The sequence below is a fragment of the Osmerus eperlanus genome, chromosome 26 (genome assembly GCF_963692335.1).
Source record: "Osmerus eperlanus chromosome 26, fOsmEpe2.1, whole genome shotgun sequence".
Classification (NCBI taxonomy): domain Eukaryota; kingdom Metazoa; phylum Chordata; class Actinopteri; order Osmeriformes; family Osmeridae; genus Osmerus; species Osmerus eperlanus.
In genome coordinates this window covers 4,338,577-4,410,665 of record NC_085043.1, presented here as the reverse complement: position 1 = coordinate 4,410,665, position 72,089 = coordinate 4,338,577, and the positions used below count along the sequence as shown (strand labels likewise).

The 72,089-nt window shown below is 42.2% G+C and overlaps 2 protein-coding genes across 2 annotated transcripts; one reads left to right on the top strand and one right to left on the bottom strand.

Annotated features, from left to right (window-relative positions):
- The first annotated feature begins 24,222 nt into the window (after positions 1–24,222).
- LOC134012800 (serine-rich adhesin for platelets-like) lies at positions 24,223–43,381 on the top strand. The gene is made up of 37 exons (XM_062452397.1): positions 24,223–24,301; positions 24,712–24,824; positions 24,991–25,097; positions 25,631–25,801; positions 26,873–27,078; positions 27,209–27,309; positions 27,464–27,582; positions 27,665–27,820; positions 28,047–28,261; positions 28,651–28,736; positions 28,896–29,023; positions 29,214–29,339; positions 29,672–29,859; positions 30,163–30,254; positions 30,541–30,671; positions 30,862–30,986; positions 33,596–33,716; positions 33,995–34,207; positions 34,583–34,753; positions 34,903–35,049; positions 36,118–36,167; positions 36,278–36,410; positions 37,225–37,307; positions 38,104–38,230; positions 38,447–38,637; positions 38,861–38,951; positions 39,332–39,452; positions 39,571–39,752; positions 40,019–40,174; positions 40,334–40,467; positions 40,761–40,894; positions 41,114–41,208; positions 41,499–41,727; positions 41,825–42,109; positions 42,394–42,483; positions 42,662–42,697; positions 42,894–43,381. The coding sequence occupies exons 1-37, from the start codon at positions 24,252–24,254 to the stop codon at positions 42,983–42,985; spliced, it is 4,995 nt and encodes a 1,664-aa protein (XP_062308381.1). The 5' UTR covers positions 24,223–24,251; the 3' UTR covers positions 42,986–43,381.
- Positions 43,382–43,583: 202 nt separating this feature from the next.
- On the bottom strand, positions 43,584–52,898 carry armh1 (armadillo like helical domain containing 1). Its single transcript, XM_062452400.1, has 11 exons — positions 52,365–52,898; positions 52,209–52,277; positions 51,962–52,128; positions 51,355–51,551; positions 51,172–51,256; positions 50,844–50,960; positions 50,664–50,736; positions 49,990–50,119; positions 49,833–49,910; positions 44,385–44,466; positions 43,584–44,261 (listed from the first exon to the last, which is right to left on the bottom strand). Exons 1-11 carry the CDS (start codon positions 52,568–52,570, stop codon positions 44,233–44,235), a joined length of 1,233 nt encoding a protein of 410 aa, XP_062308384.1. The 5' UTR covers positions 52,571–52,898; the 3' UTR covers positions 43,584–44,232.
- Positions 52,899–72,089: the final 19,191 nt, after the last annotated feature.

Here is a 72,089-nt window from a genome sequence, read left to right as displayed (position 1 = left end):
TCAAGTGGGTGGACTTTGCTAACACATCTCCGTTTCTACCTTTCCAGGCTTCCAACATCAGCGGTCCATCGACACCACAGGCCCTCAATGCCATTGGAGAGCTCATCATCCAAAATGTCAGCAGTGCCCAGCTGCAGGATGCCACGTTTGTGGCCACGTTGTTTCAGAAGAGGCTCCGTCCATTCCTGGCATCTTCCTCCGTGAACCTCCTGGCCTGTCTCAGCTCCAAAAACTTCAGTTGCCAGACCTACCAAATTGTGTAAGTGAAAACTTGTCCTCTTCTCTAATTCAGTAAAAAAAAAAAAAGGGAATGAGCTGCGGATGTGCTCAGGATGTAGCAAAGAAGGCCACATAACAGCAAGTGTGCTCTACCTTCCAGCATTCAAGCTCTGAGCAGCCAAACCTCATCCATGGACGGAGAAGGACAAAAAGCGGTCTACTCTCACTTCATCAACCCATTCCTTTCGCGAAATGACTCTTCAGGTGAATATGGCTCTGAGTTGTGGAAATGAACACTGGCATAACTGCGGGCCCGTCCATTTAAGTATTCGTCCAATGCAACAGTGATGGTTCGGTAACTGTACGGCACTGATTTTGTTGCAGATCCCGGCTGTGTTTCAAACACCAGTGGAAGTACGGACTGGCTCAATAAGAACTTTGGCCACTTCTCTGTTTTTGCAACTCTGGAGGACCTACAAACTCTCAATGCAAACTTCTCCAGTGTAAGCCAATTGACTGATTGTCTGATACATTGCTTTCATTCCAATTCATCGCTGTGCTTCTAGGTCACACGTGCATCACCCTTCCTTTTCATTTTTGTTTGGATTCAGATGGAAGCACTGTCTGTGCTTAGCCCAACCCAAGTGGCAGAGTTGACATTGACCTCCGGGGCACTGAATGATACAAAAGAGATCGCCCGTGTCCTTGAGCGACTTGAACAAGGGGACGCTTTCAACAACGTCGATGAGTTCCTGACTCAACTGACCTCAGACGGACAGGTATGCCGATCCGCTTTGGTACCGAAAGCTAAATCCACGCGTTTAATCCGTGCACCTGGGAAACTACAACGCCCTCCCCTTGTAGATTTACTAAGAAGCACAAAGGAAAAGCTGATTGGCTGCTGGCAGAAAACCTTGGCCAAATGCCATAATGGAGAGGAGTGACGATTTCACGACCTCTCATGTTATGTTTACACAGATACCTGACATCCAGCCATCCGTGAGAGATATTGTGATGAATTGGACCTTCGTCATCATCAGCCCTCACTTCCCGCTGTTTGAAAGAGCAGACTGGTTGGAGTGGTTCGATGTGAAGCTGACTCCTATCCTCCCCAGTGTCACTGCAGAGATGCTGACCAATGCAACTTCAAGCGTCAACTGCACCAACTACCGAGTGATGTGAGTATATACGTACTGTACCTCCAGCATCGCTTCTCAGAGTAGGCATCGGTGGAGCACACACCGCTGGCACACGTATATACTGCGTATGTGGGGATGGAGGCCATGAGTGTTCCCTTTGCCTCTGTTGCAGTGTGCGAGGGATGGGCAAGGCCTTCCCCAGACTTACACCGGATAGCAAACAGGCCATCGTAGGTGTTCTGCTGAATTACCTGAAGAGATCTGCCCCCATCATCAAGGACAAAGGTAGGAGGCACGGAGCAAGCGCAACGGACAGTTGACACGTCACGCCCTTGTTACTTGATAAAAATAACAGTGTACTTCACGTTTCGGTCTTTCAATTGCTCACTTGTGTCCCACAGCTTGTAGAGAGGACATCCACAGTGACGCTGAATGGCTTGAAATCAACCTGGGTCCCTTCTCGGAGTACACAACCTACTCTACTCTGAAATACTTCAACATCTCAGGGGTAATACATTGGATACCAAGGCAAACGATGACCATTTGGAGACCGATATCCATAACGTTGACTCTTTATTGGGTGGACCGGACGTGTACCGTACTCGCATCATGTTTGCGTTCTATTCCTCAGGTGACCGCTCTCGACGCTCTCTCAACAAACCAGAAAGCTGAGTTGCTACTGGACCCGGACTCGGGCGCACTGGACAATGAAACCATCGTGAAGCAGGTTTTCATCAGCTTGACAGAGAAAGAGCAGCTCGATGTGTTCTTCGAGACTTTTGTTGAAGTCACCAAAGAGGTGAGTGCACGATACTCGGGTCAGGATTTCCTGGCTACGCTAGCTGAAAAAGTACCACAGCTTCTCAACTTCTGTTGGGCTGGGCGAGTTTTAAACCCTTTCAGTTGAGGGCGCAAATAGAAAAAAAAGAAATTGCAGATGTGATCCCTTGTGTTCAGGGAAGACCCGCTTTCAATTGGTCCATTTGGGACAGCTAATGAATTTCAATTGACAGAGTTGAAAAGTCTGCTCCCCAGAACTCTGTGTCTGCCACTGTTACAAAGGTAGTGGCTTGTCTTCCTAACCCGTGAACCATGTCTTTTGTAGAGAAACATCACCATCATCACAAATACAGCTGTCAGGGACACCATGCTGAACCTGACCTTGACGACTCTCGCTCCCGAATTTGCCACCTTTGAGCCGAGCGACTACCAGCTGTGGTTCCAAGTCAATCTGGTTGTTCTGCTGGCCAGTTTCCAACCTGCCAGCTTGGTTGTCATCCCAAGTAACATCAGCTGTGGATCCTACAATGCCATGTAAGAGATTTCTGTGCATGCTACAGACTCTATGGCCGTGGCTTCAGAGAATCCCATCCAAAGACTGCTATCATGTCTCCCTTTCATTTTCTTGCAGAATCCAAGGTCTTGAGCAAAGTTTGGCGTCTCTTCCGTCAAATCTCGCAAAGGGTGTAAAGTCAAGCCGGGATGCACTTATGGAGACATTCAGCGGTGTGTGAAAGTTGCTCCTTCCTTACCTACTGCATACATGCCAAGCCATTTTTCTCAGCTAGGATCACGTGCTGCATTAACTGTTGCATTATCTAATTGTCTTCTTTTCTCGCCCCAAAGGTTGTCCAGATGCTGTGGTGGTAAGTTCACTCTGAACAAGCTTTTGCCTGAATGACACGCTTGCTAAAACGAAAGGGGAATTGCATTGAGTGGATTGTTACGTTGTAAGTAAAAAGCCTGTGAACCTTTTTGTCTATGATAATTATGAACTTTTCTCCCCTCCAGTGCAAAGAAACCCCTGTGAATGGTAAGTTGGCGCTCTGAGAAACATTTGCGAAGCCCTTTTTTTTTTTATTGGTCAAATTTCATTGACGCTAAAGAACCACTGTTTCTTTTCCTTTTTGCAGAGGCCCAAATCTGTGCTGAGGTGGACAGGTAGGTGCAGGTGTTTGATTTCCAAAGCTAAGACTTTGAAAGACAACAGCCACTCTAAGCTGGCATTTATCAAACCATTAACTAAGTACGGTTTCTTGCAGCTCACTCTTACAACAGTACTTGTCCTCTGGCAATTCTTCTGGAACTTTGTGCAATTTCACCATCTCCGAATATGCCTGCGCCAAGGTACGTTTCGGAAGCCGGATAGGCCAAGATGTTGGGTGTCGGTGGACGGTTTGATTCAAATGTCTGTGTCAACGGTGAGGGTATTTGGGTTCAAGCCCTAGATTTCTCATGTGGCTCCTCTTTCTGCATCCATTTCTTCAAGGCAAGCGCCCATCTGTCAGTGGACAGCTTGGTCACGCTGCTGAAATGCCAACTGGCCAGCCAAAGGACATTCGACACAGAGACCTGGAAGCTGTTCTTCCAGAGAGTTGCTCCAGTTCTGGATCAGGCTCTTCTGAACTACTCCTCCATGGTATGCGCATGTAACCCCACAGTGGCACTGAAATGTTGCCTCAAGTGGGTGGACTTTGCTAACACATCTCCGTTTCTACCTTTCCAGGCTTCCAACATCAGCGGTCCATCGACACCACAGGCCCTCAATGCCATTGGAGAGCTCATCATCCAAAATGTCAGCAGTGCCCAGCTGCAGGATGCCACGTTTGTGGCCACGTTGTTTCAGAAGAGGCTCCGTCCATTCCTGGCATCTTCCTCCGTGAACCTCCTGGCTTGTCTCAGCTCCAAAAACTTCAGTTGCCAGACCTACCAAATTGTGTAAGTGAAAACTTGTCCTCTTCTCTAATTCAGTAAAAAAAAAAAAAAAGGGAATGAGCTGCGGATGTGCTCAGGATGTAGCAAAGAAGGCCACATAACAGCAAGTGTGCTCTACCTTCCAGCATTCAAGCTCTGAGCAGCCAAACCTCATCCATGGACGGAGAAGGACAAAAAGCGGTCTACTCTCACTTCATCAACCCATTCCTTTCGCGAAATGACTCTTCAGGTGAATATGGCTCTGAGTTGTGGAAATGAACACTGGCATAACTGCGGGCCCGTCCATTTAAGTATTCGTCCAATGCAACAGTGATGGTTCGGTAACTGTACGGCACTGATTTTGTTGCAGATCCCGGCTGTGTTTCAAACACCAGTGGAAGTACGGACTGGCTCAATAAGAACTTTGGCCACTTCTCTGTTTTTGCAACTCTGGAGGACCTACAAACTCTCAATGCAAACTTCTCCAGCGTAAGCCAATTGACTGATTGTCTGATACATTGCTTTCATTCCAATTCATCGCTGTGCTTCTAGGTCACACGTGCATCACCCTTCCTTTTCATTTTTGTTTGGATTCAGATGGAAGCACTGTCTGTGCTTAGCCCAACCCAAGTGGCAGAGTTGACATTGACCTCCGGGGCACTGAATGATACAAAAGAGATCGCCCGTGTCCTTGAGCGACTTGAACAAGGGGACGCTTTCAACAACGTCGATGAGTTCCTGACTCAACTGACCTCAGACGGACAGGTATGCCGATCCGCTTTGGTACCGAAAGCTAAATCCACGCGTTTAATCCGTGCACCTGGGAAACTACAACGCCCTCCCCTTGTAGATTTACTAAGAAGCACAAAGGAAAAGCTGATTGGCTGCTGGCAGAAAACCTTGGCCAAATGCCATAATGGAGAGGAGTGACGATTTCACGACCTCTCATGTTATGTTTACACAGATACCTGACATCCAGCCATCCGTGAGAGATATTGTGATGAATTGGACCTTCGTCATCATCAGCCCTCACTTCCCGCTGTTTGAAAGAGCAGACTGGTTGGAGTGGTTCGATGTGAAGCTGACTCCTATCCTGCCCAGTGTCACTGCAGAGATGCTGACCAATGCAACTTCAAGCGTCAACTGCACCAACTACCGAGTGATGTGAGTATATACGTACTGTACCTCCAGCATCGCTTCTCAGAGTAGGCATCGGTGGAGCACACACCGCTGGCACACGTATATACTGCGTATGTGGGGATGGAGGCCATGAGTGTTCCCTTTGCCTCTGTTGCAGTGTGCGAGGGATGGGCAAGGCCTTCCCCAGACTTACACCGGATAGCAAACAGGCCATCGTAGGTGTTCTGCTGAATTACCTGAAGAGATCTGCCCCCATCATCAAGGACAAAGGTAGGAGGCACGGAGCAAGCGCAACGGACAGTTGACACGTCACGCCCTTGTTACTTGATAAAAATAACAGTGTACTTCACGTTTCGGTCTTTCAGTTGCTCACTTGTGTCCCACAGCTTGTAGAGAGGACATCCACAGTGACGCTGAATGGCTTGAAATCAACCTGGGTCCCTTCTCGGAGTACACAACCTACTCTACTCTGAAATACTTCAACATCTCAGGGGTAATACATTGGATACCAAGGCAAACGATGACCATTTGGAGACCGATATCCATAACGTTGACTCTTTATTGGGTGGACCGGACGTGTACCGTACTCGCATCATGTTTGCGTTCTATTCCTCAGGTGACCGCTCTTGACGCTCTCTCAACAAACCAGAAAGCTGAGTTGCTACTGGACCCGGACTCGGGCGCACTGGACAATGAAACCATCGTGAAGCAGGTTTTCATCAGCTTGACAGAGAAAGAGCAGCTCGATGTGTTCTTCGAGACTTTTGTTGAAGTCACCAAAGAGGTGAGTGCACGATACTCGGGTCAGGATTTCCTGGCTACGCTAGCTGAAAAAGTACCAAAGCTTCTCAACTTCTGTTGGGCTGGGCGAGTTTTAAACCCTTTCAGTTGAGGGCGCAAATAGAAAAAAAAGAAATTGCAGATGTGATCCCTTGTGTTCAGGGAAGACCCGCTTTCAATTGGTCCATTTGGGACAGCTAATGAATTTCAATTGACAGAGTTGAAAAGTCTGCTCCCCAGAACTCTGTGTCTGCCACTGTTACAAAGGTAGTGGCTTGTCTTCCTAACCCGTGAACCATGTCTTTTGTAGAGAAACATCACCATCATCACAAATACAGCTGTCAGGGACACCATGCTGAACCTGACCTTGACGACTCTCGCTCCCGAATTTGCCACCTTTGAGCCGAGCGACTACCAGCTGTGGTTCCAAGTCAATCTGGTTGTTCTGCTGGCCAGTTTCCAACCTGCCAGCTTGGTTGTCATCCCAAGTAACATCAGCTGTGGATCCTACAATGCCATGTAAGAGATTTCTGTGCATGCTACAGACTCTATGGCCGTGGCTTCAGAGAATCCCATCCAAAGACTGCTATCATGTCTCCCTTTCATTTTCTTGCAGAATCCAAGGTCTTGAGCAAAGTTTGGCGTCTCTTCCGTCAAATCTCGCAAAGGGTGTAAAGTCAAGCCGGGATGCACTTATGGAGACATTCAGCGGTGTGTGAAAGTTGCTCCTTCCTTACCTACTGCATACATGCCAAGCCATTTTTCTCAGCTAGGATCACGTGCTGCATTAACTGTTGCATTATCTAATTGTCTTCTTTTCTCGCCCCAAAGGTTGTCCAGATGCTGTGGTGGTAAGTTCACTCTGAACAAGCTTTTGCCTGAATGACACGCTTGCTAAAACGAAAGGGGAATTGCATTGAGTGGATTGTTACGTTGTAAGTAAAAAGCCTGTGAACCTTTTTGTCTATGATAATTATGAACTTTTCTCCCCTCCAGTGCAAAGAAACCCCTGTGAATGGTAAGTTGGCGCTCTGAGAAACATTTGCGAAGCCCTTTTTTTTTTATTGGTCAAATTTCATTGACGCTAAAGAACCACTGTTTCTTTTCCTTTTTGCAGAGGCCCAAATCTGTGCTGAGGTGGACAGGTAGGTGCAGGTGTTTGATTTCCAAAGCTAAGACTTTGAAAGACAACAGCCACTCTAAGCTGGCATTTATCAAACCATTAACTAAGTACGGTTTCTTGCAGCTCACTCTTACAACAGTACTTGTCCTCTGGCAATTCTTCTGGAACTTTGTGCAATTTCACCATCTCCGAATATGCCTGCGCCAAGGTACGTTTCGGAAGCCGGATAGGCCAAGATGTTGGGTGTCGGTGGACGGTTTGATTCAAATGTCTGTGTCAACGGTGAGGGTATTTGGGTTCAAGCCCTAGATTTTTCATGTGGCTCCTCTTTCTGCATCCATTTCTTCAAGGCAAGCGCCCATCTGTCAGTGGACAGCTTGGTCACGCTGCTGAAATGCCAACTGGCCAGCCAAAGGACATTCGACACAGAGACCTGGAAGCTGTTCTTCCAGAGAGTTGCTCCAGTTCTGGATCAGGCTCTTCTGAACTACTCCTCCATGGTATGCGCATGTAACCCCACAGTGGCACTGAAATGTTGCCTCAAGTGGGTGGACTTTGCTAACACATCTCCGTTTCTACCTTTCCAGGCTTCCAACATCAGCGGTCCATCGACACCACAGGCCCTCAATGCCATTGGAGAGCTCATCATCCAAAATGTCAGCAGTGCCCAGCTGCAGGATGCCACGTTTGTGGCCACGTTGTTTCAGAAGACGCTCCGTCCATTCCTGGCATCTTCCTCCGTGAACCTCCTGGCTTGTCTCAGCTCCAAAAACTTCAGTTGCCAGACCTACCAAATTGTGTAAGTGAAAACTTGTCCTCTTCTCTAATTCAGTAAAAAAAAAAAAAAGGGAATGAGCTGCGGATGTGCTCAGGATGTAGCAAAGAAGGCCACATAACAGCAAGTGTGCTCTACCTTCCAGCATTCAAGCTCTGAGCAGCCAAACCTCATCCATGGACGGAGAAGGACAAAAAGCGGTCTACTCTCACTTCATCAACCCATTCCTTTCGCGAAATGACTCTTCAGGTGAATATGGCTCTGAGTTGTGGAAATGAACACTGGCATAACTGCGGGCCCGTCCATTTAAGTATTCGTCCAATGCAACAGTGATGGTTCGGTAACTGTACGGCACTGATTTTGTTGCAGATCCCGGCTGTGTTTCAAACACCAGTGGAAGTACGGACTGGCTCAATAAGAACTTTGGCCACTTCTCTGTTTTTGCAACTCTGGAGGACCTACAAACTCTCAATGCAAACTTCTCCAGCGTAAGCCAATTGACTGATTGTCTGATACATTGCTTTCATTCCAATTCATCGCTGTGCTTCTAGGTCACACGTGCATCACCCTTCCTTTTCATTTTTTTTTGGATTCAGATGGAAGCACTGTCTGTGCTTAGCCCAACCCAAGTGGCAGAGTTGACATTGACCTCCGGGGCACTGAATGATACAAAAGAGATCGCCCGTGTCCTTGAGCGACTTGAACAAGGGGACGCTTTCAACAACGTCGATGAGTTCCTGACTCAACTGACCTCAGACGGACAGGTATGCCGATCCGCTTTGGTACCGAAAGCTAAATCCACGCGTTTAATCCGTGCACCTGGGAAACTACAACGCCCTCCCCTTGTAGATTTACTAAGAAGCACAAAGGAAAAGCTGATTGGCTGCTGGCAGAAAACCTTGGCCAAATGCCATAATGGAGAGGAGTGACGATTTCACGACCTCTCATGTTATGTTTACACAGATACCTGACATCCAGCCATCCGTGAGAGATATTGTGATGAATTGGACCTTCGTCATCATCAGCCCTCACTTCCCGCTGTTTGAAAGAGCAGACTGGTTGGAGTGGTTCGATGTGAAGCTGACTCCTATCCTCCCCAGTGTCACTGCAGAGATGCTGACCAATGCAACTTCAAGCGTCAACTGCACCAACTACCGAGTGATGTGAGTATATACGTACTGTACCTCCAGCATCGCTTCTCAGAGTAGGCATCGGTGGAGCACACACCGCTGGCACACGTATATACTGCGTATGTGGGGATGGAGGCCATGAGTGTTCCCTTTGCCTCTGTTGCAGTGTGCGAGGGATGGGCAAGGCCTTCCCCAGACTTACACCGGATAGTAAACAGGCCATCGTAGGTGTTCTGCTGAATTACCTGAAGAGATCTGCCCCCATCATCAAGGACAAAGGTAGGAGGCACGGAGCAAGCGCAACGGACAGTTGACACGTCACGCCCTTGTTACTTGATAAAAATAACAGTGTACTTCACGTTTCGGTCTTTCAATTGCTCACTTGTGTCCCACAGCTTGTAGAGAGGACATCCACAGTGACGCTGAATGGCTTGAAATCAACCTGGGTCCCTTCTCGGAGTACACAACCTACTCTACTCTGAAATACTTCAACATCTCAGGGGTAATACATTGGATACCAAGGCAAACGATGACCATTTGGAGACCGATATCCATAACGTTGACTCTTTATTGGGGGGACCGGACGTGTACCGTACTCGCATCATGTTTGCGTTCTATTCCTCAGGTGACCGCTCTCGACGCTCTCTCAACAAACCAGAAAGCTGAGTTGCTACTGGACCCGGACTCGGGCGCACTGGACAATGAAACCATCGTGAAGCAGGTTTTCATCAGCTTGACAGAGAAAGAGCAGCTCGATGTGTTCTTCGAGACTTTTGTTGAAGTCACCAAAGAGGTGAGTGCACGATACTCGGGTCAGGATTTCCTGGCTACGCTAGCTGAAAAAGTACCACAGCTTCTCAACTTCTGTTGGGCTGGGCGAGTTTTAAACCCTTTCAGTTGAGGGCGCAAATAGAAAAAAAAGAAATTGCAGATGTGATCCCTTGTGTTCAGGGAAGACCCGCTTTCAATTGGTCCATTTGGGACAGCTAATGAATTTCAATTGACAGAGTTGAAAAGTCTGCTCCCCAGAACTCTGTGTCTGCCACTGTTACAAAGGTAGTGGCTTGTCTTCCTAACCCGTGAACCATGTCTTTTGTAGAGAAACATCACCATCATCACAAATACAGCTGTCAGGGACACCATGCTGAACCTGACCTTGACGACTCTCGCTCCAGAATTTGCCACCTTTGAGCCGAGCGACTACCAGCTGTGGTTCCAAGTCAATCTGGTTGTTCTGCTGGCCAGTTTCCAACCTGCCAGCTTGGTTGTCATCCCAAGTAACATCAGCTGTGGATCCTACAATGCCATGTAAGAGATTTCTGTGCATGCTACAGACTCTATGGCCGTGGCTTCAGAGAATCCCATCCAAAGACTGCTATCATGTCTCCCTTTCATTTTCTTGCAGAATCCAAGGTCTTGAGCAAAGTTTGGCGTCTCTTCCGTCAAATCTCGCAAAGGGTGTAAAGTCAAGCCGGGATGCACTTATGGAGACATTCAGCGGTGTGTGAAAGTTGCTCCTTCCTTACCTACTGCATACATGCCAAGCCATTTTTCTCAGCTAGGATCACGTGCTGCATTAACTGTTGCATTATCTAATTGTCTTCTTTTCTCGCCCCAAAGGTTGTCCAGATGCTGTGGTGGTAAGTTCACTCTGAACAAGCTTTTGCCTGAATGACACGCTTGCTAAAACGAAAGGGGAATTGCATTGAGTGGATTGTTACGTTGTAAGTAAAAAGCCTGTGAACCTTTTTGTCTATGATAATTATGAACTTTTCTCCCTTCCAGTGCAAAGAAACCCCTGTGAATGGTAAGTTGGCGCTCTGAGAAACATTTGCGAAGCCCTTTTTTTTTTATTGGTCAAATTTCATTGACGCTAAAGAACCACTGTTTCTTTTCCTTTTTGCAGAGGCCCAAATCTGTGCTGAGGTGGACAGGTAGGTGCAGGTGTTTGATTTCCAAAGCTAAGACTTTGAAAGACAACAGCCACTCTAAGCTGGCATTTATCAAACCATTAACTAAGTACGGTTTCTTGCAGCTCACTCTTACAACAGTACTTGTCCTCTGGCAATTCTTCTGGAACTTTGTGCAATTTCACCATCTCCGAATATGCCTGCGCCAAGGTACGTTTCGGAAGCCGGATAGGCCAAGATGTTGGGTGTCGGTGGACGGTTTGATTCAAATGTCTGTGTCAACGGTGAGGGTATTTGGGTTCAAGCCCTAGATTTCTCATGTGGCTCCTCTTTCTGCATCCATTTCTTCAAGGCAAGCGCCCATCTGTCAGTGGACAGCTTGGTCACGCTGCTGAAATGCCAACTGGCCAGCCAAAGGACATTCGACACAGAGACCTGGAAGCTGTTCTTCCAGAGAGTTGCTCCAGTTCTGGATCAGGCTCTTCTGAACTACTCCTCCATGGTATGCGCATGTAACCCCACAGTGGCACTGAAATGTTGCCTCAAGTGGGTGGACTTTGCTAACACATCTCCGTTTCTACCTTTCCAGGCTTCCAACATCAGCGGTCCATCGACACCACAGGCCCTCAATGCCATTGGAGAGCTCATCATCCAAAATGTCAGCAGTGCCCAGCTGCAAGATGCCACGTTTGTGGCCACGTTGTTTCAGAAGAGGCTCCGTCCATTCCTGGCATCTTCCTCCGTGAACCTCCTGGCTTGTCTCAGCTCCAAAAACTTCAGTTGCCAGACCTACCAAATTGTGTAAGTGAAAACTTGTCCTCTTCTCTAATTCAGTAAAAAAAAAAAAAGGGAATGAGCTGCGGATGTGCTCAGGATGTAGCAAAGAAGGCCACATAACAGCAAGTGTGCTCTACCTTCCAGCATTCCAGCTCTGAGCAGCCAAACCTCATCCATGGACGGAGAAGGACAAAAAGCGGTCTACTCTCACTTCATCAACCCATTCCTTTCGCGAAATGACTCTTCAGGTGAATATGGCTCTGAGTTGTGGAAATGAACACTGGCATAACTGCGGGCCCGTCCATTTAAGTATTCGTCCAATGCAACAGTGATGGTTCGGTAACTGTACGGCACTGATTTTGTTGCAGATCCCGGCTGTGTTTCAAACACCAGTGGAAGTACGGACTGGCTCAATAAGAACTTTGGCCACTTCTCTGTTTTTGCAACTCTGGAGGACCTACAAACTCTCAATGCAAACTTCTCCAGCGTAAGCCAATTGACTGATTGTCTGATACATTGCTTTCATTCCAATTCATCGCTGTGCTTCTAGGTCACACGTGCATCACCCTTCCTTTTCATTTTTGTTTGGATTCAGATGGAAGCACTGTCTGTGCTTAGCCCAACCCAAGTGGCAGAGTTGACATTGACCTCCGGGGCACTGAATGATACAAAAGAGATCGCCCGTGTCCTTGAGCGACTTGAACAAGGGGACGCTTTCAACAACGTCGATGAGTTCCTGACTCAACTGACCTCAGACGGACAGGTATGCCGATCCGCTTTGGTACCGAAAGCTAAATCCACGCGTTTAATCCGTGCACCTGGGAAACTACAACGCCCTCCCCTTGTAGATTTACTAAGAAGCACAAAGGAAAAGCTGATTGGCTGCTGGCAGAAAACCTTGGCCAAATGCCATAATGGAGAGGAGTGACGATTTCACGACCTCTCATGTTATGTTTACACAGATACCTGACATCCAGCCATCCGTGAGAGATATTGTGATGAATTGGACCTTCGTCATCATCAGCCCTCACTTCCCGCTGTTTGAAAGAGCAGACTGGTTGGAGTGGTTCGATGTGAAGCTGACTCCTATCCTCCCCAGTGTCACTGCAGAGATGCTGACCAATGCAACTTCAAGCGTCAACTGCACCAACTACCGAGTGATGTGAGTATATACGTACTGTACCTCCAGCATCGCTTCTCAGAGTAGGCATCGGTGGAGCACACACCGCTGGCACACGTATATACTGCGTATGTGGGGATGGAGGCCATGAGTGTTCCCTTTGCCTCTGTTGCAGTGTGCGAGGGATGGGCAAGGCCTTCCCCAGACTTACACCGGATAGCAAACAGGCCATCGTAGGTGTTCTGCTGAATTACCTGAAGAGATCTGCCCCCATCATCAAGGACAAAGGTAGGAGGCACGGAGCAAGCGCAACGGACAGTTGACACGTCACGCCCTTGTTACTTGATAAAAATAACAGTGTACTTCACGTTTCGGTCTTTCAATTGCTCACTTGTGTCCCACAGCTTGTAGAGAGGACATCCACAGTGACGCTGAATGGCTTGAAATCAACCTGGGTCCCTTCTCGGAGTACACAACCTACTCTACTCTGAAATACTTCAACATCTCAGGGGTAATACATTGGATACAAAGGCAAACGATGACCATTTGGAGACCGATATCCATAACGTTGACTCTTTATTGGGTGGACCGGACGTGTACCGTACTCGCATCATGTTTGCGTTCTATTCCTCAGGTGACCGCTCTCGACGCTCTCTCAACAAACCAGAAAGCTGAGTTGCTACTGGACCCGGACTCGGGCGCACTGGACAATGAAACCATCGTGAAGCAGGTTTTCATCAGCTTGACAGAGAAAGAGCAGCTCGATGTGTTCTTCGAGACTTTTGTTGAAGTCACCAAAGAGGTGAGTGCACGATACTCGGGTCAGGATTTCCTGGCTACGCTAGCTGAAAAAGTACCAAAGCTTCTCAACTTCTGTTGGGCTGGGCGAGTTTTAAACCCTTTCAGTTGAGGGCGCAAATAGAAAAAAAAGAAATTGCAGATGTGATCCCTTGTGTTCAGGGAAGACCCGCTTTCAATTGGTCCATTTGGGACAGCTAATGAATTTCAATTGACAGAGTTGAAAAGTCTGCTCCCCAGAACTCTGTGTCTGCCACTGTTACAAAGGTAGTGGCTTGTCTTCCTAACCCGTGAACCATGTCTTTTGTAGAGAAACATCACCATCATCACAAATACAGCTGTCAGGGACACCATGCTGAACCTGACCTTGACGACTCTCGCTCCCGAATTTGCCACCTTTGAGCCGAGCGACTACCAGCTGTGGTTCCAAGTCAATCTGGTTGTTCTGCTGGCCAGTTTCCAACCTGCCAGCTTGGTTGTCATCCCAAGTAACATCAGCTGTGGATCCTACAATGCCATGTAAGAGATTTCTGTGCATGCTACAGACTCTATGGCCGTGGCTTCAGAGAATCCCATCCAAAGACTGCTATCATGTCTCCCTTTCATTTTCTTGCAGAATCCAAGGTCTTGAGCAAAGTTTGGCGTCTCTTCCGTCAAATCTCGCAAAGGGTGTAAAGTCAAGCCGGGATGCACTTATGGAGACATTCAGCGGTGTGTGAAAGTTGCTCCTTCCTTACCTACTGCATACATGCCAAGCCATTTTTCTCAGCTAGGATCACGTGCTGCATTAACTGTTGCATTATCTAATTGTCTTCTTTTCTCGCCCCAAAGGTTGTCCAGATGCTGTGGTGGTAAGTTCACTCTGAACAAGCTTTTGCCTGAATGACACGCTTGCTAAAACGAAAGGGGAATTGCATTGAGTGGATTGTTACGTTGTAAGTAAAAAGCCTGTGAACCTTTTTGTCTATGATAATTATGAACTTTTCTCCCCTCCAGTGCAAAGAAACCCCTGTGAATGGTAAGTTGGCGCTCTGAGAAACATTTGCGAAGCCCTTTTTTTTTTTATTGGTCAAATTTCATTGACGCTAAAGAACCACTGTTTCTTTTCCTTTTTGCAGAGGCCCAAATCTGTGCTGAGGTGGACAGGTAGGTGCAGGTGTTTGATTTCCAAAGCTAAGACTTTGAAAGACAACAGCCACTCTAAGCTGGCATTTATCAAACCATTAACTAAGTACGGTTTCTTGCAGCTCACTCTTACAACAGTACTTGTCCTCTGGCAATTCTTCTGGAACTTTGTGCAATTTCACCATCTCCGAATATGCCTGCGCCAAGGTACGTTTCGGAAGCCGGATAGGCCAAGATGTTGGGTGTCGGTGGACGGTTTGATTCAAATGTCTGTGTCAACGGTGAGGGTATTTGGGTTCAAGCCCTAGATTTCTCATGTGGCTCCTCTTTCTGCATCCATTTCTTCAAGGCAAGCGCCCATCTGTCAGTGGACAGCTTGGTCACGCTGCTGAAATGCCAACTGGCCAGCCAAAGGACATTCGACACAGAGACCTGGAAGCTGTTCTTCCAGAGAGTTGCTCCAGTTCTGGATCAGGCTCTTCTGAACTACTCCTCCATGGTATGCGCATGTAACCCCACAGTGGCACTGAAATGTTGCCTCAAGTGGGTGGACTTTGCTAACACATCTCCGTTTCTACCTTTCCAGGCTTCCAACATCAGCGGTCCATCGACACCACAGGCCCTCAATGCCATTGGAGAGCTCATCATCCAAAATGTCAGCAGTGCCCAGCTGCAGGATGCCACGTTTGTGGCCACGTTGTTTCAGAAGAGGCTCCGTCCATTCCTGGCATCTTCCTCCGTGAACCTCCTGGCTTGTCTCAGCTCCAAAAACTTCAGTTGCCAGACCTACCAAATTGTGTAAGTGAAAACTTGTCCTCTTCTCTAATTCAGTAAAAAAAAAAAAAAGGGAATGAGCTGCGGATGTGCTCAGGATGTAGCAAAGAAGGCCACATAACAGCAAGTGTGCTCTACCTTCCAGCATTCAAGCTCTGAGCAGCCAAACCTCATCCATGGACGGAGAAGGACAAAAAGCGGTCTACTCTCACTTCATCAACCCATTCCTTTCGCGAAATGACTCTTCAGGTGAATATGGCTCTGAGTTGTGGAAATGAACACTGGCATAACTGCGGGCCCGTCCATTTAAGTATTCGTCCAATGCAACAGTGATGGTTCGGTAACTGTACGGCACTGATTTTGTTGCAGATCCCGGCTGTGTTTCAAACACCAGTGGAAGTACGGACTGGCTCAATAAGAACTTTGGCCACTTCTCTGTTTTTGCAACTCTGGAGGACCTACAAACTCTCAATGCAAACTTCTCCAGCGTAAGCCAATTGACTGATTGTCTGATACATTGCTTTCATTCCAATTCATCGCTGTGCTTCTAGGTCACACGTGCATCACCCTTCCTTTTCATTTTTGTTTGGATTCAGATGGAAGCACTGTCTGTGCTTAGCCCAACCCAAGTGGCAGAGTTGACATTGACCTCCGGGGCACTGAATGATACAAAAGAGATCGCCCGTGTCCTTGAGCGACTTGAACAAGGGGACGCTTTCAACAACGTCGATGAGTTCCTGACTCAACTGACCTCAGACGGACAGGTATGCCGATCCGCTTTGGTACCGAAAGCTAAATCCACGCGTTTAATCCGTGCACCTGGGAAACTACAACGCCCTCCCCTTGTAGATTTACTAAGAAGCACAAAGGAAAAGCTGATTGGCTGCTGGCAGAAAACCTTGGCCAAATGCCATAATGGAGAGGAGTGACGATTTCACGACCTCTCATGTTATGTTTACACAGATACCTGACATCCAGCCATCCGTGAGAGATATTGTGATGAATTGGACCTTCGTCATCATCAGCCCTCACTTCCCGCTGTTTGAAAGAGCAGACTGGTTGGAGTGGTTCGATGTGAAGCTGACTCCTATCCTGCCCAGTGTCACTGCAGAGATGCTGACCAATGCAACTTCAAGCGTCAACTGCACCAACTACCGAGTGATGTGAGTATATACGTACTGTACCTCCAGCATCGCTTCTCAGAGTAGGCATCGGTGGAGCACACACCGCTGGCACACGTATATACTGCGTATGTGGGGATGGAGGCCATGAGTGTTCCCTTTGCCTCTGTTGCAGTGTGCGAGGGATGGGCAAGGCCTTCCCCAGACTTACACCGGATAGCAAACAGGCCATCGTAGGTGTTCTGCTGAATTACCTGAAGAGATCTGCCCCCATCATCAAGGACAAAGGTAGGAGGCACGGAGCAAGCGCAACGGACAGTTGACACGTCACGCCCTTGTTACTTGATAAAAATAACAGTGTACTTCACGTTTCGGTCTTTCAGTTGCTCACTTGTGTCCCACAGCTTGTAGAGAGGACATCCACAGTGACGCTGAATGGCTTGAAATCAACCTGGGTCCCTTCTCGGAGTACACAACCTACTCTACTCTGAAATACTTCAACATCTCAGGGGTAATACATTGGATACCAAGGCAAACGATGACCATTTGGAGACCGATATCCATAACGTTGACTCTTTATTGGGTGGACCGGACGTGTACCGTACTCGCATCATGTTTGCGTTCTATTCCTCAGGTGACCGCTCTTGACGCTCTCTCAACAAACCAGAAAGCTGAGTTGCTACTGGACCCGGACTCGGGCGCACTGGACAATGAAACCATCGTGAAGCAGGTTTTCATCAGCTTGACAGAGAAAGAGCAGCTCGATGTGTTCTTCGAGACTTTTGTTGAAGTCACCAAAGAGGTGAGTGCACGATACTCGGGTCAGGATTTCCTGGCTACGCTAGCTGAAAAAGTACCACAGCTTCTCAACTTCTGTTGGGCTGGGCGAGTTTTAAACCCTTTCAGTTGAGGGCGCAAATAGAAAAAAAAGAAATTGCAGATGTGATCCCTTGTGTTCAGGGAAGACCCGCTTTCAATTGGTCCATTTGGGACAGCTAATGAATTTCAATTGACAGAGTTGAAAAGTCTGCTCCCCAGAACTCTGTGTCTGCCACTGTTACAAAGGTAGTGGCTTGTCTTCCTAACCCGTGAACCATGTCTTTTGTAGAGAAACATCACCATCATCACAAATACAGCTGTCAGGGACACCATGCTGAACCTGACCTTGACGACTCTCGCTCCCGAATTTGCCACCTTTGAGCCGAGCGACTACCAGCTGTGGTTCCAAGTCAATCTGGTTGTTCTGCTGGCCAGTTTCCAACCTGCCAGCTTGGTTGTCATCCCAAGTAACATCAGCTGTGGATCCTACAATGCCATGTAAGAGATTTCTGTGCATGCTACAGACTCTATGGCCGTGGCTTCAGAGAATCCCATCCAAAGACTGCTATCATGTCTCCCTTTCATTTTCTTGCAGAATCCAAGGTCTTGAGCAAAGTTTGGCGTCTCTTCCGTCAAATCTCGCAAAGGGTGTAAAGTCAAGCCGGGATGCACTTATGGAGACATTCAGCGGTGTGTGAAAGTTGCTCCTTCCTTACCTACTGCATACATGCCAAGCCATTTTTCTCAGCTAGGATCACGTGCTGCATTAACTGTTGCATTATCTAATTGTCTTCTTTTCTCGCCCCAAAGGTTGTCCAGATGCTGTGGTGGTAAGTTCACTCTGAACAAGCTTTTGCCTGAATGACACGCTTGCTAAAACGAAAGGGGAATTGCATTGAGTGGATTGTTACGTTGTAAGTAAAAAGCCTGTGAACCTTTTTGTCTATGATAATTATGAACTTTTCTCCCCTCCAGTGCAAAGAAACCCCTGTGAATGGTAAGTTGGCGCTCTGAGAAACATTTGCGAAGCCCTTTTTTTTTTTATTGGTCAAATTTCATTGACGCTAAAGAACCACTGTTTCTTTTCCTTTTTGCAGAGGCCCAAATCTGTGCTGAGGTGGACAGGTAGGTGCAGGTGTTTGATTTCCAAAGCTAAGACTTTGAAAGACAACAGCCACTCTAAGCTGGCATTTATCAAACCATTAACTAAGTACGGTTTCTTGCAGCTCACTCTTACAACAGTACTTGTCCTCTGGCAATTCTTCTGGAACTTTGTGCAATTTCACCATCTCCGAATATGCCTGCGCCAAGGTACGTTTCGGAAGCCGGATAGGCCAAGATGTTGGGTGTCGGTGGACGGTTTGATTCAAATGTCTGTGTCAACGGTGAGGGTATTTGGGTTCAAGCCCTAGATTTCTCATGTGGCTCCTCTTTCTGCATCCATTTCTTCAAGGCAAGCGCCCATCTGTCAGTGGACAGCTTGGTCACGCTGCTGAAATGCCAACTGGCCAGCCAAAGGACATTCGACACAGAGACCTGGAAGCTGTTCTTCCAGAGAGTTGCTCCAGTTCTGGATCAGGCTCTTCTGAACTACTCCTCCATGGTATGCGCATGTAACCCCACAGTGGCACTGAAATGTTGCCTCAAGTGGGTGGACTTTGCTAACACATCTCCGTTTCTACCTTTCCAGGCTTCCAACATCAGCGGTCCATCGACACCACAGGCCCTCAATGCCATTGGAGAGCTCATCATCCAAAATGTCAGCAGTGCCCAGCTGCAGGATGCCACGTTTGTGGCCACGTTGTTTCAGAAGAGGCTCCGTCCATTCCTGGCATCTTCCTCCGTGAACCTCCTGGCTTGTCTCAGCTCCAAAAACTTCAGTTGCCAGACCTACCAAATTGTGTAAGTGAAAACTTGTCCTCTTCTCTAATTCAGTAAAAAAAAAAAAAGGGAATGAGCTGCGGATGTGCTCAGGATGTAGCAAAGAAGGCCACATAACAGCAAGTGTGCTCTACCTTCCAGCATTCAAGCTCTGAGCAGCCAAACCTCATCCATGGACGGAGAAGGACAAAAAGCGGTCTACTCTCACTTCATCAACCCATTCCTTTCGCGAAATGACTCTTCAGGTGAATATGGCTCTGAGTTGTGGAAATGAACACTGGCATAACTGCGGGCCCGTCCATTTAAGTATTCGTCCAATGCAACAGTGATGGTTCGGTAACTGTACGGCACTGATTTTGTTGCAGATCCCGGCTGTGTTTCAAACACCAGTGGAAGTACGGACTGGCTCAATAAGAACTTTGGCCACTTCTCTGTTTTTGCAACTCTGGAGGACCTACAAACTCTCAATGCAAACTTCTCCAGCGTAAGCCAATTGACTGATTGTCTGATACATTGCTTTCATTCCAATTCATCGCTGTGCTTCTAGGTCACACGTGCATCACCCTTCCTTTTCATTTTTGTTTGGATTCAGATGGAAGCACTGTCTGTGCTTAGCCCAACCCAAGTGGCAGAGTTGACATTGACCTCCGGGGCACTGAATGATACAAAAGAGATCGCCCGTGTCCTTGAGCGACTTGAACAAGGGGACGCTTTCAACAACGTCGATGAGTTCCTGACTCAACTGACCTCAGACGGACAGGTATGCCGATCCGCTTTGGTACCGAAAGCTAAATCCACGCGTTTAATCCGTGCACCTGGGAAACTACAACGCCCTCCCCTTGTAGATTTACTAAGAAGCACAAAGGAAAAGCTGATTGGCTGCTGGCAGAAAACCTTGGCCAAATGCCATAATGGAGAGGAGTGACGATTTCACGACCTCTCATGTTATGTTTACACAGATACCTGACATCCAGCCATCCGTGAGAGATATTGTGATGAATTGGACCTTCGTCATCATCAGCCCTCACTTCCCGCTGTTTGAAAGAGCAGACTGGTTGGAGTGGTTCGATGTGAAGCTGACTCCTATCCTCCCCAGTGTCACTGCAGAGATGCTGACCAATGCAACTTCAAGCGTCAACTGCACCAACTACCGAGTGATGTGAGTATATACGTACTGTACCTCCAGCATCGCTTCTCAGAGTAGGCATCGGTGGAGCACACACCGCTGTCACACGTATATACTGCGTATGTGGGGATGGAGGCCATGAGTGTTCCCTTTGCCTCTGTTGCAGTGTGCGAGGGATGGGCAAGGCCTTCCCCAGACTTACACCGGATAGCAAACAGGCCATCGTAGGTGTTCTGCTGAATTACCTGAAGAGATCTGCCCCCATCATCAAGGACAAAGGTAGGAGGCACGGAGCAAGCGCAACGGACAGTTGACACGTCACGCCCTTGTTACTTGATAAAAATAACAGTGTACTTCACGTTTCGGTCTTTCAATTGCTCACTTGTGTCCCACAGCTTGTAGAGAGGACATCCACAGTGACGCTGAATGGCTTGAAATCAACCTGGGTCCCTTCTCGGAGTACACAACCTACTCTACTCTGAAATACTTCAACATCTCAGGGGTAATACATTGGATACCAAGGCAAACGATGACCATTTGGAGACCGATATCCATAACGTTGACTCTTTATTGGGTGGACCGGACGTGTACCGTACTCGCATCATGTTTGCGTTCTATTCCTCAGGTGACCGCTCTCGACGCTCTCTCAACAAACCAGAAAGCTGAGTTGCTACTGGACCCGGACTCGGGCGCACTGGACAATGAAACCATCGTGAAGCAGGTTTTCATCAGCTTGACAGAGAAAGAGCAGCTCGATGTGTTCTTCGAGACTTTTGTTGAAGTCACCAAAGAGGTGAGTGCACGATACTCGGGTCAGGATTTCCTGGCTACGCTAGCTGAAAAAGTACCACAGCTTCTCAACTTCTGTTGGGCTGGGCGAGTTTTAAACCCTTTCAGTTGAGGGCGCAAATAGAAAAAAAAGAAATTGCAGATGTGATCCCTTGTGTTCAGGGAAGACCCGCTTTCAATTGGTCCATTTGGGACAGCTAATGAATTTCAATTGACAGAGTTGAAAAGTCTGCTCCCCAGAACTCTGTGTCTGCCACTGTTACAAAGGTAGTGGCTTGTCTTCCTAACCCGTGAACCATGTCTTTTGTAGAGAAACATCACCATCATCACAAATACAGCTGTCAGGGACACCATGCTGAACCTGACCTTGACGACTCTCGCTCCCGAATTTGCCACCTTTGAGCCGAGCGACTACCAGCTGTGGTTCCAAGTCAATCTGGTTGTTCTGCTGGCCAGTTTCCAACCTGCCAGCTTGGTTGTCATCCCAAGTAACATCAGCTGTGGATCCTACAATGCCATGTAAGAGATTTCTGTGCATGCTACAGACTCTATGGCCGTGGCTTCAGAGAATCCCATCCAAAGACTGCTATCATGTCTCCCTTTCATTTTGTTGCAGAATCCAAGGTCTTGAGCAAAGTTTGGCGTCTCTTCCGTCAAATCTCGCAAAGGGTGTAAAGTCAAGCCGGGATGCACTTATGGAGACATTCAGCGGTGTGTGAAAGTTGCTCCTTCCTTACCTACTGCATACATGCCAAGCCATTTTTCTCAGCTAGGATCACGTGCTGCATTAACTGTTGCATTATCTAATTGTCTTCTTTTCTCGCCCCAAAGGTTGTCCAGATGCTGTGGTGGTAAGTTCACTCTGAACAAGCTTTTGCCTGAATGACACGCTTGCTAAAACGAAAGGGGAATTGCATTGAGTGGATTGTTACGTTGTAAGTAAAAAGCCTGTGAACCTTTTTGTCTATGATAATTATGAACTTTTCTCCCCTCCAGTGCAAAGAAACCCCTGTGAATGGTAAGTTGGCGCTCTGAGAAACATTTGCGAAGCCCTTTTTTTTTTTATTGGTCAAATTTCATTGACGCTAAAGAACCACTGTTTCTTTTCCTTTTTGCAGAGGCCCAAATCTGTGCTGAGGTGGACAGGTAGGTGCAGGTGTTTGATTTCCAAAGCTAAGACTTTGAAAGACAACAGCCACTCTAAGCTGGCATTTATCAAACCATTAACTAAGTACGGTTTCTTGCAGCTCACTCTTACAACAGTACTTGTCCTCTGGCAATTCTTCTGGAACTTTGTGCAATTTCACCATCTCCGAATATGCCTGCGCCAAGGTACGTTTCGGAAGCCGGATAGGCCAAGATGTTGGGTGTCGGTGGACGGTTTGATTCAAATGTCTGTGTCAACGGTGAGGGTATTTGGGTTCAAGCCCTAGATTTCTCATGTGGCTCCTCTTTCTGCATCCATTTCTTCAAGGCAAGCGCCCATCTGTCAGTGGACAGCTTGGTCACGCTGCTGAAATGCCAACTGGCCAGCCAAAGGACATTCGACACAGAGACCTGGAAGCTGTTCTTCCAGAGAGTTGCTCCAGTTCTGGATCAGGCTCTTCTGAACTACTCCTCCATGGTATGCGCATGTAACCCCACAGTGGCACTGAAATGTTGCCTCAAGTGGGTGGACTTTGCTAACACATCTCCGTTTCTACCTTTCCAGGCTTCCAACATCAGCGGTCCATCGACACCACAGGCCCTCAATGCCATTGGAGAGCTCATCATCCAAAATGTCAGCAGTGCCCAGCTGCAGGATGCCACGTTTGTGGCCACGTTGTTTCAGAAGAGGCTCCGTCCATTCCTGGCATCTTCCTCCGTGAACCTCCTGGCTTGTCTCAGCTCCAAAAACTTCAGTTGCCAGACCTACCAAATTGTGTAAGTGAAAACTTGTCCTCTTCTCTAATTCAGTAAAAAAAAAAAAAGGGAATGAGCTGCGGATGTGCTCAGGATGTAGCAAAGAAGGCCACATAACAGCAAGTGTGCTCTACCTTCCAGCATTCAAGCTCTGAGCAGCCAAACCTCATCCATGGACGGAGAAGGACAAAAAGCGGTCTACTCTCACTTCATCAACCCATTCCTTTCGCGAAATGACTCTTCAGGTGAATATGGCTCTGAGTTGTGGAAATGAACACTGGCATAACTGCGGGCCCGTCCATTTAAGTATTCGTCCAATGCAACAGTGATGGTTCGGTAACTGTACGGCACTGATTTTGTTGCAGATCCCGGCTGTGTTTCAAACACCAGTGGAAGTACGGACTGGCTCAATAAGAACTTTGGCCACTTCTCTGTTTTTGCAACTCTGGAGGACCTACAAACTCTCAATGCAAACTTCTCCAGCGTAAGCCAATTGACTGATTGTCTGATACATTGCTTTCATTCCAATTCATCGCTGTGCTTCTAGGTCACACGTGCATCACCCTTCCTTTTCATTTTTGTTTGGATTCAGATGGAAGCACTGTCTGTGCTTAGCCCAACCCAAGTGGCAGAGTTGACATTGACCTCCGGGGCACTGAATGATACAAAAGAGATCGCCCGTGTCCTTGAGCGACTTGAACAAGGGGACGCTTTCAACAACGTCGATGAGTTCCTGACTCAACTGACCTCAGACGGACAGGTATGCCGATCCGCTTTGGTACCGAAAGCTAAATCCACGCGTTTAATCCGTGCACCTGGGAAACTACAACGCCCTCCCCTTGTAGATTTACTAAGAAGCACAAAGGAAAAGCTGATTGGCTGCTGGCAGAAAACCTTGGCCAAATGCCATAATGGAGAGGAGTGACGATTTCACGACCTCTCATGTTATGTTTACACAGATACCTGACATCCAGCCATCCGTGAGAGATATTGTGATGAATTGGACCTTCGTCATCATCAGCCCTCACTTCCCGCTGTTTGAAAGAGCAGACTGGTTGGAGTGGTTCGATGTGAAGCTGACTCCTATCCTCCCCAGTGTCACTGCAGAGATGCTGACCAATGCAACTTCAAGCGTCAACTGCACCAACTACCGAGTGATGTGAGTATATACATTCAGCATCCCTTCACATTGTTTTCTGAATTAAGTACCTGAAAATGCAATTAATTGTGCATTCTATGAGACCTTACAAATATTTAATTGTAAGACCATGGTCCTACTTTTTGACTGCAGAGATTTATTTCCATAACAACGTGCAATCGTGAAAAATGTACATATTACTTACTCCACACAAATGATTGTATGTATATTTTTGCACTAGAATAGATAACAAAGTGTATTTGTTGCTGAAAGCAGTCATTTTCATTCTGTTATTTCCAAATGTAAAAACATTTGTAAAAACAAATTTGTGTAAATCATCTTTAAAGTTTTATATACATATTTGTACATATTTAATACTTAATCCTTAATAATAGGTCATTGATTACTCTGAATTTGTTTGATGTTTTCAGAGTTAAAGGATTAAGCAAGACCCTCTACAAAATGACGCCTTCCAAAAAGCATGAGCTCGCTCTGGGACTTGTGGCATACCTTAGAACATATGCTGGACAGAATAATGTTCCAGGTGCATGATCACAGTACTGTGTACTGTGTAATTTATTACGTGTTTACAACGCAATTGCTACATTTCCATGTATTTATGTTCCAACTTCCATTAGTTTCAGTAATCATTACATTTTAAGTGACATTCAGTAACTAAATAAACATTTTCTGATTTAAAAATCTTCCAGCTTGCAGAATAGACATCCAAGATGATGCTGACTGGCTTGTCATCAACTTGGGTCCATTCTCTCAGTACACAACCTATTCTGATCTACAAGCTTTAAACATCACAGGGGTAATATATACATGTTTTCTTTTCTACAACACCGTCAATGTATGAATGAGTGAATGAGAGACTAAATGTAAAAAGCTTTGGGTGCTGCTACAGTATATGAAAGAGCTATTAAATGCAGTCCATTTACCATTTACGACAATGTTATTTATTTATTTCTTACAATTGGTGGACATGATGTTAATGGTTTGACATTGCATATAGTATTAGCTGCGCTATCTTGATAGCACTCTTATTGCCACAGCTGTCAAAAAGCATCAATGTTTCTCTTGTCACCTCAGGTACATTTTGCATAGTCACATTTATTTCAAGGTGCAAGCTAGGACAAGCATAATATACATTTCCTTCATATCTTGGGCTTAAGCAATTCACATGACAAATATGCAGTTTGTCTAAAACACACAGGCTTGTTTATTTTTCAAAAATATTGCGCTAGATTGGGATATTTTAATCATTGCAGTTTGGACTGAATTTTATTTTCAGAGTATATTTTTGTTGAATATTAATAAAACTGATGTTTTCTATCCTTCTTTTAGACATCAGTTCTAGACTTCCTCTCGCCAAACCAGAAAGCTGAGTTGATTGTGGAGCCCACCAATCTGGGAAATGAAACACTTGTGAGAGTGGTTTTCCAACAACTCATTGCGACATCAAGTTTGGCTCAGCTTGATTCCTTCTATGAAGGGTTTGTGCAGGGTGCTGCTAAGGTTTGTTTTAGTTATTTTAATCACTATATTTCTCACAATGGTCAATAATATGGTGGCAAAGCTGTTAATAGTGGTGTGCAGGGTTTGAAATGACCTATGACTTTAACATTTATTTTAAAATTGCTACCTTATTGGTATCTTTGCCACTTTTTAATGTTCTAAAATCTTGGAATTTGTAATTAAAACATTTGTAAAAATATCTTAAGATTAGCCTACTTCATATTCACTCCTGAAAATTGCATCAAGCCAGAGCAATTCAATTGGCTACATCTATTCAGCCATTTTCCACATCTGCACCAGCAGTAGCTGGTAGTTCAGTAGTCCTTAAACACATGACAAATGAGTCTGGTGACTATAGCTACAGTAACTGCTAGGCCTGCTGTTACTTCACTAGCATCTAATTTGGATTTAATACTGCCCAACTAACTAACAAGTAACGTTGGCAAAGTTACTTTTCTAACCATAACTTTGTGTGTCTAGTATGTTAAATTCAATGTCTGATAGTGGATCAGCTAATATTGTACTATAAGCAATTATAGAGAGATAAAATTATCTGAGCACTTTATGTACTCACATAATTTGAGCACAAAGGATTTTCATTCACGGTACAATTCCGTGTAGTCGATTTCAGTAAGAAAGCTATTAGGTAATTTTCGGTTTGCCACCTTCAGCTCCACCTGTGATACTGAATAGGAAATGCTGCCATGACCACAGCCTCAGGCCAGGGAATAAATAAACATTGCTGCAAATTAATAAGCGTCCATAAACACATATACTTTTCACAATGATTATTGATACATTTAATGAGCGTTGAAATACATTTTGTGGGACCCTTTAAACAAAAACAAAAAAAACTAATATGGGGTGTCCCTAAAGATTTAAGGAGGGTCTCGGACCCCATCAACCCCACCTCAGTTGAACCCTGGTTATGTGCTACCATTGGTAATGACAAGGCAACATGTTGGCAACCCTTGCACCACAGTTAAACATATTTTATCAAGAGAGTGCTCAATAATGCACATATCTAGTTTTACAAGGCACCTCCTAATGCATTATTGTAATATTTTACAGCAAAACCTGACAACAATGGACCCAAAAGTGAGAGACATTATCTTCAACATGACGCTGACAGCACTCGCCCCTAAATTAAACACTCTGAATACAGAGGAATTCAAGCTGTGGTTCCAGGTTTATCTCGTTTTGCTTCTGCCTAGCATCAATTCAGAGACATTTGCTTCAATTCCCAAAAATATCAGCTGTGGCTCCTACCATGAAATGTGAGTTACAATTCTGCATCTATGAAATTTTGAATGTTGTTTCTGCATTCAATATAGCCTAACATTTCTCCATGAGAGAACATAAACGTATTATCTGTGTGAATGATTTTGTACTTTGTTCATCGAACAGTGTAAAGGGATGTGACAACGTGTTTACTCGCCTCTCAGTGAAGCAGCCTGAACTGGTCTTCATCTTCAGTAAGGAGTATCTAAGAGAGCAATCAAGCAAAGGTAACTTAATTTAGCCCCAAAATTGACATTCTTATGATAGTAAGAAGTCTACCTAAGAAGTAATAGTTCATTTTATGGTCGGTGTCTTTTCCTTTTCATGTGTTAGAAATATAATGTAATTAAATATAAATGTTCTATATTTGATTTCCTTAAGGCCTCTCCTGCATTGAGTCTGTGATAGATGATAGAGACTGGCTTCAAAAGAACTTTGGACAGTTTAGAACTTATGCCTCATATGCCGACTTTGTGAGCCTGAAGAATGACTTTAATGGAGTAAGTCCTGAAAACAACTAATATTTTGAACCTTTAATTGGAATGCAAAGTATATTTCAAACACTTTGTTTTCAATTGACAGGTGGAAGCAGCCAACCTCCTCACTTACATCCAGTTGGCCCAGCTTGCCACTGTTTCTGTACAACTGAAAAGTGTTGAAAATGTCCACAAGATAATGGCAGCCATCAGTCCACTTGAATTTGGCCCCTTCTTTGACATACTCTCACCAACGATTCAGGTGCAAAACAACAACTTGTGTACAATAGGTCTGCCTGTCAGCAAATTATATTTCCCATAAAATTATTTCTGTTGGTGGGATAGCTAATTGTTGAAAAATATGTTAGAAAAGAAGCAATCAATCACATTAACCATACAATGCCTTTTGCCTTTGCTTTTTATGTTGAGCGCCATTGACTAAATCCTGCTCTTTTTAACTTTATTGATACCACTGTCATGTCCATCAGGAGCACAAAGTCAACTACACGGGAGAGGTCAAATCAGCCTTCGTACAAGCGGTGTTGGAGCGAGGGAACCTGTCATCCTCCACCATTAATGACACAGAGTTCCTGGTTTGGCTCAGAGTTCGGCTGAACCCCCTCCTGTCGAAACTCTCAGCCAGCCAAGTGATGCCATTCTTTAACATACTAAAGGCTAGAAGCTGCAACAACAGTCATGAGGCGTAAGTAAAGATGAATACCTCTGAGGAATTGTAATATTATCCATAAATAAAGAATACAAATGTGATACTTGTATGGTTTATATTAGTCGGTAGGAAAAAAAGGAAAATACCAGCTTTGGAAAAAATTAAGAGACCACTGCACCTTTTTCTTTCCTTTAAAAAAATGTTGAGAAGTACAACTTTGAGTAATTTTACCCTTCTTTTCCTCACTCAAAATGGTCCTTCTCAACTTTTGAGAAGGACAGGTATTTGCCTGTTTTACAGGTTTCAACAATATCTAAATAAACAATGCTATATTTTCAGTATATCTGTCACATACATTTGATTTAGATTTTTTTAACTTTAATAAACTCTTTAGGAAGAATTCATTGTAATTTCTTATTATTTAGAATTGAAGTATTGGACACACTGCGCTCAACACTGAATGATACGATACAGAGGGAAATCTATGAGAGTATGCTTCTCCTCCTGCAAGGTTTGCATTCTAATCTTTCTATCTAACAACCATAGGTAGGCGTGGGTAAAAAAATATGTAGGATACAGAACTTAAATTAGTTTTTTGCTCAAAGATATAATAATCTGTTATCACACCGGTTTCGGAAAACTGAAACTGACATTTGCAAATTAATCATAGAACCAACACAGCTCAGATGCTACGTCAATGGAAGCTTCTACTCATTTCTGAGGGGATCCTTCCTCAGCTTTGGATTCCCTGATCTGTCCACATTTTTGTCTCTTATGCCAAGCAATCGTCAATCTGAGGTAATATTTGAGGAAGCACATAATATAATGTTTATTTTGTGTTATGGTCTTTTTTCAATTGAATCTTTGCTTTGCTAAGATATTTGTTTTGAATGATCAATGAATGATGCGTATCTGCAACAGTGTTTATTTTTCTCCCTTCTTTGACTGACCAGTTTGTATATCCATTGGTTGATCCCTTGTATTTCAGCTCCTGAACTCTATCACTTTAACTGAGCTGAATCGGTTGCTCAGTCAGCCCAAAGTAACTGGCAACGACTCGAGTATCTGCATCATACTTAACAACTACAAAGGCACCCTTAGTTTTCTTGATATGGTAAATCTTTCAACTTCATCTAGAATGTACTGCATTCAAATGTTACTAATGTTTACTGGAATCAAGGCTGTTATTTTATTTAGAGCCTTGTGTAATAATTCATGACTTTTCCAAAGGACAAGAGATCACTTTTTAAAATGTAGTCATGGGATTTTAGATTGACTTATACAGTATATTGTATTGTTATTTTGCACCTGTTTGTACTGTAGTGTATAAATTAGTCAACTCACCTCAGTATAAAAGCAGTCATGGCAAAGTTGCAAAAACTTGTGCTATAAAGCTTACTGGGTGTACAGTATGCAATGTCTTTTATATTTGTGATTCATTTTCAGGAGGATATCCCCATGGATACAAAGAAGGCAATATTTCCTTGTGTGTGGAGAAAAGTCCTACGCACCAACACTTGGTCAGAGGTCAATGCCTGGTTTGACCGACTTACGAGCTACATGATGTTCCTCACCAAGAGCCTCATCAGCTCATCGGAAGTGCAGAATGCCACATGCCTTTCATTCCAAAAACTGTAAGAGCCTCGTCATGTCATTGACTGAGTGAGAATACCACAATCAGCAGAAGGCTCCCTTAATTTTCCTTGAGAACCACTTTCTTGTAAATCTGCATTTAAAAATATGCTAAGAAGATAAGATGTATGCAGTGTGCCTATACAATTTGTCTATATGGCATATAAAGCTCTTCTCTTTATCTCATGTTAGCATGGCCCAGTACCGGTTGGAATTTAGTACTGTCAAAATAGAAACATGTAATTAATTGTTTTAGTGATAGAATTGATCTTCGAAGTTCATTTGTTACCTTTGTTTTTCCCCAGAGTCTCAGTCCTGGGCAGCAATTATACCTTCAACAATTCAGATTTTGAAAAGAGTGATGTGTATCTCACAATTAAAACTTACTTGAACAATGGTAAGAGAAAATATGTATTTATAATCATCTAATCCAGCCCCCAAAACGTGGCACACAACACAATTTCACATGGATGCACATTTACCATTTTATAGTCAGAAACCTTTAGGGTTCGATTTCTTTTCCAGACCACTAACAAGAAGCTTTATTGCAGAGTTTTTCTCTTCCCCTGAAAACAAGTCAATTCTACTAGCCTTGGTTTTATAAGACGTATTGTATTTTGTATGTATACAAAAATGTGTCAAGGCATTTGTTAACATTTGCTCTTTTATTTGTTCTCCATAAGGTTCCTCACCTAAGTGCTACAATGCTTCCAATTCTGAGCTCAACTCTACTGACTGGTTTGTGAATTACATCGGCACATTTGTGACTTACATCTCGCTGAGTGACCTCAACTCCTTTGTGCCTTCCAGTAAAGTATGTCACTTAAAACATTCTATCTAATATTTCAAGATGCAAGTTTTTAAGAGAGGCATCTTTTGGCTGCATACTGTTGTTGTCATCATTACAACCCTTTTCTCTTGCAATTAAGTTAGAGTGTGTGTGCATGTCTGTCCGTCCTTGTTTGTGTTGCGATACTCACTTGTCTATACGTGTGTGTTTGAAGATCTCTGTGTTCTTGGAGAACAAGGCCAATATTGAGCTCTTCAACAATACGGTCATAGCAAGGAATGTGACTGCCTACTACATAACCCAGCTCTACATACAAAACCCCACTTTCAATCCTCTACAGTAAGTATGCCTCGGAGCTTTAATGATATTGGTAGTAGCTGTACTACCTCTACATCACTGGAGGCTCCTCAGGGGAGGACGATCCTCCTCAGTGAAATATATATCTTTTTAAAGTAGTTAAACATAAAAAACTGTATGATTTTAGATAAAACTAGACTACATTAATGTCACAACTTCTTTTTTCAATACACTGTTTTGCAATGAAGGTTTAAAGCAGGGGTGTTCAACCCTGTCTTGAATGTTTTAGATGTGTCCCTGCTCCAACACACCTGATTCAAATGAATAGGTTGTTATCAAGCTCAGTGGGAGCCAGATAACGACGATTCATTTGAAGATGGGGGCGTATTTAGGGTCACCTGATAGCCTGTGCCTTGTCTCCTCTCCTCTTTCCTGTCCTTCTTTACTTTCCTCTCCTCCTCCACTCATCTTATTCTTACCTCTTCTGCTCCACTCTGCTCTCCTGCCACACTCGCCTCCACTACTGCCTGTCAAACGTCAAATAACGTTACATTTGAGAATCAGTAGTGTTACATTCATTTCTTAAAATTCTTCCCTAACCTCTCTGAAATTAGATGATCGGGCACACTTCTGGAGAATGTGAAGTGGAAACATATTACAAAGCACACACATAGCATGAATTAATACTACATCATAGCAAAGATGACATATAATTTTTTTTTGGTAAATAAATACAATTTTACAATTTTACAATGAAGGGTAGGTGAATACGTATATGTGCATTAAGAGTATATACATTTCAAAACTCACTGAGCTACTGGAAAATCAGTGAATTGTTTTATAAATTAATGTGTTTACTAGTGCTGTCAGTTAAACGCGTTATTAACGGCATTAACGCAAACCCATTTTAACAGCGTAAATTTTTTGTATCGCGAGATTAACCTTCTTTTTGGCCTAGCAAACTTTGTAGTTTTTTTCACATGCTGTTACAACCATAGACATAATAAAGAGTAGACGCCGCATCGACCGCTACTGCCTACTGGCGCTAACGAGCCGCGGGGCCGCCATCTTGGAACGGGCAACCATTCCAGTCAGTGTAATCAGTTTGGCTGGGGCACATGCAAAGGTCATACATGTAGCTATGATACAGGACATGGTTATTCTTTTCACAAAATACAACCAAAAGTATGGTAATGTTAAATCTTACTTGTGAAAAGTAATCCCCGAGCCCTGTTTTGCGATTGTCCGCCGATTTGAGCAGGAATATGCTGCACAGTGCTGGCATCTTGTTTATTCTGATGCTACGCAACTAGGAATTTGCCCTGTCCAAGATGGCGGCCGCATTTCTCGCGCCTATGTCTATGGTTGCAACAACTACTGACATTAGAAAAACTACAAAACCACACCAGATCTAGCTAGACAGGAAACAAAACAACAGGCACGCCGCACACACTTGGGCTTGCGAGCCGGCTAAAGAGTAGTAGGCTAACGTTACGTTTTGAGTGGATGGCGAGCGCAAGACGCCGAAATGGATGCCAATAAGATTCTGAATGGAAAGTTTACTTTTAAAAAGTTGCCAAATGGTTCCATTGACAAGACCAAAGTGATCTGTGTGTTTTGTCGTTGTGAACTGAGCTATCATCGCAGCACGTCCAGTCAGAAATACCACTTGATGGCCAAGCACACAGCTGATGCGAATTCTCCGCCCCCTCGTCAAAGCAAGGAGATTGCAATGTTGTTTTCAATTTAAAAAAAACATTTGCACCAAGCAATCCAATCCACTTTTCCATGTTGATAAGAGCATTAAAATTAGAAAAAATTATGGGACAAAAAAAATCAAGGGACATTTACAATAGATAAAAATGTGCGATTAATTGCGATTAATCGAGAGTTAACAATGACATTAATGCGATTAATCGCGATTAAATATTTTAATCGTTTGACAGCACTAGTGTTTACTGTTGTCAACACTGCTAACACATTGCAAATGTACAAGCGTTGGTGAATTAGGCCTACAATTATGACAACTGGCTCAACCATTGTGCATGTAATTAATTCTGTTATGAACTAAATGTTTAGATGTTTGTGTTGGTAGACAATTTAACAGAGAACCAATAAAGTAAATTTGTATTAACATAACATAAGCAATTTATAACGTAGGAAACAGCAGACAAATGAAGGCTACATAATCATTTGCATGAATGTTGAACAGCTATTTGACTACAATAGATGTGGTGGTTGAACAAGAAGGCTACTTCAGAGATCACAGAGAATTTCAATTGTGATCTGAGAAATATAGGTACCAAAAGCACTGAGAAGAAATGTCATCACCAGCTGCATCACGGGCACTGAACTATATATCTATTATTCCAGAAATCTGTCTGTGTCACCGACAACATCGCGGGCACTGTGCCCTATCTATAATTCCAGGAATTCCAGGAGTGCCACCAATTTTATCACCAAAGTTTACCAAATAATCTGTATTTGTGTTTCACTGGCATCTTAATCACTGACTGCCTCAAGGCACTGTGCACTAGTTTCATAGAATTCTGATAGAACGGCGGCAATGATTTTGTAGAAGAGGGCAAAATTAATATATAACATACATAACACTACCATAATGAGTTAATTTTGTTTCGTTTTTTTTCCAGACTTCCTGGCTTCTTCCTGTGTGATGTTCCAAGCTCTGCCTACATCTCACTAAGCGAGAAAGCCAGTTCAACAATCCTGGATCTCCTCCTCCAGTTTTGCAATGGAACTCAAGATCCTCAGGTACAAGTGTGTCCAAATTATGACCTCTGAATGACCGTTGTTATTCCTTTTTTGGGGGGGAAGATATCAAGTAGGAATCGGAAAATACAATTTTTATTTATTTCTTCATCTTAAAATGTAATTTGATAGTGATATAATGGGTCAAACAAAATATATAACACATTATTACAGTTCATTTCTATGTTAATATTAATTACATTTGAATATACATGTAATATGCTGTACCAGTATATTAGTTATCCTTTAACCAACATATTTGCCTGTCTTTGTTAACACAGATCTCTGCTGCATTGGCAACAAACTTCCAAACCATCACTCAGAGCACCATAGTCACTTTGGGGAGCTCCATCACAGGGCTGACCACCACCCAGATCTCTTCTGTCTCTTCCTCCGTTCTTGTGTCCTCTCTGTCTTCACTTAGCTCCCTGAGTGGCTGGAACATGGGCCAGGCCAGCACATTGATTCAGACCATTATAAGTGGAGGCTACCAGGTGAGGGCTCTGTAGCCTGGCTAGATATTGCATTGTACTATCGTTACCACTACTTATTTACTAGGCACTGACACTTTAATTCACTTACTATTTGTTTTTCCATTTGAGTAATTCAACAAATATTCTTCAGAGACACATTAAGCAGTTGAATTTCTTTGAAAACTATTTCTACAATAGTTGCCATTAATAGTTACAACCAATACAATACTCATAAGTATTAGCACACTGCCACCTTTGTCATATTGGTACATTTTGTATATGAATTACGGTTGTCTAGTTGTGACATTATTTAAGAGTAATATATTCACTTGGATGCCCCAATGATATAAAATTGTAGTTAAGTGCCTTTTCTTTTCCTTTATTTTTTTACAACAGATTAACAATGCATTCTCACTGATTTCATTGGGCACGCTGATTGAAGGCGTTCCCTCTGCAACTATTTCAACTATATCTACTAGTGAACTCCTGATTGCTTCCAAGAGCACAACTTTTGTCACCAACATTCTGGCAGCTCCATCAATTGTGCAGCAGACATATGTTGAAAAGGTAACATTTTTACTTAAGGATAAACATGAGAGCCTTGTACACGTAATTGTCAATAAACACCTCATAAATCATTTTGCTCTGGCTCTAACTGATAACAAGTATGCAATAGATGACACTTTTATTTATCTTTCTCTGTTGTTTTTGGATAGATCATCTCCATCAACCAAAGTGTGGATGTTTTAATGATGAACATCCCTGATGAACTGGCAACAGAAATACCCAGGACACTTCTGACATTCTCTCAGGAAACTATTGATGTGCAGGTTGTCAACCAAAAAACTTGGAAACAAGAGCAGGTGAGATGCTGTGTTGTTTACTGATGCAGGGATAGTTCTAACATCCTAGACAAGGAGTGTGCGTCTTTCCTAATGCATGAACTTAAGTAGCTGTTTTGCCCTGCGTTATACCACAGTGTCCCAACAGTTCCGTTATCTTTGTAATAGTGGTGGGCCGTTATCGGCGTTAACGCGCGTTAACGCGCTGCGACTCTTATCGGCGATAAAAAAAAATATCGCCGTTAATCTATTCTCAAAGTTGGGTTGGGAGCTGGGTCTATACTACGCAAACTATGATGACTTTCACCTTGATATTTTAGCGCGGATGTATACCTAGCCGAATTGCACTGTAGGGGGCGAGAACGAGTCTTCGAACCTGTGTGTATGCCTTGTGTATGAAATTATCACATCAAACGTGACGTGCTAACATGGATGCAGCTATGAAGCCGCCTGGTTTGCTTCAGGGAAAATGTATTTTTAAGAAGCTTCCCAATGGAAACCTCGACAAGACTAAGGTTGTTTGCACCTTGTGCTATGCGGAATTCGTTTACTGTAGGAGTTCTTCCAGTCTCAAATACCACCTAAACGCAAAGCATCCCTTAGCTAATGCGGAAGATGCCGGGCCAAGCACTGATGTAGCGCAGGGGAAGAGTCGTCGTCAAACTACGATGTTTGAGTGCAACCGAGGCAAGCCCGTCAGCACAGCTGTAGCTACATCTTATTGAACATAATTTATTTTCATCACCAATTATCATAGTAGAACAGCTTTCTCAAGCAGTTTGTGATGCATTTTGGAAACAGGAGATGAGCTCCTGGTCTAATGCGCCACCTGGCTTGAGAAACCCGTTCTCAAAGACTTACTTTTAGTCATTATTTGGGTAGCACACATATTCTGAATGCCTTCGGCGGAATTCAAATTAGCCATTTTAATCAAGATTATTCTAGATTAACGCCAAGATTACAGTGAGATTAATCCAGATTAAAAAAATTAATCTATGACCACCACTACTTTGTAATCAATTTGTTACCAGAATAACATTGGTTCAGATATATAATTGTAAAAACGCTATTTATAACACTTTTTCCTAGGCTGTCATCTTTTACGGATCAGTGGCCAGCGCAAACATAGATCCAGAGGAGTAAGTTATCAATTTGTTTACTTATTTAAAAATAAATATTGATATAAACTAGTAACAAATATGAACGTTAGTTACTAGTTATCAACCCTTCATCTTTTTTCCCCAACCAGGCTCTCACCCTCCTTGCTACAAGGGTTCACATGCACGTCGGTGCAGAATTTGAAAATCACCAAAATTCAGCAGCTAGTGAAGGCCTGCAGATCCAGGTTTAGGAGGAAAAAGGTGGTTCTAAAGGAAACACAGGTTAGTAGCACAGCAAACAATCTTAAATGTCTGAAAGGTGTGGTGTATAGTTCATCCATCCCAGTGGATTTGAAACGGATTTGCAATTACAAATAAATTACATGGTGTATATGGTTATAAGATTGTTCCAATTTCCTCCTCCTAAAGATAAGTGCCTGAATGTGAATTTCGGCCCAAAGTTTCATGCCCCAATGTAAACGCTTATAGCTCAGGACCTGAAGTAAGGCAATGCTTCTAATACTGTTTGAAAGGAAACCTTCTCTAGTTTGGAAAGATGTTTGATAAAAGTAGAATAGTGTAGCACAAAAGAAGGAACAGCCCCCCAGAAAAGTTTCCCCGAAAAATATTTCAGTATTACATTACAAACTAAATAGAAAGGCCATTCTTTGTGATAGAAGGCTGTGCATGCTTTAGATCTTGTCACCAAAGAGTCTCCATAAAATTAGGGGTTCCTTATACTAAATAACCAAATTGGTTAAATGATTCACATTGACTAACTATTGAGATTATCAAATCGAATCAACATCCAACTTCTGCGTGCACAGTTGCTGTGCTTTAGAAGGGGTCTTCTGAATGTGTTACTCTTGTGGTGCATACCTGTTTGTTGAAGTCTGTATGTTCCACCCAGGAAAGTTGCAGATGCTTGGAATGCTTGGCTCATTGGCTATTTAGCTGGTTAAATTGAACGAACTCATGAATGTACTGGGACATCCTCTACTTAAGCATCTGTTGTCATCACATTCCTGTCAAATTCCTGTTGTGTAAAACATATGGTATAGTTCAAAGACCTGAATGGATTCTCCCTTTTTCACAGCTTACCTGCATGTACAATTTACTTGAAGACAACCTCTCCCAGAACTTCACAGACTACCCCTCAGAAATGCTACTCTATTTCAAGTAAGTATGTTCTCTAGCAGTATATGCAGCAACTAGTAGAACATTTGCAGCAAATTTATATTTCTTTATATATCATTAGAGCAGTGACACTCCTCCTTCAACCATGTCGCTTATCAGTGAATGTCGTTTATTACCAAAACCCCAACATGAATAAAGGCCATCAATCACTCAACCAAGCACATTTATTTATAGAACTATTATATGCCATGTAAATCGCAAGGGCTTTCACTGCATAAATGTTCAGGTTGTTTGCAACACAAGATGTTAACTCACTCATGTCTGCTGTATTACCTTGGCTCAGCACAGGATTATTTTATATTATGACATTTGTAATATGTATATAGGCCTATACTGTATATAGGAGTTGATGATATGAAATTGTGATCGTTCATTCAAGCAAGGCCGTAGCCATGGAGTCAACATTGGTCAACCCCTGAAAACTTTTTAGGTTTAGTTATGAATATGATTACATTTTTTATGATAATTTCGGACAGCGTGCATGGTTGCCTGTCGTAGCGTAGAACATTTATATTTCATTTATATTTTTAGATCAATATATTGGGGGGGGGACATTTTGACCAGATTTGAATATTGGGGGGGATGTGTCCCACAACATGCAATCAATCATTGCTGTCAACATGCCTTACCTTGAAGCCCAGAGCCTTAGGTGGTACCGCTGTGCCTTTGCGGTTCCTTGCTCACGCCCTTGGTGTCTAATACAGTTCTGTTTGTTAAATAGTTGTTTCATTAAAGGGTTGGAAAGTTGACATTGTTTTCATTTGAATCTTAATCTTAGCTATGCGAAGGTGGAGAAAAGCAGATGCCGTTCGTACTTTAATGCAGTAGGTGCTGCAGACTTCTCCATCCTCTCCAGTTTGTTAAAGAAGGACATGGTTCTTTTGAACAATGCAAAAAACTGCTTGGTAAGTAAGCCTATCAACATAAAATGTGCAAGATGATGATTTGTCCTCACAGACTTTTTGTAGTTTTTTCAAACTACAAATCCATCAATTAGAAACTTTAATTTCAAGTGGTTCAACATTTGTATTACTTAGAGCAGCTTTGTTAGCCAGCAGTCTGATCGTCTACATAATTGCATAGACAGGATTGTTTTCACGTGTTTCTCATGGACTCCCTAGGGTATTAGTGGGCTAAATCTCAGCAGAGACAATGTGGAGGTGTTAGGCAACATGTGCTGCATGCTGGATAGCGCCTACATCCAGAACTCTGATGAGCTGATCCTGGAGAAGCTCAAGAACTGCAATGGACTCTCAAGCACACAAGTATCTGCCATCGAAGCACGTCTGCTCTCTGGGAACACAACATATGGGTAAGTGAATATCCTTTTGGTTCTTTTCATGACTGTTTGTCAGGGTAGTGAATAATTAGAAAATGGCAAATGGTGGAAAATAAGCAGGAAACGTTCAGAGCCTTCCACAGTTATTTAAATGCTTGAGACATTCCTGTATTGATGGCATAATCCAGGGTAAAACCTACCTCGAATTTATATACTTGAATGAAAAGATATATGCATATTTCCTTTGTTTTTTTAGAACACCCTCCACTTGGAATCAACAAACCTTGGATGACCTTGGAACCCTACCACTGTATTTGACTAGAAACATATGGGACATCTTTCCAACTGTAAGTTTTCTTGAACTATACATGTAATAATATGAAACATAAGAAAACAGATGTCTTCACACAGTGGCTGCGCTACTAATTTGCACCATTTACTAAAATGTCACAAAATGCTAGTACATCCATAAGTACATCCATTTTAGACACCACAAATGTTTTCCTTCCTAAGGTTTACTCATTTGTCTAACAGAGAAAATAGATTGACTGTCCACTTATCCATAATAATTTAGGCTACTGGTAATAAGTCACAACTAAACAGACTTTTTCCTAAGAACCAATCACTCAAGGTGTCACCATTTCATTGCATGTACTTTATGTTGTTAACGGTTGGAATTACTGTAATTGTAACAAATGTTTGTTCTGGTTTATTCTTACTTTGCCAGCGGGTGAAGAGAAGTTTCTTGAGGTTGTATATGCCTCAGCTTAGGACGAAAAACACAGGAAAGAATAAACTGAAGGAGCTGTTCACACAGTGCACCTCACTGAGAGTCAAACGAGGAGCAGGTGTGTGTCCTGTATTAGTGTGTGTATGCGTGTGTTTGTGAGAGTTAACATGTACAAGAAAATGCTTTCAACATCTCTATTGCATATTGTGTTCATAACCTTACTGTTCTTGCAATAGGATGCACTACTGGCAACATAACCCAGACCACCATTGCTGACCCCTCGTTCCCCTTCGGCTACGATGTTACCCAGTTTGACCTTTGTCTGGATGTTGGTGTGCTGACAGAGAACGTTGCCGCTGTAACTGAGAAAGTGGATGACAATGGCTTCCAAAAAGTTATCTTAGCCAAACTAAACCAGGTACTGATTTATCAATATATGGGGAGTCATCAGTCAATCATGCCTCTTTGGCTTCATTCAGTTGAATTTCAGTTGCTCATTCTTTGTAGATGTACTGTATGTTCAGTACAGCATTGAACAATGAGAATAATTCTGCTCTGTGCTCACTGTACTTGTAACAAAACATGAACAGTGTATAAAGCTTCACATTGAAATGTGATATTTTGTGTTGAACTTAAAAAAAAACAATAGTGGATAGTGTTTACAATTTAATTGGCGTCCCATAGGGTAACCCTTCAGGCATTGCTGATGAGCAAGTCCAGTTGCTAGGTTCAGTGTCTCGCATTGCCACCCTTGACGACATCACAAAATGGAACGTCACTAAGACTGACACTCTGTCAGCACTAATGAAGACTGCTGATGGTACATGGGAAGCAACTAAGGTACAGTACTTTAAGTTTAGAAGATTTAAAAATATAAATATGAAACAATAAAAACATTGTTTAATAGCCAGAATCAAATGGGTTTCTTTTAAAAATGTATTCTTTATATCTAGATTTGTTTCATTGTACTTCAAACTGCTCTCTTTTTATGCTATTTAGAGTAGGGCAATTATCACCAAATACCTGGGCACACCAGGCAACTCCTTGGGAAGTTTTGAACTAAATGCCATTGACTCCAACCTTTGTGCTCTGGACATCAACGTATTGAGTGCTATTACCGCAGACAGCCTGAAGTAAGTATTTTGGAATTATCTTTAGACTAGTTCAGATAGGATATAATTCAATTATATGGATATTTTATTTTATTAAGTGCTTAATGTACATTTAATTAATCAAGTATTATATGAAAAGTATAACATGTTGGATAGACCATTTAGTAATTATATGAGCTGTATGGGGTATATGGTAGTAAAATAAAAGAAAATACAGTCTAGATATTGGCCGGTCCAACTCAGAATTACTCATTACAAAGTCATATTTAGGACCAGATGCATACATAACACAGTTTTCCATTTTGTATTGTAAGGCATGCGGCTGCCCTAGATGTGACATCATGCTCAGCTGAACAGAAGAGAGTTTTGTATACCATCAGCAACTCCTCCTTTATCTCACAACGTAGTAACTCCGGTGTATTCTACCAACTCATCAGCCCCTATCTAGGTATGAGCAAACAAATGTTACACACAATTTATTTTGTGTACGACCATACAATGCATATACATTGCATGTTGCGATTTTACTACGTAAACAGTATGACAACACCTTACACACACCATATCAACAATGTGTGAAACCACAAAACATGCACACAAATCCATCCTCTCTGTATATCATCACTTAGTTTTTTTGCCTTCTGAAGTCTCCCTTTCTGTTTTGCAGGCGGTGCTCCATTACAAGATATCAGAATGCTTTCTACTCAGAATGTAAGCATGGACATTGCTGTTTTCCAAAATCTGGACATCAAGGTTGTCACGGTAAGGGTGAAAGCACTGGAAATAAGCATAGAGTAGTGCAAAACTGTATAGTTTTTTATTTGATTACACGACTTTGCATTACTCCGGGTAGCAGCACAAACTCGGAGTCCATCTCTACAGTGATACTACAAGGGTTAGAACTTAACTGTAGTATTGTTTTCCTTCCCAATGTATTGGCTTTGCTTTCACTTGCCTTCTACAAAATATATTTTGGTCTATGCCTGTCTTCTTTAGGGTTATCCTAACATGTTACTTATTCTCTCTCGCTCATATTGTCTTAAAACATACAGAACCTGACTGTGAGTGAAGTAAAAGGACTTTTGGGTTCTAACGTACAAGATCTGAAGACGTTTGAGAACAACACGGTTGTACAAGCATGGATAGCCGCACAACCCCAGGCTGAGCTTGACACTCTTAACCTGGGTCTGAGCGGTGGAACCAGCCATCTTGCTGAAACAACACCGGCATCGACAGTCACAACAGCAGCAGCTACAGACACAACTGCTACATCCCCGCAGGGTAAAGACATTAATAAGAAATATGTGTTTACCTTGTCTATTAATGCATGTCATGTTGGTGTTAAGTGTTTTTCTCCCTTGTCCATCAACTGCTTTAGTTACGGACACTGTAACACCAGCAGAAACATCAGCAGCAACTTCAGGGGCAGCATCAGCAGCAACATCAGAGGCAGCATCAGCAGCAACATCAGCAGCAGCAACATCAGAGGCAGCATCATCAGCAACATCAGCAGCAACATCAGAGGCAGTATCAGCAGCAACATCAGCAGCATCAGAGGCAGCATCAGCAGCAACATCAGCAGCACCATCAGAGGCAGGATCAGCAGCAGCATCAGCAGCAACATCAGCGGCAGCATCTGTGACAGATACTTCATCACAGCAGGGTAAGGGGAAAAAAAGTGGGCAACACTTTACATTAACTTCTAACTGCATAGCATTACCTGTAGTTACACTTAATACACGTAATACCATTCAATTACACCGCAATTCCTATGTACATTCTACTTACAATGTTTTTTTTTTACTATAGGTGTTGCTATGTACAGTAGTTAATGTAACTTAAATGTAACAATTTTCCAAAAGTTATTGAAAATCCAATTTCATATTTTTCAAAAGATCTCATGATGTCTGTGTTGAATCCTTCTCCCTTGCTCATCTACTGTTTTAGTTACCAACACTGTAACATCAGTAACAACAGCAGCAGCCAATACAGCAGCACCTTCTGGAGCAACTGTGACAGACACTTCAACACAGCAGGGTAAGGACAGAAAATTGCCACTTTTTCACAGCAGGACAATATATTTAATAAAGAGAAGGGTAAATTAAAATAGATTCTTCCAAAACATGACCTGTTGGTGTTCAATTGACACTTTGAGTGTAAAATGTTTCTATCCCTTTCTTTCCTACTAATGAAACTCCAAATGTACCAACAACAGCAGCAACGGTTACAGCCACCAGCACAACAAAGCAAGGTAACACTTCTAATCAAAGTTATAGTGACACTATTCCACTCCCATGGAAACACAAGGGCCCTGCATGCCAGTGAAAATACATAATATGCTTTGTCATAATATAAATTGGTCTGATAGTAAAATGTGTTACCAAAATACTTCACTGATACCGCTGTAGATAGGTTTTGATATTTGTTGTTTGGTTTCACATCTTCAGGAAGCACAAGTGGGGCATCAAAACGTGGAAAAGATCTGGGAGCCCTGTCATTCTGTTTGGTTTTACTCACCATCATCATGAAGATACAATGATGAAGACAGCAATATACTGCCAAATACTCCATAATATTGTAACTTTACCTCTATTATTTACCATAACATTATGCTATGTATTATGTTCTAAGACATATTCAAATCATGTATGTAATCACTTACTGTCTTCAATGTAAACTCTATGACATTTAAATATGAAATCATGATACTGAATAAAATCGGTTACTGTTAATAAAAAAACAAACACTTATACACAAAACTAATTCAAGACAATAACGCAAATAAATATATAACCACTATGTAAATCAGTTCTATATATCATATTCTTAAATATATATCTGTATTTAACACGTTTTTAGCAATCTGTATTTATCAGCTGCATATGTTTTGAACTGCATAATATTAAGATGATTATTAAAACAATTAGTTAAACAATGTCTTAATAAGGTTGTCAATTACTTCTCACAATTGGATGGCTGTGGTTTTTTGTTTGAAACATTTTAGTAATAATCATCCCTCTTTTTCATTGGAATAAGCTTTCTGCAGGTTAGAGCCCTATCTTGATAATACTGATGCAATGGGCACCAGGCAAGCATGCTAAGTTAACACACATGAACATGGGTGATGACAATTCCAAGTATTTTGTTAGCCTTGTTATCTCCATGTCAGTGAAAAATATCATAAAAGTTTATTTTTAAAAGTTCATAAAAGACACCACAGTAATTGGTGAACAGTATAATGCGCGTAGGGAACGGAATAGTGTTTTCACAGTACGTTGGTATGTAAACCTGGAGTGCTGTCCACCCAATGCACCAGAGGAGCAAGGATGACAACAAGTCACAAAGTCAAGAACATAGTTCCCAAAACAGTTCAACCCCCGGCATACATTCTTTCTCTCAGTGTGGCCTTGAGACTAGGTTGACTTCAATCTGACCTCATATACTTTTTAATAAACAGTCCAATCGACACATGATTATGCTTTTATGATTCAAATTATGACCATGGCTACTGCTACCACAGTCTATCACTTGCTCTCTATGTCTCTCTCTCACACCCTCTGAATACATTGTTTCCACCCGGGCTATTGTGTATAGCATAATTTGCTGGTGTCAAGGAGCCAGTATCAAAACTAGGGAGACTTGCGGAACTTCCAGGAGAGGTGGAATGTCTGATTATATCCAGTCGGAATGTCCTCTTACGGGAGAAAATTGTGAAATGTGTTTTTATTGACTTTCAGCTTTCAGCTTCATTATAAAAAAGACACTGATGCTTGCGTTCTGTTTTGTTCAGCTCTCTGAGTTACGATGCTCTGACGCTGAAAAAAACATAATTAAACACAATATTAGTCAAATACAAAGTACCAGAATAAAATTCCATTACAACAACGATTCTCACCAAAACTAAAAAGAAAGAAAAACACTACTGTGCATTTCCTTACCTTCTGATATGTTGACTTTATTTGATAAAAGTATATCCGCTTGGATTTCATCCATCTTCATGTAAAGAGTTTCAGCTGTGAGCTATAAACAACATAAAACAAGGCCAAACACTAAAAGAGATGGTCCACAATGACTGTGGTCCTACTGAGCATAGTAACATTGTACTGGCAAAGGTGAAGGTAAAGCAGAAATAGGGCCAACACAGCCAAAGGTCTCGGCCATCCAATGTGAACACAGCATGTCTTTGATAAAGCATCTATACATGTACAGTTTGTATTTTACTATCGAAACATGTTTTGGATCTACCATAGTTAGAGTCTATATGTAACACGATCTGATGAAAAGGCACCAATGTCGGCTAAGGTCATTTCAGATTCTAAAAGTGCAGATCGTAAACTTTCAACTGATGTGTCATACTGAAATCAGAAAATAGTTGAAGACAATACGCCTATGTGAATTTTGGTAAATCTGGAATGCTCGAGCAGACAAATTCCCCCTTCCTCGCTCGCCTCAGGGTCCTCGAGGTGTGCAGGTCCTCGAGGGTAGGCAGATTGCAGCCAATCACCTTCTTAGCAGCGCGGATGATACACTGCAGTCTGCTCTTGTCCTTGGCAGTGGCAGCAGTGTACCAGATCGTGATGGAGGAGGTGAGGATGAACTCAATGATGGCTGTGTAGAAGTGCACCATCATTGTCTTTGGCAGGTTGAATTTCTTCAGCTGCATTGGAAGTACATCCTCTGTTGTGCTTTCTTGGTGAGGGAGCTGATGTTCAGTTCCCACTTGAGGTCCTGGGAGAGAATAGTGCCCAGGAAGCGGAAGGACTCCACTGTGTTGACTGGGGAGTCTCACAGGGTGATGGGGGTGAGTGGGGCTGTATTCTTCCTGAAGTCCACAACCATCTCCACTGTCTTAAGAGCATTGGGCCTCATTCACCAAATGTTCTTAAGAACAAATTTGCTCTTAAACCCCACTTACGCATTTTTCACAAAGATTCTGGCATTCACCAATGATTTCTTATTTGGGATTTGTTCTTAGGTAAGAACAGAATGTACGCACACCCAAGAGCACTCTTACGCACAATTGAGAGCTGACATGTTTGCGCAAAATAAGTAGTTATACCGTTTTTGTCCGTTCTAATTTAAAATTGAATATTTTTTCTCCTTTATAATCTTGCAACTAATATTTTTTATGATATTACACATAATTAAATGTTTGTTTTAATAAATACACACTACACTACACTTACACTTCTGCTCATTTCTAAAGCACTTTGAATTGCCATAGTGTATGAATTGTGCTAGGCCTATTTAAATTAACTTGCCTTGCTTTGCCTTCAATTCACATCAATTATGTTAAGGTGAACCTTGCCATCCAATAATAAGTGACTTATCACTGTATTTATAGGCCCAAAGTAGTCTTATTCCGCACACTAAGACAACATCACACAATGGCGTGTTTATTGCTCCTGCAAAATTTTGCTGATCGTCCCCTGAGGAGAGAACACATCTTCCGTGACCATACCGATTTATTTGCAGAGTGACGAGTACCTGTTGGGATGCTTTAGGCTACCAAGAGCAGTCCTCATGGATATTTTGTAACAGTCAACTGTCTTCTAGGCTATGTTTTGAAATATGTTTTTTTGCTTAAGAATTCAGATTAAAGTTAAACCATTTTATTTCACTTCATCAGTTCTGCGCACTTCTCCAGATACAGCGTTCACTGCATGAGTAATTGCATTCCATGCATCGGTTTTATTTACGGCTTTGTATCCACAGCTGACGCTATTAAATATGATGTGTTGTTTGTCGCTAACTTCTTGCAGCTGTACCTCCACTTCAGAATTATTCAAGTTTTTCTGTCTTTTGTCGAGGCCTCCACCGTCTTTACAACGTCGTTTTGACATTTCTCTGAGTGTGCACACGGCCCTGCCATATCATGCCCTTTTATGGGAATTAACGGGGCGTTTACCTATGCTAAATAGGAGCAACGGGGCACGAGCTTTCAACTTACGAAATATTGGGATTCATCATTCTAAGAACACACCTGCGAACAATTCTGCTGTTTAAGAACACGTCATGAATCACACGTAGATTTCTCTTAGGAACTTTCTTAATGATCCTGTAAAGTAAATTCCATGTTTTGCTTCTAACTACATTATATACGTGTGAAATGAGTTCCTGAAAGCATGTGCAAAGCGCTAAAACTTTGTCGCACTGAAATGTGGAGTTAAACCGAAGAACAGTTTCTCTTCCGTTTACAGATCAGGTTTTAATGGGCGGAGCCAAAAAATGCCCTATCTATGTCATTTAGCCCCAGCTACGTCAGATCACTGAATGGCTCCTCCTGCTGTACTGTTATTGTAGATTACATCAGCTAGCTAGCTAGCTAGCTTCAGGATGTCTCCCACCACCCGCAACTGCATCTTCCCTGGATGCAAGAACTCCAGCTGCGCTGCAACACCATTTAAGTTCCCTGTTGATAATGAAAGGAAAAATAGGTGGATAGATTTTGTGAAGAGCCACGCTCATGGAAAGCTTCGGATAAACTCCAACAGCCGCCTCTGCGCCACTTACCATTTCACGGCGGACAGTTTTAACATGGACCAGAGACAGACAGGGTTCACCAACACACGGCTTCTCTTGCAGCGCGGAGCCGTACTGAGCATCGCCCCACCGGCCGTTCATCCTCCGGTCGCACCTGGACCATCCACCGCCGCCAGCAGTTGAGCACTCAGTTCTGTGTGTTTGTTATAATTATACTAGATAACTTTTCCAGAGGTATCTCTGCTATAATTAGTGCAAACCGCTAACTTGATATACTCAGTGTAGAATGATGGTATTTTGGTGAAATGGTAGCTAATGTGCTAAAAATAGTTGGAGAGCTCACTGTCTGCTGTCTCTGTAAATGTTTACTCCTGTGTTACAGCGCAGGGGAATATTTCATTTATATGCATCTGTATGTTTCACTCATTGAACAAATACATTCTAATTCTACTGTTTTGTTTGGCTTGACGTAGCGTCCATTATCTGGGTCGTAGGTAGCTTACTTGAGAGAGGTGGCGCCTTCCAGCGAGGGGGCCGAGCTTCAGCTCCTTCAGGCGACACGCCCCCCCAATCTCGAACAGAGAAGACTGATGATTTTCTTACGATTTCAAAGCCTAATTTAACATACTTGTCTGTGTTTTTTTTTCATTCGAATTTGGATAGTTAATAACACATTATTCTGTGGTGTGGTGAACTTGAAACTCGTTTTTAATTCCACTTTACAGGATCTTTAAACTTTTATCGCAGCATTAAATTGTCCGTGCTTCACTTGCTGTTAGCTTGTCGACTCTCACTCGCCCCAAAAGGCCTTCAAAATAAAGGCGCTTTACTCTTACCAAATACAGTCACTTAATAATACTGAAAGCAATTATATAATTCTAAATTATGACATTGGTTGAAAACAAATGATACATTATTATAATGTAATTGCGACAATTACATGTACAATATAGTGAGGTAGCTGACTTCACCACTCGCCGCTTTTGTGCTACAGATCTGTTGCTGCTGGTGAGTGCTTTCTGCACAGCTTTCTGTTTGAAAGCTAAAGTGTAAGAATGTTTCGGCATGTTGTTCAGATTTCTACACAATGTAGACACGCGCGGCTTCGATTTTAACTACACTTTGGGTTTGACCTCCTTGTCTATTCTTTGTTTGTCTATGGCCGCACTGCAGCTACAATTCACTAAATCTCCGTTATTAAATATACGCCGCCCTCGAATAAACGCCGCCCTTAAATAAACGGCGCACCAAAGGTGATCATTGTGTAATAAACGCTGCGGCGTTTAATCGAAGAAATACGGTACCTATAAGGGCGGAAGGTCGTTTTGGTAGGGGAAACACAATCACCATGTAGCCAAATTTGATCAATGCGGTTTTTCCACAGAAGCTTGAATCTTATGTCGGCATTTATATGCTCTCTACTTTTGTGATGCCGATGTTCCTAAGCTAGCAGTATAGTACCCCAAAGCAGAGAACACCCCAGAGCAATTGAAGAGTCTTTGCCCTCCAAAAATGCTCTCTGGATATTATTTTATGATTGGATGAAGAGCATGTCAGTTCATACTGCAAAAGCTTTGATTGGTGGGAGTAGTATTAAATACCATGCATGTCTATGGACAGGGGGTTTGGCCCACCAGCCGCTAGGTTTTGTATTGAAGTCAATGCAGCCAGAGGAGGACGGAGGCTAGCTGTCCTCTGGATGTACCATAGTTCTATCACCGACAGTGCTGTTGAGTTACTGTAGACCTTCAGTTAAAGATTGTGTATAAAAAAAATCAGTGACATTCATGTATTTAGTATAGTTTTATCTAAAATGTCTAACATTTTTAGAAGTTTCAACATTTATATTTGTATTAAATGTCACTGAGGAGGATGATAATCCTCTTCCTCCCCTAACGAGCCTCCACTGCAGCCAACAATAGAATGTTGATAATTTTGGGCTACACATTTACAGACCAACTGCAGTCTAACCCGCAACGTCTGTGACATCCTTTATAATAAATTACATTTTGATGAATAATTGAAGGGCTAGACAACAAACATTCTAATGAAATAGCCACCGACTATCAACATGAAAGTGAATGACAGATTGACAAAAGCCAGTTCAGTTTCCGACCTTGCCTTGGATGCATGCAAGAAGGCCATCTAGAGACCATTAAGGGACAATTGATCCCCTGTCCGCGCTATAAGTAGCCTAGGGAAAACCGGCTGAACCGTGATGCAAATCAAATCACAGTTGGACGCGCCCACTCTGGACGCACCCACAACTCAACTGGAAGCTTAGCTAAACAAGAACAAATTATGAGTATTTAGTGATCCTAAACATGTTGTTTACTATATTGAGTGACTTTTTCAACACCTTAACTTTTGTAATATGCAAGAAAACAAAAACTGTAAAAAAGAATATACAGTATATATATAAAACGTTTTGGGCTCCTAGCGGAAAATACGGAATGCTGCAACGGCGCCTTTTCACTATTGTGTCAAATATTACTATTTAGACCATCTATTTGCAGAACTATATTAACGTGCATGGCCTTCATATCTCTGTTACCGGTGGTATGGAATATGGAAAGATGCTTTATCAAACATTGAAACACTAATAGATCAACAGTCACTGAATGTGTAAACTGTCTCATGTAAGGTTTTTAGCTTGGCCTTCTCTCCTGAATTTCTGGAACATAAGACAGAAATATTGAGGGGGCTTAGGTGCTAAACCTTTTACGGGTTGTTGCAAGGAATTTCTAAAGGCAAGAAAAGTATTCTCTAGCAACAACACGGAACTGTGATCTATACCTATGTTATCTATAATAATAGGGTTCCTGCTCTCGGAAGACCCCTAAACAATGTCTGACCTGAATTAAATTAGAAATCAGCAAAAGGTTTGCACAATTTGATCTTACCATGAAGGCTGTGAACAAATCAGTCCCCATGGCTCTGCGCACGTGCTCCTCCACAATCGGGTATGTACGGACAAAGTGCTGCAGGCAGAGAAGAGACACATTTTATTTATTTTCTATGCAATCCTAAAAAGGGTGTGTAATGTGTGTGCAAACACACCTCAAGAGCCAGGCTAGCTTGTCTCTGGGCGTCTGCGTGTTCCTGGTTACCCATGGTGTACAGTAGGTTATGTACCACTCTGAGAGACAATAGCTCCCGGGAGAGCTCCTGACTCCCCTGAGCAAGCAACCTTTAACAAATAGAACAGAAAACAGGTCAATGTTGTAAAACCATTTAAACTGTCCAATTCAGTTTGTAATTTATATAATTCAGCAGTGTACCTCTGTGACTATTTACTCTGGGGCAGTATGAAAAACTTGTTGGAATACTAGTGTTCCATAACAACCAAATAGCTCTGTGGCAGTAGTGTAATGGTTTGATGCTGGTTTCTCAGAACCTTGATGCCTGGCAGTCATTAAGGCAAGTTAAGTATTCCATACTGTCCCAAAGTAATGAATATTGTGTGCATTATTGTAGCTGTGAATGCTAATGCAAATTATATTTACATTTACATTTATGCATTTAGCAGACGCTTTTGTCCAAAGATATTTCAGTACGTTTTACAAATACACTACCATACATCTTTTTTTTATTCCTTTACTTTACTAATATGAGTTATTGTGTGTAGATGGTACTAATTGGTAATACATTTGTATTTATTAGGATCAACACAGTGAATTGTTTGAAACGGGGTGAATACTTAGCAAGGGAATGTATATAAGAATTCTGTTTACCTTACAGCTTTGGCTGCAGCTGCTTGTTGAACAAACACTGGTAGAGATTCAGTCATTTTGGTCATTTCCGGGTCTGAAAGAGTGTTCATCAAAATTATACGTACATAATACAGAACTGGTACAGTATATAGCTTGTTTTCTACCATCCATCTAATACTTTGTCCTCTTGGGGCGTGGTACCTTCCAGGATCTTGTGCTTCTGTACTCTCTCCTTGGCAGGTTTCTGCAGAGCTACCAGACCCCTAAGCAGCAATGGCCTGACTTTATACTGACACAGATCTATGATCAGCTCAATAGCTGGAGAAAGATGGGGAAAGTTGTATGTCAAGTTATTTCTGGTCCAGTTTGTCACATTTAATTGCCCTATCAAATTATCACATCATTTAGTTGAAATACAGTCCTTACATCTGTAACTCCCTGAAGAATGATGACATTAATGCATTAATTAATGCAATCTGAGAGTGAGAGAAAGAAGGTATGCCTGTTTCTAGAGCTGTGTAGAACTTACCTTCATGCTGTACTTCTAGATGCAGAGACCTGAGCATATTGAGCAAAGGTTCTACAATGCTGGGATGGGATGACTTTACAATAGCCTGTTGAAACCATTAATGAATTATAATCACTGTCATTGGCTTCAAAAAACAAAACAACAACAAAAAAATGGGGGGGGGGGGGAATATGGTTGTTATACCTGCACTATGCGGAGGGTTTGTAAGACAAGCTGTTGGGCTTTTGGTGATGTACAGGGAAGAAGTGCAATCAGTCCCCTATAGACCTGGTTCTGGTATTTGGGGTTCCCATGGGCCAGTGACTCTAACACAGCCTGAGCTGCCTCTTGGGTCTCCTCCGTCTTTGACTTTGCAAGGCACTCTGCTATTGCTCTCACACCTACAAGACACATGGCAGAGGAGAGGACACATGATTAGAGTTGCAAAATGATGGAATTCTTTATACTGATTCATACAAATTAATTAGGAATTTTGAACATTCTGTATTTTCATATGAAGGTATCAATAATTTGTAATGGTTTGAACAAACAGGCCTGTAACATTTAGAATGGATGATAATACATGTGATCACATATTAACAAGTGAGAATGCTAAATCAAGCTAAAGTCTATATTCTTGTGACAAAAAACTCAAACTCAAAACTATACCCTTTTACAACCCTACACATGATAGACATATATACTTTATTGATCATGTGAGGGAAATTGTTCTGTTATGAGTCCAAACTAAATGGAACAACCCCATTTGTCACACTAAACGTTTTTTAATGGATATCGGCCTATAGCCTACCGTGGCTTTCGCAGATGAGCTCCTTGTACTTGCGTCCAGCATTTGAGATAATTTGAAGCAGAGAGAGGGCCTCTGTCCTGTCCTCTTCCTTGGTCTGGTTCTGGCCTAAGATCTCTAGGAGAGTTAGAACACCTCCAACTTCCAGAAATTCTATGAGATATCGATGACTGTAGGATGCAAGAGAAAGGACACAGTACAGTAACAACTATGCTTTATGGTTTGCAACCAACAGTGTATCCTCACTCACTTGCTTGATGCAGATAGGAAGACGCCAACTGCTTTCAATTGCAGACCTAAGCATGTCCCAAACATGTATCTGTGTGAGTTAATGTGAAGGACTAGTCTAATAAAGCCTTCATTTCTCTAAATAACATTATTGTCAACTAAGTATCTGAAAGGATACGTCAGCCTCATCCAAGCGGTCAACCGAGCCAAAAAGAGGCTGGCTACTTGTGCAAACTCCACTTCCAATTCAGGACATGTCTTTCCCGTGTTTTGTGTCAGAAACGCATTGAGCATGCGGCTTCGCACGATCTTATTGCCATGATCCCATTCTTGAAGGAAACTCATTATTTTACTGATAGCAGCTTGTTCCTTGCTGGTGGACATTTTTCTTTTCACCACGTACTGTCGTCCTTGAATAACTAGCCTTGCTCTATGTGTGTAGGCAACCACACAGTTAGCTCTAGATGCTACTAATAAATAGTGCTAGTCGTCTAGCTAGATATGAATCTACAGTAGCTTCAGCTGAAAAGCATTCTAAAAGTTCTCGCCTTCTAGTTAAAATTAAATCATAATGCACTACTGTACACTGGAAGAACACAAACGAAAATGTGTGCTAGCTAGTCGAGTAAACTCCTGTTTTTCCACAACTGGTGTCATACATGTGTACCGTTGCTAAGCAACTGTTCCCCCTCCCTAGTAGGATTGACATGTTCACCCCAGAGAGCCAGTGTCAAATTCAGTGTGTAGCCTGACGTTGTCGTACTCATAATTCTAGTCAGAATATGAGTCTGATACCGCTCCGTTGGGCTGTGAGTATGGTTTCAACCGAACCCAGAAAAATGCCTCTTCACTCAATTGGATAGACCTACAACCAATCAGAGCAACGTAGTATGTTGTTTGTTGAAAATGAATTCAACCCAAGCGCCAACTTCCCGACCAAATTTGTTTGTGGGCGGGCTAAATTTGGCTGGCACCCAGGCTATTCAGTGTGCGAATTACGGGGGGGTTTGGGGGGGTCTGACCCCCCCGATTAAGGCTCGGACCCCCCCAAAAGAGGTAAAAACCACAGGTCGGGGGGGTCGATACATTTATATATTGTTCTTACCTGTAATCGTAAATATCACAATATAGTTACCATATTCATTCAATAACAGGTTGGCGATACACAGAAATGTTGACTTTATGGCAGGGAATATAACACACTATTACACTGACTGCCATAGTCAAAATTCACTCAATAAACACAGCGTGAGTGACCAGTGCCCAATAAAACTCAAGAAACTCCGCGCTCGCGAGTGACCAGGCAGTGTGCAATGCGTTCTGCGTCGTGAGAAAGTGCAAGAAAGGCAAGTTTGCTATCTTAATACCCCAAAAATCTGTCACGAATGTATTTGTAATGGCAATTAGCTGTAGAATATTCACAAGAATGTTAATGATAGAAACATGGTTAACCACCAACTTGGATAAGAGCGTCTGCTAAATGACTAAATGTAACTTAAAAGATAGCTATCACTAGCTCTATATCAAGCAAGATAGCTTCATTTGTCTGTCTCATTGCTTGTCAGAATCTGGAGAGATTTCCAACAACCGTATTTTGTGATGGCCGAAATATGCTACTCCGACTCCGTTTAATTACGGATGGGCGGGCGGACGGATACGGACGGATACGGACGGATACGGACGGATACGGACGGATACGGACGGATAGACTTCGTTTATGGTTCTCCGTAGGCTGTGGGTGCTGAAGGTGGCGCTGCACTGCAATGCTAGCTAGGTTATCGAAAAGTCGGAGCAAATTTACAAATTAGCCGTTTCATCAATAAAATAAGCACATTTTCAGCAACTACACTGCCCATTACTCGTCACATTTTAATTCAGATGCTGATTTACATGTACTGTTCAGCTAAAATGAATTGTAAAAACTTACAGCAATGGCGGTCAAAGGATTCTGTTCGTCTTGTTGGTCACGGCAACCCCGCCCCGCAGAGTAGCATATTTCGGTCTTGCCCCTGACGCAAGCGGTTCTTAATACGGACCAATCACAGCCAAGGGGTATCCGTAAAATGACGGACGGATAGTCAGAAAAATCATGAGGTGCACGTAGAGCTATCCGAGGGGCTCGGAGAGGGCGTTCCACATCGGAGAGGGCGTTCCCTGTGTCCGTCTCCGTAAAAACGGAGAAGTAGGCTATAAATCGGCCTTTATACTACTACGCCCTCTCCGAGCCCCTCGGAGAGCTCTACGTACACCTCCTGATTTTCCTGACTATCCGTCTGTCCGTCCGTCATTTTACGGATACCCCTTGGCTGTGATTGGTCCATATTAAGAACCGCTTGCGTCAGGGGCGGGGGCGGGGTTGCCGTGATAAACAAGACGAACAGAATCCTTTGACCGCCATTGCTGTAAGTTTTTACAATTCATATTTCAGCTAAACAGTACATGTAAATCAGCATCTGAATTAAAATGTGACGAGAAATGGGCAGTGTAGTTGCTGAAAATGTGCGTATTTTATTGATGAAACGGCTAATTTGTACATTTGCTCCGACTTCTCGATAACCTACTGTAGGTAAATAAACACTCGACGACGACTTACAAAAAACCGTTGCGCCACCTACTCTTCTGGCGGTGAATTGTTTTCAGCACCCACAGCCTTCGGAGAACTATAAATTCAACCAATCCGTCCGACTCCGTCCGTCCGTTTGTCCGTAACGGAGTCGGAGAAGTATAATTCGGCCTTAAATCGGCCTTTAGGGTCAAAACGTGTAAGTGTACAGTGTACGATCGTGTACAGACGTTACATTTTAACGTCTGTACACGGACGTTTTTAACGTCTGTACATGTTTTGACGTGCTTCGATCCTGTATTCTTCAACATGTACGTTGAAAAGCACAACTTTGCTGTGCCTTTGCACGTAAATATGTTATGCCAGTAATCACCTACGTTCATATCAAACATGGACCAATTAAAATCGAGATATTACTGGAAATTTGCGCAGCTAACGTCATTACACCAGCTAACCCTACGCCAGACCTAGATGGACTACTGCAGAAAAAGGGACAACATGTTTTCGATCGTTTCAAACAGACTGGTATGAATTAAAGATTGTCTATGTGGCTGTGCTAACAGTCCGCGGCTGTAGGCTACTGCTTGTACTGTTTACTGCGTTTATTGTTTTGACATATTAGTTTAACAATAAATTAAGTAATCTGGCTTTCATAACTCAGTGCCTAGCCTCTTACTGACATCACAGCACGTCACTGTTTGTGGGGTATGTGAGTGGAAATACATCTAAAATGCTAACGCATCTGGCGTGTGCTAAATGACCAAAAATATCCGACGCCATCACTAAAGAATGCATTGTGCTTATTAAAGTTATGAACTTAGAAGTGTGCTCAGGCTTAAACATAGGGTCTCACACTGAGTGTGGGAAGCAGGCTGTTCTTTGTGTCTCTATCTCTTCATTTTCAGAAACAACCTTGAAACTGGGTGGAGATGGCACCCGAGCAGGTGGGACGCGCGTAGGCAAGAACAACTCCCTGACGCACGAGAGAACAAGATGAACCCTTTTTGATACTTGTGTTTCATTTGCACTGTATAAATATATGCTGGGGAGGGACAGATAGGGAGTTGGACTTCGTGAACCAGCCCAAACTCTGTTGCGGGTAGGGAAACATAGACAACCCCAGAGCTCTGTACTTGTTGATTTCCAACTGCTGCATTAAAGCTGATATTATCGGACCTCTGCGACTCCAGACCACTCTTTCTAGAACACAGATTTGTGTCATTGAATACCATCATTACATATTGGAATAGACACAAAGATTCTAAATCCTTCATCACCCAGTTGTGCCAATCACTGGAACGAGACAAAAAAAACGGTCCAACTTCTCCTCCCTACAGTGCTTAACCCTTGTGCTGCCTTCGGGTCACATGACCCAAAGGTTCATAACGAACCATCGTTGTGTTTACCCAATTTTACCCAATACAAAAACAAATAAAAATAATTTTCTTTTAACCTTCGCAATGTGGGGGGTCTGAGACAGCCCACCGGTTAAAAGAAAATGCTTCACTTTGTTTTTGTATGCGGTAAAGTTGTCGCAATACAACGGTGGGTCACAATGACTGATGGGTCAGAATGACCCGAAGATAACACAAGGGTTAACCAGCCATTAGATACACATACAAATAGGGCCAAATTTACATGTCATCTTCAATGCGCCCGTATTCACTCGTAGAGGAACCTGGTTTGTTTTACCTTTCCCTCCGTTGTACCGAACTCGTACCGAACCGTGATGTCTGAACCGCGGTATGAACCGAACCGTGACTTCAGTGTACCGTTCCACCCCTATAATCAAACCATTGATAGACTGTGGGGCGATGTCTGGAGAGGCGTGACAAAAAAAATGCAAGGTCCTACGTAGTGTGGTCAGGTCTGCTGAGTTTATCATCGGCAGGAAGCTCCCAGCCCTACAGGACACCTACCACATGATGCCTCAGGAAAGCTGGCAGGATTCTAAAAACTGCTACCACCCATCTTTCAGTCTCTACCCGCTGCCTTCTGGCAGGTGATACCGAAGTATTCGGCACACGCAGACTGGACAGTTTCTATCCAAGGGCCAGCAGGCTTCTGAATGAACATTTACATGGACATTTCTCACTAGCCACTTTACATTGATGCATTTCTCACTAGTCACTTTACACACTCACTTTCAGCTACTGGTTGCACTATCAGCAATATTGCACTAACTGTACCCCACTTGTCTTAGGTTAGTATAGGTCTAAGGTTAGTATAGGTCATTATGTGTATTAGAGGTCTAGTATATTGTATACTATTTTGTATATTTATGAGGTTTATAATTTTTTATTATAATGTTTCTTATCATAGATGTAATCTAAGTACTTATTATGTTATGCCAGGTTGCTTTGCATTGTCTGGTCCCAAAAATGTCAGTGCCCAGTCTGACTTTGTGGTATTATGTGTACCTGACAATAAGACTTGAAACAGATGTCTACCACTCCTTGTTTACATATCTATATAGAAAATGAAGGAATCATTATTGCCAACAATGAAAGGCATCTTTGGACTCTTCACTTCGTTTACCTGCCTCGTATAAAACGTGACCTTGGATTGTTTTGCAATCAATGGACTGCCAGATACATGTCACCATATCCGATTTTTGTGCAAGGTTGTCTGACACAACAGTTGCAACATCACACTGGTATCCAAGATATATTTGGAGCAGACCAGCAGCCAGTGCCAGGGGGCGGCCGACCAGGGGGCGTCAAAGGCACCTGCCTTTGACTGCACTGTAAAAAAAAGAAATACCGCACTTTTTCTGTAAATTATACGTGTTTTTTTCTGTATTTCTTAATGACAGGAAATACAGAAAAACAATGGCAAACTGTACATTTATAATTTTACATAAACATTACAGCCAAATGTTGTTACTTAAAAACACACTAAAATGTCTGTTTTTTTTACAAATATTAATAACATTTTCATGTTCAATGTTCTGTTAAAACACTTAATTTCACTTTATCAAAACTAGCAAATTTAACAGTTATTTTGCAGATATTTACTTTCATCCCACGGACAAAACATAATTTTTGGTTTAGACATAGGAACCTTGAATTGTGAACTGAGCTTGGGTAGTTGACGTCATGAAATCCCAGCATGCAAAAGTCAATATCAAAGCCTGCAAAAGCCTTTTTGGGGCTATCTCGTTGTTTATGATCATTGACCAATGCACTTTTAGTAAAGTTCTCTCTTGGAAGTCCCTTTGGATAAAAGCGGCTGCTAAATGAATAAATGTAAAGACTCCAGAGTAGGACGAAGGAAAGTTGATTAGATAGTTGTGTAGCGGCAACGCTCCTGTTACCCAGAATGCCCCGCGGCAAGCTGAAAAGCTACAGAGTTAAAGGTTTAAGCTTAGTTAGATAAGCATTGTTTGGAGTTTTGTTGTTTGTCGTTCTGTTTTGATATGTGTAAAGTGATGGTCCTTAGTTTGTATACATTGTACAAGTACAAGTACACATACAAGTGTTCACCCTGAGTGTGAATGTTGTCCAGTTAGATGGCGATCTAACCTGTCTATTACGCTTCACGTGCGGCGAGCAATATTCCTCTCCAATTCGTACAGCTAGTGCCGGTATTATCTGTAGTATCTGTATGCTGTGCACACGACTTGTTTAGAATGAAAATGTTAGATCGTTATCTTAGTATGGCTTTATTTTAAATGTTATTTATTGAAAATGCTGTTTTTTTTACAGAGGTTCAATTAATAAAAGTCATATTTACCGGCAAAGAACAGCCTGTAATGTAATATTACAGATATATGTTGTAAATTTGGTACAGGAAAAATAGAATTATTTTACGGTTAAAACCTCTTAAGCATCCTGTTAAATATGCCTAAAAACGCCTAAACAGCATACCCAAAGTAAATTGGAAGCTGTTCTTGAACCATTTGGAGTACATGCATGTAAATGATCTCTTTTGAAAGCTGACACTCTGAAGTTATGTCCCCTGTTGTCAGGACCCCTGTCAGTCCTTCTAGTGTTGAGTAATAGAAGCTTGAACACAAGGAAAGTGAAAATTTCTATTTCCGCCTAGATTTTGTTTTGAAAACAGAGGCCTGAAGAGGCCTAGAGGTGGTAGGTATTATCTGGAAGACTAAATTGGACCACAGGTTGAAGCCTTACCCAATTCAAATCAAAAGTCAAACATAATACCACAATATATTCATATTTGACACATTTTTTTTATAAGAGTACATCCAGGAATTTTCTAAAAGGGTCTTTTGGAGACTCCAAAATGACCCTTTGTAACCAAGGTCAAGGTCAAATAAAAAAGGTATTATTTTTCATAATTGTTATCTCTAATGAAAGGTGGTACTTAGAACTATCATATATAATAGCTAAATCCCTAATTAGTATTACTGAAACACAAAAACTGAAGCATGAACACATTGGAGTGCTTTATCTGATTCCAAGGATTGGCGCACAAAGAACACTGATTCTGTCAACCATATTGCGCAATCGACTGTTATTTTGAAGGCTCCACAGACGCATACAAATGAGGTATTGGCATTTTCAGCTAGCTGTCAGCTACAAGGCTAACGAGCTAATTTCAGAGCCAGTCGAAGCCAGTTCGAGAAATTTGTTTAGAATCAACTGGAAATCACCGAATCCATGCTACTTGACAAGATTTAGCCAATAGATTCCGAGTTTTGAGACTTTCAGTCTTTAATTGCTTTAAAGTGCTTTTCAGCTCCTTAATAGCCGTTTTCAATGCTACTTTACAAGATTTAGCCATTAGTTACCGAGTTTTGAGACTTTCAATCTTGTATTGATTTAAAGTGCTTTTCAGCTCCTTAATAGCCGTTTTCAATGCATTTACACTGTTTGGCATTGTACTGGTTCACATTACAGGACCTTCTTAGATTTCAGCCTAAAACATGCCACACTGACTCAAATCAACTGGAAATCACAGAATCCAAGATTTAGCGATCAGAATCAGAGTTTTGAGACTTTCATTCTTGTATTGCTTTAAAGTGCTTTTCAGCTCCTTAAAGTGCTTTTCAGCTCCTTAATAGCCGTTTTCAATGCATTTACACTGTTTGGCATTGTACTGGTTCACATTACAGGACTTTGACTTAGATTTCAGCCTAAAACAGGCCACACTGACTCAAATCAACTGGAAATCACCGAATCCATGCTACTTGACAAGATTTAGCCAATAGATTCCGAGTTTTGAGACTTTCAGTCTTTAATTGCTTTAAAGTGCTTTTCAGCTCCTTAATAGCCGTTTTCAATGCATTTACACTGTTTGGCATTGTACTGGTTCACATTACAGGACTTTGACTTAGATTTCAGCCTAAAACAGGCCACACTGACTCAAATCAACTGGAAATCACCGAATCCATGCTACTTTACAAGATTTAGCCATTAGTTACCGAGTTTTGAGACTTTCAATCTTGTATTGATTTAAAGTGCTTTTCAGCTCCTTAATAGCCGTTTTCAATGCATTTACACTGTTTCCCAGCTAACACAGTTACGTTGCCCTTACGTTGCCGCAACGTCACTCGATGACCAAACATACGTTGCCGCAACGTCTTTGGCGACGTTGCGGGACCGTGCATCTGTGGGACGCCAGAACGTAATCGCAACGTAATCTTGTGACGTTGCCAGTCCGTAACCGCGACGTCGTGGCAACGTTATTTTTCCGACGTTGCCAGTCTGTAACCGCGACCTCCTAGCAACGTCATTTTCCGACGTTGCCAGTCCGTAACCGCGACCTCCTAGAAACGTAATTTTCCGACGTTGCCAGTCTGTAACCGCGACCTCCTAGCAACGTCATTTTCCGACGTTGCCAGTCCGTAACCGCGACCTCCTAGCAACGTAATTTGGTGACGTTGCCAGTCCGTAACTGCAACGTTAACTAAGTAACCTATATTTCTCAATTCTACTGCTTATATTGGGGCGGTTCATATGCAGACCTCATTTGCCCAAAATGCTACTTGTTCTTGTATAATAGGCTACATGGTAGCCAACTTTAGGAGGACTATGTTTGTGTGATGTGTAGCCTAACTCCAGCTAATCATAAACAAGGCAGCATTTCCATGTAACATTGTCATTTTATTTCAAACAAAGTGCCAAACAGTGAATTAAAATCTTCTGCCAGTCCCCGCTACAGGTCCTGTCTGTTGGCCCTGACAATGAAGCACAAAATAAGTTAGTGTTCTATCAACATAATTGCACGTGTAAAAAGGCGCTATACAAGTCATAAAAAAATCACATCTAAAATAATATACATCATCAAAAAAACATGTGATTCTAGATGTGTGTCACATAGCCATGTGAAAGGTTGGATATGGAAGCTGCAATCATGATTCATTCACCTGGCTTGTTTTGAACGGGCTGCCGGGTTGTGTTTGAGTGTCTCCTCTATGAGGAGCTCCACAGCTTTCTCTCCCAGTCCCGTCTTCCACTTCATCACAGCGTCTGGAATTAGAAGTCATGAACTTATTGTCAGCACCAATGTGAACGTTGAACGCTGCGTGTAAGCCATAGTTCATGGCATCTCCAAACACTTACCACTCTCTTTCGCAACTCCAGCACCTTAAGGCGCTCCTCGCTTAAGGCGTCTTGGAGTTCAGCCTGTGTTTGGGCCACCTGTAGGTCCATCACTGGCACCTCTTCAGTGTGTCTGCCCTGTAGTCGCCTGAATAGGAGAGCCTCTCGCTGGTTCTCCTCCAATGTCTCCATCTTCCGGAGCATAACCTGTAATGTGTCTGTCATTAAAGACAAGTAAAACAAGTTTACAAGAGTTAGCATGATTGGCATACACTGTGGTTCTTCTAGATTAGCTGTAACATTTATGTAAATAACAAATGTTACCTTGAATGGTTGTATACAAAGCATATATTTTTTTGAGTGTCTTATATTTGCACTTGCCTGGCTGCCAGCTGTTTTCCTGGGCCCCCAATTGGTTCACCTCCACCAGACCAGAGTTGACATCTAGGGGTATGGAATCTGGTGATGCAAAAGTTTTAAGTCATGCTTTTGCTTCAAAACATAGCCTTTAGGTTGCCATGGCTCATACAATTATTGTCACTGTTTTAAACGGTCATTCATTACTTTACCATCATTTCCCAGGGACACAGTGCTAGGCCGTGTGACGGTGGTAGGATAATCTGTACAGAAATGAAAATGGAATGTAGTTTATGTACATAGTTATAGCATATTGATATAAAAGGAGTAGCATTGCACATATGTGATCGTTCGAAAGCAGGGCCCCACATCTTAGCGTCGCACATGTGTGATTCTGAACATTCCAACCGACTGTTTTCCGATAGACAAAAACTATATGACAAACGCTATAGTATGGCTTCAAAATGTACAATTAGTAGGCTAACAAGTAACACTAGCAGGTAGTAGCATTGCTACGAGTATTATGCTAGGTTGCTAGGTAACGGAAGCTAATTAAAGCAACCTAGCTGCCGTTTTGGAATAATAACTGGTGGAAGCGTCGGAAATATTTAAAACTCACGCATCTAAAAGGTTAAAACGAATAAACGTATCCAAAAAAATATGTCATGTACAAATTGGAAAAATTAGTGACATGATACTTTTATAGACGCCATTGCTGTGATTAAAACGTGATCAGCCACGCTAGCTCCAGTCTTTGAAAATTCCGGGCTAAATAAACTATTTTGGGACAAGGTTTTTTAACAGTTCTGAACATTTATTTTCACTGATTCTTTTGTGGGTGATATGTGAGACGCTAAACTTTGATAACATGTAGGCCTATGCATTTTCAGTATTTCAACATAACTTTCTGGAGGGTTTAACCTCTACTGTACTGTAGCTATCGAAATCCTAACGTAAACAATGTGAATCTGATAGCACATAAACAGGCTAAATGGCCTACATTTCAAACATATACGTATAAGCATGCCCCATCAAATTTCTTAAAATATGTTTATATATTTCTGTAAAGAAACTCACCTTTGAAGTAACTAATTTCCAGTTGAAATCCAATGCGTACAAGACGGTGTTGAACCCCTGCAAAATCTCTTCTGAAACCCCAATTTGAGCGATGCGTTGAAATGGGCATGCGCAAAGTTGTTGCTCAGGGGCAGACTGAGGGGCAGGTTTGCTAAGGAAGAATTGTAATATTCTGTGATGACTTGTCTTTGGAAATGAACCTCTTAAGAGTCGCTTACCTTTTGGTCACATTTAACAATTTTGTATCACAAAAATTATTGGAGCACAAATTTGCATTGTGTGTCATACAGCTTTGATGTGCTATACAAAGAATGTTTGCTTAATCATGTTACACATCACACATTGATTGCTTTTGTACATGTTTATAGTAAAGAATGAAAGACTAAATTATATTCCAGATTCAGTCTTATTTATTAAAGCTATGTTGCTGCATATGAGAAAATTGATGACCAATGACATGCTGGGGCTGAGCTGCACGGAATTACATGCATTGTCTACATTTATACGTGCTGGGTGCCACATTTAATATTGTGTGTGATTGAAATTCATGTAGACTATGGGTACATTGCAAAAGTGTCAGAACTGAGAGCAGTCCAGTGTGATCTCTCCATCTCTGGATAAACCACTATATGCACTCGAGATCCGTTGTCCTGCGACCAAAGAGCGACTTAGCCGCAACTTAATCCATGGTACCAAAATTAATGTATCCAGCCGACCAAGGTACAACGTCACGGCAACGTTGTCCACGGGACCAAAAATAACGTAACCAGCCGACCAAGGTACGACGTCGCGGCAACGTTGTCCACGGGTCTAAAAATAAGGTAATTAGCCGCCCAATGTACAACGTCGCGGCAACGTTGTCCATGGGACCAAAAAATAACGTAACCAGCCGACCATGGTACAACGTCGCGGCAACGTTGCCCACGGGTCTAAAAATAACGTAACCAGTCGACCAAGGTACAACGTCGCGGCAACGTTGTCCAGGGGACCAAAAAATAACGTAACCAGCCGACCAAGGTACGACGTCGCGGCAACGTTGCCCACGGGTCTAAAAATAACGTAACCAGCCGACCAAGGTACAACGTCGCGGCAACGTTGTCAAGGGGACAAAAAAATAACGTAACCAGCCGACCAAGGTACAACGTTGCGGCAACGTTGTCCACGGGTCTAAAAATAACGTAACCAGCCGACCAAGGTACAACGTTGCGGCAACGTTGTCCACGGGTCTAAAAATAACGTAACCAGCCGACCAAGGTACGACGTCGTGGCAACGTTGTCCATGGGACCAACTGGCAACATTCCCTTTATAACGTTGCTACGACGTTGCCACGACGTTGCCAGAAGGTAACGTCGCGGGTTACCAACTAAGCACTTACTGGCAACGTTGCCGCAACGTCATGGGTAGATGATTTACAGTTGATTTGAGTCCGTGTGACCTGTTTTAGGCTGAAATCTAAGTCAAAGTAAAGTCATGTGAACTAGTACAATGCCAAACATTGTAAATGCTATTCCTGAGCTGAAAAGCACTTTAAAGCAATAAAGAATGAAAGTCTCAAAACTCAGAATCTAATGGTTAAATCTTGTCAGTAGAGTATGGATTAGATGATTCACAGTTTATTTGAGTCGGTGTTACCTGTTTTAGGCTGAAATCTAAGTCAAAGTCATGTCATGTGAACTAGTACAATGCCAAATATTGTAAATGCATTGAAAACGCTATTCAAGAGCTGAAATGCACTTTAAGCGATCAAGAATGAAAGTCTCAAAACTCGAAATGTAATGGCTAAATCTGGTCAGTAGAGTATGGATTAGATGATTTACAGTTGATTTAAGTCAGTGTGACCTGTTTTAGGCTGAAATCTAAGTCAAAGTAAAGTCATGTGAACTAGTACAATGCCAAACATTGTAAATGCTATTCCTGAGCTGAAAAGCACTTCAAAGCAATAAAAGAATGAAAGTCTCAAAACTCTGAATCTAATGGCTAAATCTGGTCAGTAGAGTATGGATTAGATGATTTACAGTTGATTTAAGTCAGTGTGACCTGTTTTAGGCTGAAATCTAAGTCAAAGTAAAGTCATGTGAACTAGTACAATGCCAAACATTGTAAATGCTATTCCTGAGCTGAAAAGCACTTCAAAGCAATAAGAGAATGAAAGTCTCAAAACTCTGAATCTAATGGCTAAATCTGGTCAGTAGAATATGGATTAGATGATTTACAGTTGATTTGAGTCAGTGTGACCTTTTTTAGGCTGAAATCTAAGTCATGTCATGTGAACTAAAACAATGCCAAACATTGTAAATGCATTTTAAAACGTTATTCCTGAGCTGAAAAGCACTTTAAAACAATAAAGAATGAAAGTCTCAAAACTCGGAATCTAATGGCTAAATCTTGTCAGTAGAGTATGGATTAGATGATTTACTGTTTATTTGAGTCAGTGTGGCCTGTTTTAGGCTGAAATCTAAGTCAAAGTCATGTCATGTGAACTAGTACAATGCCAACCATTGTAAATGCTATTCCTGAGCTGAAAAGCACTTCAAAGCAGTAAAAGAATGAAAGTCTCAAAACTCTGAATCTAATGGCTAAATCTTGTCAGTAGAGTATGGATTAGATGATTTACAGTTGATTTGAGTCAGTGTGACCTGTTTTAGGCTGAAATCTAAGTCAAAGTAAAGTCATGTGAACTAGTACAATGCCAAATATTGTAAATGCATTGAAAACGCTATTCAGGAGCTGAAAAGCACTTTAAAGCAATAAAGAATGAAAGTTTCAAAACTCGGAATCTAATGGCTAAATCTTGTCAGTAGAGTATGGATTAGATGATTTACAGTTTATTTGAGTCGGTGTTACCTGTTTTAGTCTGAAATCTAAGTCAAAGTCATGTCATGTGAACTAGTACAATGCCAAACATTGTAAATGCATTGAAAACGCTATTCAGGAGCTGAAAAGCACTTTAAAGCAATAAAAGAATGAAAGTCTCAAAGCTCGGGATCTAATGGCTAAATCTTGTCAGTAGAGTATGGATTAGATGAATTACAGTTTATTTGAGTCGGTGTTACCTGTTTTATGCTGAAATCTAAGTCAAAGTACAGTCATGTGAACTAGTACAATGCCAAATATTGTAAATGCAGTGAAAACGCTATTCAGGACCTGAAAAGCACTTCAAAGCAATAAAAGACTAAAAGTCTCAAAACTCGGAATCTAATGGCTAAATCTTGTCAGTAGATTATGGTTTAGATGATTTACACTTGATTTGAGTCAGTGTGACCTGTTTTAGGCTGAAATCTAAGTCAAAGTAAAGTCATGTGAACTAGTAAAATGCCAAACATTGTAAATGCTATTCCTGAGCTGAAAAGCACTTCAAAGCAATAAAAGAATGAAAGTCTCAAAACTCTGAATCTAATGGCTAAATCTGGTCAGTAGAGTATGGATTAGATTATTTAGTTTATTTGAGTCGGTGTTACCTGTTTTAGGCTGAAATCTAAGTCAAAGTCATGTCATGTGAACTAGTACAATGCCAAACATTGTAAATGCATTGAAAACGCTATTCAAGAGCTGAAATGCACTTTAAGCAATAACCCAGCTAACACATGACGTTGCGGCAACGTTGCCAGTAAGTGCTTAGTTGGTAACCCGCGACGTTACCTTCTGGCAACGTCGTGGCAACGTCGTAGCTACGTTATAAAGGGAATGTTGCCAGTTGGTCCCATGGACAACGTTGCCACGACGTTGTACCTTGGTCGGCTGGTTACGTTATTTTTAGACCTGTGGGCAACGTTGCCGCGACGTCGTACCTTGGTCGGCTGGTTACGTTATTTGTTGGTCCCCTGGACAACGTTGCCGCGACGTCGTACCTTGGTCGGCTGGTTACGTTATTTTTTGGTCCCCTGGACAACGTTGCCGCGACGTCGTACCTTGGTCGGCTGGTTACGTTATTTTTTGGTCCCCTGGACAACGTTGCCGCGACGTCGTACCTTGGTCGGCTGGTTACGTTATTTTTTGGTCCCCTGGACAACGTTGCCGCGACGTTGTACCTTGGTCGGCTGGTTACGTTATTTTTAGACCCGTGGGCAACGTTGCCGCGACGTCGTACCTTGGTCGGCTGGTTACGTTATTTGTTGGTCCCCTGGACAACGTTGCCGCGACGTCGTACCTTGGTCGGCTGGTTACGTTATTTTTTGGTCCCCTGGACAACGTTGCCGCGATGTTGTACCTTGGTCGGCTGGTTACGTTATTTTTAGACCCGTGGGCAACGTTGCCGCGACGTCGTACCTTGGTCGGCTGGTTACGTTATTTGTTGGTCCCCTGGACAACGTTGCCGCGACGTTGTACCTTGGTCGACTGGTTACGTTATTTTTAGACCCGTGGGCAACGTTGCCGCGACGTTGTACCTTGGTCGGCTGGTTACGTTATTTTTTGGTCCCCTGGACAACGTTGCCGCGACGTTGTACCTTGGTCGGCTGGTTACGTTATTTTTTGGTCCCATGGACAACGTTGCCGCGACGTTGTACATTGGTCGGCTAATTACCTTATTTTTAGACCCGTGGACAACGTTGCCGCGACGTCGTACCTTGGTCGGCTGGTTACGTAATTTTTTGGTCCCGTGGACAACGTTGCCGAGACGTTGTACCTTGGTCGGCTGGATACATTAATTTTGGTACCATGGGTTAAGTTGCGGCTAAGTCGCTCTTTGTTCGCAGGACAACGGATCTCGAGTGCATATAGATGTTTATCCAGAGATGGAGAGATCACACTGGACTGCTCTCAGTTCTGACACTTTTGCAATGTACCCATAGTCTACATGAATTTCAATCACACACAATATTAAATGTTGCACCCAGCACGTATAAATGTAGACAATGCATGTAATTCATGTGCAGCTCAGCCCCAGCATGTCATTGGTCATCAATTTTCTCATATGCAGAAACATAGCTTTAATAAATAAGACTGAATCTGGAATATAATTTAGTCTTTCATTCTTTACTATAAACATGTACAAAAGCAATCAATGTGTGATGTGTAACATGATTAAGCAAACATTCTTTGTATAGCACACCAAAGCTGTATGACACACAATGCAAATTTGTGCTCCAATAATTTTTGTGATACAAAATTGTTAAATGTGACCAAAAGGTAAGCGACTCTTAAGAGTTTCATTTCCAAAGACAAGTCATCACAGAATATTACAATTCTTCCTTAGCAAACCTGCCCCTCAGTCTGCCCCTGAGCAACAACTTTGCGCATGCCCATTTCAACGCATCGCTCAAATTGGGGTTTCAGAAGAGATTTTGCAGGGGTTCAACACCGTCTTGTACGCATTGGATTTCAACTGGAAATTAGCTACTTCAAAGGTGAGTTTCTTTACAGAAATATATAAACATATTTTAAGAAATTTGATGGGGCATACTTATACGTATATGTTTGAAATGTAGGCCATTTAGCCTGTTTATGTGCTATCAGATTCACATTGTTTACGTTAGGATTTCGATAGCTACAGTACAGTAGAGGTTAAACCCTCCAGAAAGTTATGTTGAAATACTGAAAATGCATAGGCCTACATGTTTTCAAAGTTTAGCTTCTCACAAATCACCCACAAAAGAATCAGTGACAATAAGTTCATGACTTCTAATTCCAGACGCTGTGATGAAGTGGAAGACGGGACTGGGAGAGAAAGCTGTGGAGCTCCTCATAGAGGAGACACTCAAACACAACCCGGCAGCCCGTTCAAAACAAGCCAGGTGAATGAATCATGATTGCAGCTTCCATATCCAACCTTTCACATGGCTATGTGACACAAATCTAGAATCACATGTTTTTTTGATGATGTATATTATTTTAGATGTGATTTTTTTATGACTTGTATAGCGCCTTTTTACACGTGCAATTATGTTGATAGAACACTAACTTATTTTGTGCTTCATTGTCAGGGCCAACAGACAGGACCTGTAGCGGGGACTGGCAGAAGATTTTAATTCACTGTTTGGCACTTTGTTTGAAATAAAATGACAATGTTACATGGAAATGCTGCCTTGTTTATGATTAGCTGGAGTTAGGCTACACATCACACAAACATAGTCCTCCTAAAGTTGGCTACCATGTAGCCTATTATACAAGAACAAGTAGCATTTTGGGCAAATGAGGTCTGCATATGAACCGCCCCAATATAAGCAGTAGAATTGAGAAATATAGGTTACTTAGTTAACGTTGCAGTTACGGACTGGCAACGTCACAAAATTACGTTGCTAGGAGGTCGCGGTTACGGACTGGCAACGTCGGAAAATGACGTTGCTAGGAGGTCGCGGTTACGGACTGGCAACGTCGGAAAATGACGTTGCTAGGAGGTCGCGGTTACGGACTGGCAACGTCGGAAAATTACGTTGCTAGGAGGTCGCGGTTACGGACTGGCAACGTCGGAAAATGACGTTGCTAGGAGGTCGCGGTTACGGACTGGCAACGTCGGAAAATTACGTTGCTAGGAGGTCGCGGTTACGGACTGGCAACGTCGGAAAATGACGTTGCTAGGAGGTCGCGGTTACAGACTGGCAACGTCGGAAAAATAACGTTGCCACGACGTCGCGGTTACGGACTGGCAACGTCACAAGATTACGTTGCGGTTACGTTCTGGCGTCCCACAGATGCACGGTCCCGCAACGTCGCCAAAGACGTTGCGGCAACGTATGTTTGGTCATCGAGTGACGTTGCGGCAACGTAAGGGCAACGTAACTGTGTTAGCTGGGAAAGAATGAAAGTCTCAAAACTCGGAATCTAATGGCTAAATCTGGTCAGTAGAGTATGGATTAGATGATTTACAGTTGATTTGAGTCAGTGTGACCTGTTTTAGGCTGAAATCTAAGTCAAAGTCATGTCATGTGAACTAGTACAATGCCAAACATTGTAAATGCTATTCCTGAGCTGAAAAGCACTTCAAAGCAATAAAAGAATGAAAGTCTCAAAACTCGGAATCTAATGGCTAAATCTGGTCAGTAGAGTATGGATTAGATGATTTACAGTTGATTTAAGTCAGTGTGACCTGTTTTAGGCTGAAATCTAAGTCAAAGTAAAGTCATGTGAACTAGTACAATGCCAAACATTGTAAATGCTATTCCTGAGCTGAAAAGCACTTCAAAGCAATGAGAGATAAAGACTGAAAGTCTCAAAACTCGGAATCTAATGGCTAAATCTTGTCAGTAGAGTATGGATTAGATGATTTACAGTTAATTTGAGTCAGTGTGACCTGTTTTAGGCTGAAATCTAAGTCAAAGTAAAGTCATGTGAACTAGTACAATGCCAAACATTGTAAATGCATTGAAAACGCTATTCAAGAGCTGAAATGCACTTTAAGCGATCAAGAATGAAAGTCTCAAAACTCGAAATGTAATGGCTAAATCTGGTCAGTAGAGTATGGATTAGATGATTTACAGTTGATTTAAGTCAGTGTGACCTGTTTTAGGCTGAAATCTAAGTCAAAGTAAAGTCATGTGAACTAGTACAATGCCAAACATTGTAAATGCTATTCCTGAGCTGAAAAGCACTTCAAAGCAATAAAAGAATGAAAGTCTCAAAACTCTGAATCTAATGGCTAAATCTGGTCAGTAGAGTATGGATTAGATGATTTACAGTTGATTTAAGTCAGTGTGACCTGTTTTAGGCTGAAATCTAAGTCAAAGTAAAGTCATGTGAACTAGTACAATGCCAAACATTGTAAATGCTATTCCTGAGCTGAAAAGCACTTCAAAGCAATAAGAGAATGAAAGTCTCAAAACTCTGAATCTAATGGCTAAATCTGGTCAGTAGAATATGGATTAGATGATTTACAGTTGATTTGAGTCAGTGTGACCTTTTTTAGGCTGAAATCTAAGTCATGTCATGTGAACTAAAACAATGCCAAACATTGTAAATGCATTTTAAAACGTTATTCCTGAGCTGAAAAGCACTTTAAAACAATAAAGAATGAAAGTCTCAAAACTCGGAATCTAATGGCTAAATCTTGTCAGTAGAGTATGGATTAGATGATTTACTGTTTATTTGAGTCAGTGTGGCCTGTTTTAGGCTGAAATCTAAGTCAAAGTCATGTCATGTGAACTAGTACAATGCCAACCATTGTAAATGCTATTCCTGAGCTGAAAAGCACTTCAAAGCAATAAAAGAATGAAAGTCTCAAAACTCGGAATCTAATGGCTAAATCTTGTCAGTAGAGTATGGATTAGATGATTTACAGTTGATTTGAGTCAGTGTGACCTGTTTTAGGCTGAAATCTAAGTCAAAGTAAAGTCATGTGAACTAGTACAATGCCAAATATTGTAAATGCATTGAAAACGCTATTCAGGAGCTGAAAAGCACTTTAAAGCAATAAAGAATGAAAGTCTCAAAACTCGGAATCTAATGGCTAAATCTGGTCAGCAGAGTATGGATTAGATGATTTACAGTTGATTTGAGTCAGTGTGACCTGTTTTAGGCTGAAATCTAAGTCAAAGTAAAGTCATGTGAACTAGTACAATGCCAAATATTGTAAATGCATTGAAAACGCTATTCAGGAGGTGAAAAGCACTTTAAAGCAATAAAGAATGAAAGTTTCAAAACTCGTAATCTAATGGCTAAATCTGGTCAGTAGAGTATGGATTAGATGATTTACAGTTGATTTAAGTCAGTGTGACCTGTTTTAGGCTGAAATCTAAGTCAAAGTAAAGTCATGTGAACTAGTACAATGCCAAACATTGTAAATGCTATTCCTGAGCTGAAAAGCACTTCAAAGCAATGAGAGATAAAGACTGAAAGTCTCAAAACTCGGAATCTAATGGCTAAATCTTGTCAGTAGAGTATGGATTAGATGATTTACAGTTAATTTGAGTCAGTGTGACCTGTTTTAGGCTGAAATCTAAGTCAAAGTAAAGTCATGTGAACTAGTACAATGCCAAACATTGTAAATGCATTGAAAACGCTATTCAAGAGCTGAAATGCACTTTAAGCGATCAAGAATGAAAGTCTCAAAACTCGAAATGTAATGGCTAAATCTGGTCAGTAGAGTATGGATTAGATGATTTACAGTTGATTTAAGTCAGTGTGACCTGTTTTAGGCTGAAATCTAAGTCAAAGTAAAGTCATGTGAACTAGTACAATGCCAAACATTGTAAATGCTATTCCTGAGCTGAAAAGCACTTCAAAGCAATAAAAGAATGAAAGTCTCAAAACTCTGAATCTAATGGCTAAATCTGGTCAGTAGAGTATGGATTAGATGATTTACAGTTGATTTAAGTCAGTGTGACCTGTTTTAGGCTGAAATCTAAGTCAAAGTAAAGTCATGTGAACTAGTACAATGCCAAACATTGTAAATGCTATTCCTGAGCTGAAAAGCACTTCAAAGCAATAAGAGAATGAAAGTCTCAAAACTCTGAATCTAATGGC

Excerpts from the sequence above, each read along its gene's own strand:
- LOC134012800 (XM_062452397.1), top strand. The coding sequence starts at position 24,252 with ATGCTGACCAATGCAACTTCAAGCGTCAACTGCACCAACTACCGAGTG. Across the intron at positions 24,302-24,711 it reads TGCACCAACTACCGAGTGAT|AGTTAAAGGATTAAGCAAGA; the intron begins GTGAGTATATAC and ends TGATGTTTTCAG. Across the intron at positions 38,952-39,331 it reads TATGGGACATCTTTCCAACT|CGGGTGAAGAGAAGTTTCTT; the intron begins GTAAGTTTTCTT and ends TTACTTTGCCAG.
- armh1 (XM_062452400.1), bottom strand. The coding sequence starts at position 52,570 with ATGTCCACCAGCAAGGAACAAGCTGCTATCAGTAAAATAATGAGTTTC. Across the intron at positions 51,552-51,961 it reads GCTCATCTGCGAAAGCCACG|GTGTGAGAGCAATAGCAGAG; the intron begins GTAGGCTATAGG and ends TGTGTCTTGTAG. Across the intron at positions 51,257-51,354 it reads AAACCCTCCGCATAGTGCAG|GCTATTGTAAAGTCATCCCA; the intron begins GTATAACAACCA and ends TGGTTTCAACAG.